This window comes from Camellia sinensis, chromosome 3, assembly GCF_055761805.1.
Source record: "Camellia sinensis isolate YWXY chromosome 3, ASM5576180v1, whole genome shotgun sequence".
Taxonomy (NCBI): domain Eukaryota; kingdom Viridiplantae; phylum Streptophyta; class Magnoliopsida; order Ericales; family Theaceae; genus Camellia; species Camellia sinensis.
Window position 1 is genome coordinate 54,752,924 of NC_138963.1, and position 72,089 is coordinate 54,825,012.

Sequence of the window (72,089 nt, forward strand, 5' to 3'; positions counted from 1 at the left end):
AGCTGTGAAGCCTTCCCAGGAACCATCTTCGGCCCTTGTCCATGTATGAGCTGAGCCTGAAATGAATTTTTCCACATATGTTGCTCCTTCTCTCAACTCTTCCTCTTCCCAATTGTAGTCAGGTGGTATAACCAAACTTTCCTCATACATAACTGTTGGAAAATAATAATTTTCAACAAGTTTAATTTGAAATTGAAGTGGGACCCAACCCCAGTTGAGGTGGATCTAAGTGGTGAGAAGATAGCAATACAAAAATAATAAGCAGAAACTATTAAATTGTGAATGAGAATTGTGGCATAAAGTGGACATTAATAAAAGTTGGACTTAGATTTGGACTTCGTCTTAATTTGGATTGGGCCTAGGCCTAGGCTTATGCTTGTGCATGTGCTGGGTTTGGTCTTGCACTTAGACTTGGACTTAGTCTTAACATGGGCTAAGTTGTGTTGTGTTGGGCTTAACTTATGCTTGTGTTTGAGAGTTGATGACTATTGATGCTAGGTTTTATAGTAGCCTTCATGGCTAAGACCCCTTCCCTACAAGTATAAAAAGGGCCTTTCCCATCCAACTTAGATGTATGATATAGAAATGTTTTGAGATGGAAAATTTATGATTTTCTTTAAATAAAGTTAGATATGATTTTTACATCAAAGAAAATTTTTCTTATCTTCTTTTTACTATTCCATTTGTTGGTTCTTGTTAGAGAGAGAGTATTGTCAGTGCTTCTACATTAACTAATTTCAACCGTCGTATCCTGAGAGACAGTCGCCATTGTACCTCCAGCATCCATTGGGGAGGCAGGAAATCTGTTTTAAGGAAACTGTGATTACACAAGTTTCGGTTTGCATTCTTTATTTTATGTTCTTCAAAATTTTAAATTTTAAATTTAAATTATTTCTTAAATATTATTTTGTATGTGTAACAATCCAAAAATTTAAATTGTCCTTTAAATTTTATATTAGTATTATTTAATTATAAATGAGAAAATTTAAATGTTTAATTAAATATTCCGTAAGAGTAAAATAAAATATTAAATGTTACGGGTGTATGAGATAAAGCGTAATTAAATTAGGGATTATTATTTGGGGCCAAATTAATAGAAATATGGAATTATAATGCTAGTTGGGTCAAACTAAAGTTAAAGATAGTAAATAAATAAATATAAAAGTAAGAATAAATAAATAAATAAATAAATAAATAATAATAATAGATGTGATAGTAAAATAAATAATTAATTTTCTATTGGTATACGATAGAGTGTAATTTAATTAAGAATTAATTTATTTATATAGTTATATTAGAAAATTAGGTTAAAGTGTAATTATCTTAAATATCTATTAAAAATAAGTATCAATCCGTATAATTTATGGATGAATCTGTGGGAGGATTCGCTGGCCACGCGTTGACCTGTCAATAATCTTCCCTCCCTATAAAGGAGGTGCTTTGTGGGAAAGAAAAGGAAAAGAAGGGAGAAAGAAAGAAAAATGAAGGAAAAGAGAGGAAGGAGAAGGGAAAGAAACGAAGAAAAGGAAGAAAAAATAATGAAAATCGGAAGAGTCTTTGATAGTGGAAAGAAAGAATGAGGTATTAAAGTTAAGGTGAGTTATATTATACCTTGAGTCACCATAATATATTTTATATATATTTTGACTTACCATAATTTATTTTATACAAGTTATGTTTTATAAACTATATTAATATTTCGATTACGATGATTATTTCCTGACCCCTATTTGCTTAAAATGAAACCTATGAATATGTTTGTTTATATTTTAAAGAATATTTAACTATGACCTTATACACAATTATGTTTTGTAAGTACCACCATGGGAGTTCCACGCCTTGGGGGACTTAAATAACCATTGGCTTCTGTTTGGTCACTTTGTGGCTCTCTATGGATCTATTAACCTCTGTTCTATGCGAAACAAAGTGCTGTGCGAAGATAAGTACTACACTATTGTGGGAGCCACCTCTATAATTTGTATGAGCAACCTCTTGAATCTGTATCTCTGTTCTGACTTTCACTCCTATGACCTCTATTCTGTTCTATTCGGTAACGTGGTTATGATTATTTATTTACATAATCTCAGTTTTGCTACTTAAATGATTATTTGTTCAAACTAAGTTATCTTAAATATTTTAGTTACATAACTATCAATGGTTATTTTGTATCTCTTATACTCTTGGTTTAATATTTCTCACTCTGCCATGTGCTTATAGCTTTTTACCAATTTTCAAGAAATAAGCAATTCAGAAATAGCTTTTGGGAAGTCTTAGATGTGGGGTTGCGGAATAGACACACACACAACACTTTTATGATATCTTTATATATAAATATCGGCCTTTTGGTCAATAAATTTTGTAATAAAAATAGGAGCTCTGATGATTATTTTGGTACCCTCAATTCAATATTTCTTCCGCTGGCGTTTATTAATTTGTTCGAGAATTGGCCGGAGCTAACTTCAGTTACTAGTTATCACGATACTTAACCCTTGGGTGTGGGGAGCGGGTCGTGACAGTATGTCCATAAGAATCCATCTCGTAATGTGTTCCATGATGTAATCTATTTCATTATTATATTTTTAGTTCTGTATTTCATTCTTTAATAATGAAAAAATTATTTTGTTATTTCTTTTTAATTTTATTTTTATGGTATTTTTTGATAAATCCTTTTTCAATGTGTTTTATTTCATCTAACCCATATTCTTTTAAGTATTCCATTAAATCCAGTTTAATGTAATATGATCAAACCATCCTCTGTAATTTTTTGCACATATTTATATTTTGAAACTAATAGTACATTACAATAGTCCCTCATTTGATGGAGAAAATATCTCCCTCATTTTAAAGAGAAAATATTTCCAATATTTCCCTCATTCCATCAAGAAAATTTCTCTTTTATTCTAAGGAGAAAATCTTTCCCGTATACCAGGAAGAAAATCTCAAATTATGAACTTTGAACCTTTTTATAATTTGAAAAATTTTAGAATAATGAAACAAAAAATCTAAAGGAAAATCAAAATACAATGTGAATGTTCACAGTAAACAACAAATATACAACTAACTTTTGAAAAAACAAAATACATACTAAAGTACAATGTGAATGTTCACAATAAACAACAAATATATACAGCTAACCTTCGAAAAATAAAATTCATACTAAAATATAATGTGTATGTTCACAATTTATAATTAACATACACCTAGCCTTAAAAAAAATAAAAAAAAAATAAATAAAAATAAATAAATAAATCATACCAATGTAAACATTTACACTGCAATATAAAAACATAAAACAAAATTGAAAAAAGTGAAAATTGACTAATTCAATGGTTTAATGGTAATAAAAATGATTCACTACTACAAAATCATAAATAGATCGTACTTTTTTTGTGTGATGTATGTTATTTAATTACACATTTTAAGTTTTGTCAAAGTGTGATCTTTGGAAATGTGATTAAAAAATGATCATTTTTAATCACATTCCTAGAGTGCCATTAAAAAATAATTCAATCACACTTTTCGCGTGTAATAATAAATATTTAGATCACATCTTTTAAATGTGATTACTAATATTTAAATCACATCTTTTAAGTGTAATTAATAATTAATAAAACCTGTGATAATAAACACTTAGATCATATCTTTTAAGTGTAACTAATAACTAATAAAATCCGTGATAAAAAAAGGGATTCAACATATTTGAAAAATAATCAATATTATGTTTGTACACATATTTGAAAAATGCAATACACACTATATACTACACTTTGAATCACAACCACATATTGAATGGAATAACGTTATATATTTCATAAATGAAAATTAAATGTTCAAAAGTATATACAAATAAATTAAATAAAAAATTTTAATTGTGCTTACATATATTAAAAAATAAAAAAACTTGAAAAAAACTAAATTCTTGAATTCTTTGACTATATTTTGCATTTTGCATCTCTCCAAGAAATTTCTTACCTAAAAAATGAAAACACAAATTAATTCAGAAACAACTAGAAGCGTATGAATAAACTAACTATTTGTAGAGGCTGTTCTAGTCTTACAAAAGATACAGTCGAACCTTTTCTCATCATACTGACTCTTTATCTCCTGCATCAATAGAAAAAGAATAACCACTTTGATTGTTACTAGTATAAATGTTTGAATTACCATATAGATATGACCTATACATAGAATCAATAAATCCAAAATGAAAATCTTAAATGCATGGCCAAAACTTAAAGGAAAATAACCTCTCAACCAACAACTAAACAAGACGGTTACAAGAATACTATACCTAAACTAAATCACAAATCACATAATGCAGCACTTTAACATAAATCCAATGCTAATTAATAAACCTCAAAAGTCTCCAAAGAAACTCTCACCCAACTTCTTAAAGATCTGAGCCACAGTACTTCCGCCCAAAGACTCCTCAACGTATTTGTCACTACAACAAATAAAGATATTGGATATAATTGTTAATGAACATATTCAACAGAAATTGTTCAGTTACAAATGGTGCTTTTGAGGACCATCAGGATTTTGCCTTCCTCAAGAATTTTACTAGAAAAAAGATTGATAATCAAACAAGTGAAATAAAATAAAACTAACCATAAATATAGAGAAACTTGTTTACAAGGCAAGACAAATACAGAGAGAACAACTTAATCGTAACTAAATTAGAAGCACGTCCCCACTCATTCTACATTGGAACAAACTGAGCTCAAGTTTAAGCTTCAAGCTCAATTTCTTAAACATCATTAACTAACAGCTAGATGATTTCCATTAAATTTTGCTATTGTAAATAGCTGATCTAGTTTTACCTTTTCCAGACACAGTCCAAATTAATCCAAAACCATAAAATTTGCCAACAAGTTGAGGGCAAAGGTTTCAGCCACTGAAGAATAAGAAGTGGGAGATGAAAAAAGTACATAAAATGGATCTTGGCATGCCTACTTTTCAATAATATTCACAACTAGTGCAGGGGGGGTATAGTAAAGACATGTTTATGTCTTACCAGACTCGATCATAGGTAGGACAAATTTGTAACAATTAAATTTGAGTGTCATCTAGGACTAATTACTCATTTTTGGGGACTAGTATCTTTGAGTTGAGTTTAATAAAATGTATAGCTATTGAAGTTCAACCAAATCCACAACACATCCAAATATATCCTCCTACCCTGACCCCCCGCCCCAAAACAAAATTTAATAAAAAATAATAAAATAAAAGGTAGAAAATTTCAAGAAATTGGGCATTTAAACAATGAGTGCATCTGCATACCATACAGAAACACCATCTTTCTTCAACCAAAAATGATTTTGGACATAACTTATCAGTTTCTTATAGTTTAAATTGTTTAGTAAGATCTCTTCAGTACATATTTGAACACTAATTCTAGGATCTATAATTTTGAGCATGATTATGAGGGAACTAAGAGGTAGATGACAATTAGGCCAAAGATGATAGCCAACTACATAAAGAACTCAAAACACTTAACTTACTTTCGTGAAAGTTCCACTAATGTAATCAGCTGCTTCCCTCCCCAAGTTCATAGCTTCTTCAAAAGTAGAAACACCAAATTGAACCATTACAGAATCTGTATCTCCATATATAACCTAAAATTGTTAAATAATCAATTCTCATGGAAAAAATAGATCAAATATCAGTGTCTTAAGATAGTTGAGTATGAACTATGACTACAGGGTAATAATGCACTCAAGTCATATATCAAGAAAATAATCAATTTGCATGCTTAAATATGATTCAGTAATACATCTACATAAGAAGACTAACGAACTTAGCAGAGAAAACAAATGTGGGTTTGGTAAGAGCAAAGTCCAGAACCATATACTCATTGACAAAATATAAAGCCCATCATACTTTCATATTTTAGGTTCTATTCCAAAAAACTCAGACAAAAATTTATTCGTGAACAATACCATATTGATCCAAATAACTCAAAATGCCAGCAAAAATAATTATATTAATCAAAACCATTAAAGGTTTTGGCAGACTATAAACTTTAGTAAATATAAAAGCAATTATCAACATAACAATTTTGATAGGTTAATGTAACTTGAAAGGATTTTGATCAACTAAGTTTTATTAGATCATCAAATCTTTGAAATTGTAAATTTAGAAACTAAATATAGGGAGAACATTGTACTGAAGCACCACTTGAAACAATGCAAGATCAGTATTGTTAATAGCACCACCAGAAAGATCTTTAGCATAGAAAGGGATGCAGATATATGGGAAGAATTTAACATTATGATTGCTTGGTTGAAGTGATTATTTACCTTTAAAAAAAAATCTATTGCATGGAAGTTTATAGTCTATTGGGCTTATCAAAGGGAGGGAAAATAACCAAAAATATAACAGCACGAAATTAGAATAATGAATAAAAAAACAGATAAAAAGACAAAAACCCATCAATATGTATTTCATTGTAAGTAGGGAAAATCATTATAGGTTTGGAAATATAATAGTGAGCATTTGTGGCTAATGAAAGAGTCTTTGACGGTGGGCACAAATTAAATAATGAAAATGTTTAATTTATTATGAAAGCACTGGAAATGTCCTCAATCTGTTATAATCTCTATGAAGCTTATTTCCAGCAAGAAAGAGTTGCTACAAATTTGCCAAAGAGCTTATTTCCAATAAGAAAATCTGTCACTGCAGTGAACAAATACAGGAACAAATTCAGCATCCTGCATCTTGGGACAACATCTTGGGACAAATACATCTATACCATAACCAAACAAGGGACTTACTAGCATATTAACAAAGTAGCTTGATAAATAAATAAATAAAAACACCAAAAAATATAATTTTGAATTTTCAAAAATTATTTCCACCCCCCAAGAATGCGAGAGCTGAAATTAGTTATAAAATGAATTCTTCTATTTTCTTTGACAACACAGTGGAGATGCACAAACTATATTTTGAGGTCCTAAATCAAGTGATTGGATTTGGAACAAATTATGCTTATTACTAACATGAATCCAACATTAGTAGTTCAAACACAAGCAATGCATATCCAGATACAAGGCCTCCGATACTTTATATGCTATAAGTAGCAACAACAAGAGTAACAATGGAAGAAACTAAAATTCAATTAAAAGAAGTTTACTTTAAACAGCTTCTAGATGGAAAGGGCTGACCAAAAATTAAAAAGCATGTGATTTAGGAAGAGATCCAACAAATTCTAAGCCAGGATAGAGGTGGTAAAATATAATGATAGACCACTTATTTGCAATAATTGATGTCCATGCAGAATGAGAGTATTACTTCCATAGAAATACTTAAAGGCAAATGGGCACATCAAGATAAAATCCAATTCTAGGACAGTGAAAAATTATACCCCCATAACGTAGAGGATGCAATAGATTTCTAAGCTACATAGGGGAAGTATGACATGAACTCTAAAACAATTCCTTTGGTCAATCACAATAGCCCAGTCTAAAAAAATTTGTAGCCAGGCACAAAGTGCAACAAGGCATTCTGAAAACATAGTGCAGACTAAGAAAACTAAAAATCCCACAACACCATGTGTCACCATAACTGAGATGCTTAAGTTTGCCATAATATGGTATTCTCCAATGTTAGCATTTCCAGTATAAAAGTATAGCATAACAGCAATTAGAAGATCTGTGTTACCATATGCCTCCATAAACTTGGGATCACCGGATGATTTTGGATCTGCAACACAATAGAAAAAATAATGACAATTTAAAGTGTGTAAACTATATTTAAAAAATAAATGAATAAAAAATGAAATAACAGTACATCTTAGACAAATAGATGGTCTTACTAAGCTTTATAAGGAAGGACAACATACAGGCTGACAAATTGTTTTACAGAAGCAAAATTTACTCTTCTATAACATGTTAAAAACAGCTGCAAATAAAGGCTACAATTGCTATAGTCAAATTGGGAAAGATAAAGCTTGTAGTTTAACAGACAAATAAAACAGATTTTGCATACTTTTTCTAAGATGGCAGGGTCAACAAGGCAATAGCTAATGAACCTAGGCAATGGAAAAAAATAGGCAAAAAATTCCTTTTATGATCATTTATATTTTTATTTCTTACCAATTAGATGAACAGGAATAGGAAATCTATCCAATGGGCGCAATCATTGTATCCAAAAAAGGCTAGGAGCATGACAATGGAACATACCTAAGATGAATTGTCGAGCCAAATTTGGACATCGGCGTTGAGCAAATGCAAGCACAATAGCATCCTCGACCTTAAAGGAGCAGTAATAATATACCATTAAGGATGTAAAAAGCAGCAAGATAATGAAGAATGAAAGAAGAAAAAATGGGATATAAAGTAAAAATGATTTTTTTTATTTTTATTTTACTATATTAATAAAAGAAAGGGAAAATAATCAATAAGTCTTATTTTGCTCTTAAGATTACTGTGAAGTCCTATCAAGTTTCAATATAGACAACTAAGTCTTATTTTTCGTAACATATTTTCAAAATGTTTATTTCTCCATAATGGTGGATGTTATTTCAAAAGTTTATTATTCAATAATGGGATAAGACACACCATTATGGAGCAATGAATGTTTTGGGAACTTTTATCACACATAGGACTTTGTCCATATTAAAACTAGATAGTAATCTTAAAAACAAAATAGGACTTATTAGTTATTTTCCCTAAAAGAAATTCCAAACAATGAAGACCATACTTCCATTAGCTTATGCCTAATGTTGGTTTTTTACTCTAAAATCTAGAAGGTGAATCAAAATCAGAAACATATGTATTTAAACAAGGAACAATAAAAGTATGTACTGGAGAAAACCCTCAAGGAAGCTAGTTCCCTTAAGCCCATTTCAACTGAAAGCATACTTTCAATATTTCCCTCTCCACTTAGGTCATTCAGATCACGAACAAGTTTGCTACTCCTATCTGAATCATCATTACTCACTCATTTTATAAAGAATGAAAGCCTAGATAAGTCAAAAGTGTTATGTTCTGGATAAGCTTGCCGCTCACTGAGACTCTTGATGAAAAGATTGGAGATGGTTGTTATATCCAAAATAGGTTAAGGATTGGAGTTGCTTTTAGTAGCAAATAATAAATAACAGAACCTAATCAACCTTAATCCAAAAAATTAAACTAAGAGTACACACAATGCTTTCAATTTGAACAACATTTCTACAATTATTTCAGGAAAGCAAAATTGAAGCCACTCACAAAGCGAGTGTGTATATGTTTATATATATATATATATATATATATATATATATATATATATATTCAGAGAGAGTTTACCAGAGACGAATAGAGAGACGAAGAAAGCGCAACGCTATCCTAGCTGATATTCAAACCCTTACCAGAGATCGAAACTTACACCAAGTGCATCGAATCAAAGACTCGCACGAAGAAACCCTTCCGTCCCTTCTTTCAAGAAAATCATATGTGAATCTGAGATAGAAAGGCCATAGCTTGAAAAGCGAACAACAGAGAGAGAGCAGAGGGCATTGATCGGAGAGAGGGTCACGATCGGCGCTGCTCACGATTGGCTGTGCGAGAGGGGCACGAAGGGCCAGCGCCGTTCAAGGGAGTGTAGTCAGTGACGCTCTCTCTATAGTCAGCGGCGCAAGAGAGGGAGAGGGGGAGGGGGAGGGAGAGGGAGAAAAGACATACCTTTACCATGAGAATGAGAGTGAAGAGTGAGAGTGAAATGCAACTTCAAGGGTCAATTTTCTATTTATAAAAATAAAATTAAAAAAAAATATTCATATGTATAATCACACGTTAAAGTGTGATAAAAAAAAAAAAAAGAGAATATAATTATATTTAATTAAAAAGTGACATAAAAAATAAATATTATTACACTTAATTAAATTAAATGTGATTAAAATACTAATTTGATTTTTTTAATCACACTTCAATTAAAAGTGTCTTGTTTTAATTTCCTTAAGTGTGATCTTTAGCATGTTTGTAGGAGTGATTGTTCAACTAACAAGTAAAGTAACAAAAATAACAAACATATAATTAACTTTCGAAACAATAAAACTTATACTAAAATACAATGTGAATCTTCATAATTGACAATTAATGTACAATTAGTTTTAAAAAAATAAAAAAGAAACCCATACTAATGTGAGCATTGACACTGCAATGTGAAAATAATAAAATTAAAATAAAAAATAAAAATAGTGAAAATCGATTATTTCAGTTATTTATGGTAACAAAAATGATTGTTTAACCAACAAATATAGTAAAAAAATAACAAAATACAACTAACTTATGAAAAACTTCAACCAAAAAAAAAAAGATCATACAAAAATACAATGTAAATTATCACAATTTATAATTAGCATAAAACTAACCTTAGAAAAACTAAATTCATACCAATGTGAACATTCACATTGCAACATAAAATAAGATTGAAAGAAAAAAAAAATGACTATTGCAATTATTTAATAATAACAAAAAATTATTGTTCAAACGATAAGTATAATAACAAATAACCAATAATATGTGAACATTCACATCTTGCAAAATATATAATTATGTCCATATTTATATTCCAACACTTTTTTCTCAAACTTTCAAACAATGTGAAATGTGAACATTCATACTAATTAACAAAAAAAAATAGAAACAACACTAGTAATAGAATTAGAAATCCAAAAAAAAAAAAATTTCAATCACTCTAAAAACAAAAAAATATCACCCGCATCCTCATCTTCATTATCATCTTTATCATTATCACTATCATATGTTTGTAACAAAGTTGAGTAGACATAAATAGAGTTTCAACTCACAACAATGGAGAAACATAGAGTTTCGAACATAGAGCAACAATGAACGAACACAAAACTTTGAACACAAATGACTTAGTCCTATAAATACATAGAACTAATTAGGTTATAATTTTTTTTTTGTAGACTTATTAAGTTAGAACACCTCTAAATGAAATTTATCAATAAAAAACTCTTAATTGTATATATTTTTAGGAAAATGCTATGGACCCCAAACAAATTACCAAATTTTCTACCAAACGTCTCACATTGGTATGGGATCCACACAGAGATTTGGTAGAAAATTTGGTAATTTGTTTGGGGTCCCTAGCATAACTCATATTTTTATAGTATTATTATGAAAAAAATACTAACAATCTGCATTGATAAAGCAATTACCGTCAAAAGTTAGAATATTCGTATACGAATGGTCATGGGATTGTATGCCTACAAAAGCCTCTGCTAATTTTCATTATAACTACATGTTTTTTGTAGAACAAAATGGCACCAACGTATAAGGATAAATAATCTGATCAAATTCGATATCTTGAACATAAACATCCAAGAACTTTCCATACCATATTCCTTCATTGCCAATACCTCAAAATTGGCTTCGTCGCCATAGTTTGGACGGTCAGAGCGAACCATACAAAGACATCCATTCAGAGTTCCCAAACTAGCTATAATATCTCCATCTCCATGTTTAGGCTGTGGCAACGAAATGATTTGGTGACCCGAGCTTTTCTTAGAAGCAAACCAGTGTAGATGTTCATTCACTAAATGGTGAATCAACTCTTTCAAAATAGCCTTCTTGATCGATGGATTCAAAAGAAACGGACCTTCTAGGACTTGGACGAAATTTAACGAGAACAACTTTCTGGGATCGAATGGTTTTTGCATAATCTTCGATCAAAGAACGCCAGTGCTTGGAAACGCAGATGGATTGGACGAGAGATTCTATGGGTAATCTTTATAGTATGTCGAGAATGATATCTTCGGGTAAATCGTTCAGTTCTGAGTTTTTTGCTCTGTTTTCTTCTTCTTCTTCTTCTTCTTCTTCTTCTTCTTCTTCTTCTTCTTCTTCTTCTTCTTCTTCTTCTTCTTCTTCTTCTTCTTCTTCTTCTTCTTCGACTCCTGCGTTTGCATTTTCCTAATGCTAAATAGGGGTTTTGTTTTAGTTTTTGCTTTTGATGCAAATAGTTAAGTCAGTTGTGTACATATATAGGATTCAAAAATGCTAGATAAATCTAGAAATTAATTTCAATATAAATGATCCACATCACTAAACTGTTCACTATTTCTTGCAAAAAACTAAAGAAACAATTATAATTCAGTACATTTTAAAAAAATAATTACATATGCATTGAAAATCTTGTGATTTTAATTATTAATATTCATAAAATTTACAACTAATTTGTAATTATTTTTTTAAAGATTAATGCTAGATCCTATCTAAAAAAAATTTAAAAATTAAAAAAAAAAGAAAGAAAGAAAGATAAATGGTAGAGACCCACATTTGAAGCCTTCAAATACACTTCTAATAATGTGACATGAAAGTAAAACCTCAAATAATTGAATATGTGACAAATCAAAAGCTGACAACTATCACTCCATATAATTGTGGATGAAATTGTAAAGATTTTAATAGGGAGCTTTTTTGATAAATCCATTTTCTAAGAGCTTTATTCCATCCAACCCATATTCTTTTTGACTATTCCATTAGGTCCAATTTGAGATAAGAAGACCAAAATACCATTTTCATCTACTTATGTTCCATTTAGTTCACATTATTTTCTTATGTTTCAATAAGTCTTATGGGTGACATAATTACCAAAATACCCTTAATGTGAATGTTCACACCGTCAATATAAATGTTTATATCATCGATGTGTAGGGGCCCGGCTCATGTCGATCCTCGTGGATGCCCGAAAAAATTCGAGTCGGGCCGGGCCAGCCCACAAGCCAAAAAAATAGGCCCGACCCGGCCCGTTGATAATATGAATATTCACATTGACAAGTTAACATTCACATTGATAGGAGTGTAAAATTGGCCTGCAGCCCGTGGGCGGCCCGAAACCAGCCCGTCGCCCGGGGCAGGCCCGGGTCGGCCCGTTCACAATATGAATATTCACATTGACATATTAACATTAACATTGACAAGAGTGTAAAATTGGCCCATGACCCGTGGGCAGCCCGAAGCCCGGGTCCGGGCTCGGGTCGGGGCGGGCACGGCCCGGCCCGTTGACAATGTGAATATTCACATTGATATGTTAACATTCACATTGATAGGAGTGTAAAATTAGCCCGCGGCCTGTGGCCGGCCCGAAACCCGCTTGCGGCTTGTGGGCTGCCTTGGGCGGTCCCGGCCCGACCCGTTGATAATGCAAATATTCACATTGACATGTTAACATTCACATTGATAAGAGTATAAAATTAGCCCGCGCCCAGTGGCTGCCCGAAACTAGCCCACGGCCCGTGGGCGGCCCGGGGCGGGCCCGGCCCGGCCTGTTGACAATGTGAATATTCACATTGATAAGAGTGTAAAATTGACTCCCGTCCCATGGGCGGCCCGAGGCGAGCCCGATTCGGCCCGTTGACAATGTGAATATTCACATTGACATATTAACATTCACATTGATAGGAGTGTAAAATTGGCCCGTGGCCCATGGGCAGCCCGAAACCAGCCCGCTGCCCAGGTCGGGCCCGGCCTGGCTCGTTGACAATGTGAATATTCACATTGACATATTAACATTAACATAGATAAGAGTGTCAAATTAGCCCATGACCCGTGGGCAGCCCGAAGCCCGGCCCCGGGCCGACGCGGGCCCGGCCCGTTGACAACGTGAATATTCACATTGACATGTTAACATTCAAATTGATAAGAGTGTAACATTAGCCCGTGCCCTGTGGCTGCCCGAAACAAGCCCACGGCCCGTGGGCGGCCCGAGGCGGGCCCGGCCCGGCCTGTTGACAATGTGAATATTCACATTGACATGTTAACATTCGCATTGATAAGAGTGTAAAATTGACTCGCGTCCCATGGGCGGCCCGAAGCCCGTCGACGGCCCGGGGTGGCCCGGGTTTGGGTCCGGGCCTACCCCGGGCCGCGGGCGAGCTTCGGGCAGCGGACAAGTTTTACACTCCTATCAATGTTAATGTTAACATGTCAATGTGAATATTCACATTGTCACGGGTCAGGCCAAGCCCGCCTCGGGTGCGATCGGGCTTCGGGCCGCCCACGGGCTGCGGGCCAATTTTACACTCCTATCAATGTGAATGTTAACATGTCAATGTGAATATTCATATTGCCAACGGGCCGGGCCTGCCCTGGCCCGAGGTCGGGCTTCGGGCTGTCCACGGGTCATGGGCCAATTGTACACTCTTATCAATGTGAATGTTAACATGTCAATGTGAATATTCACATTGTCAACAGGCCGGGCCGGGCACGCCCCGAGCCGCCCACGGGCCGTGGACGAGTTTCGGGCAGCCACGGGGCGCGGGCTTATTTTACACTCCTATCAATGTGCATGTTAACATGTCAATGTGAATATTCACATTGTCACGGGTCGGGCCAAGCCTACCTCGGGCTGCGGTCGAGCTTCGGGTCGCCCACGGGCTGCGGGCCAATTTTACACTCTTATCAATATGAATGTTAACATGTCAATGTGAATATTCACATTGTCAACGGGCTGGGCCGGGTCCGCCCCGGGCCGCGGGCGGGCTTTTGGCCGTCCATGGGCCGCGGGCCAATTTTATACTCTTATTAATGTGAATGTTAACATGTCAATGTGAATATTCACATTGTCAACTGGCCGGACCGGGCCCGCCCCGGGCCGCCCATGGGCCACGGGCGGGTTTCGCGCCACCACAGGATGGGGGCCAATTTTACACTCCTATTAATGTGAATGTTAACATGTCAATGTGAACATTCACATTGTCAACAGGCCGGGCCGGGCCCGCCCACGGGTCGTGGGCGGGTTTCGGGCAGCTACGAGGTGCGGGCTAATTTTACACTCCTATCAATGTGAATGTTAACATGTCAATGTGAATATTCACATTGTCAATGGGCCAGGCCGGGCCCACCCCGGGCTGCGGGTGGGCTTTTGGCCGCCCATGGGCCGCGGCCCAATTTTATACTCTTATCAATGTGAATGTTAACATGTCAATGTGAATATTCACATTGTCAACGGGCCGGACCGGGCCCGCCCCGGGCCGCCCATGCGCCGCAGGCAGGTTTCGCGCCGCCACGGGACGGGGGCCAATTTTACACTCCTATTAATGTGAATTTTAACATGTCAATGTGAATATTCACATTGTCAACGAGCCGAGCCCGCCCTGGCTCGCGGGGGGGTTTCGGGCCGCCCACGGGCCAATTTACATTCCTACAAATGTGAATTTTAAAATATGAATGTTCACATCATTAAATTGCTAATCGTTGAAAAAATATTTATAAGGGTATCAAAATTAAATATAAGGGCATAAGTGTCCAATAAAATAGTGTAAATCAAGAAAATGGACTTTATGGAATAAAACTATACATACATGGGACTAAATGGGTTAAAAAATTCCTTCATGGGTTAAAACACTTCTAAATTGGACTTATCAATAAAAATCCCATTTTAATAGGAGTCTCAAATATTTTCTTTTTTAAAATTACACTGATATATAATTTTATCATAATTAGAGGGAGGAATTTGTCATTTTTGAATTTTGAATTTTCAGATAAATGGACAGAAGTCTTGTTTTAATTTTCCATTTTTCTTGAAAATGAAATTTTAAAATCAAAGTAAAAATGCTTGGTAAAAAAATGGAGGAAAAAAAAAAGTTACTATTTTTGGGTAGATTTTTTTTCCAGAGATAATGCTGTGTATGAAGGTGGTACAAGGTTACTTATGGAATTACTTATGATTGTTTACAATTCAATCCTGTGGAAAAAGATTGAGATAATGCTCTGTATGAAGGTGGTACAAGGTTAAAGACGAAGAGGTAGGTACCATCCACATTTTTAATTCACGATAACATTGAGACAGAATGGCCATGAAAGCATTAGAACCATCTTCTCATTTCTATAAGTAGCTGCATTACCCAATTTCACCTTCAAAGCTCTCCCTAACATTTTGTTTTTCCATGAAAAACAAAACAAAACAAAACAAAACAAAACAAAGCAAAGCAAAACACTTTCTTTCTGTTTGAATCACTTTCTTAAGTCTCCAAACATGCCTCTCATTCCAAGTTTCTTTGGCAACCGACAAACCAATGTCTTCGTTCCATTCTCTTAAGATATTTGGGACCCCTTCAATAGCTTCTTCACCTCTTCCCTCTCCAACTTCCCAGCCTCGGCTCGCGAAGCTTCTCAATTCACCACAATGCAGATTGACTGGAAGGAGACCCCAGAAGCTCATATATTCAAAGCTGACCTTCCAGGCATAAAGAATGAAGAGGTGAAGGTCGAAGTGGAAGGGGGAAGAATTCTCTAGATAAGCGGGGAGAGGAGCAAAGAGCAGGAGGAGAAGAATGAGAAGTGGCACAGCGTGGAGCGGAGCAGCGGGAAGTTCCTCTGGCGATTCAGGTTGCCAGGGAATGCCAAGATGGATGAGGTCAAGGCTAGCATGGAGAACGGGGTGCTCATAGTGACTGCCCAAAAAGGAAGAGAAGAAGGCTGAGGTTAAGGCCATTGAAATATCTTGTTGAGATTGACATGTCAATTCTTATCTCATGCTTTGTTTTCACCATAATCATCTTAAATACTAAAACAAAGAAATTTAATTAAAAAAATGTAAAAATTTGGTGTGTAGATGTGTGTGGCCTGACTGGATGTATAAAAGATAAAGTAAATGATGGAAACTTCGTTACTTGTTCTTGAATAAATAAAGAGTTCTTACTTTCAGGTTCTTTATTACAAATTATGTGTTACCAATATTTTGTGAATAATGAGTTGTTTTTGAGGAGACTGATACGTGTATTATGATCATTTGCCATTTGCAAATGAATTGCTTTTCCGTTTTTACAAATTTAAAATCCAAATACACCCTAAAAGTTGTTAAAATCCAAATACACCCTAAAAGCATGTACAATACTAGTGGTAGAACTTTGTTTGGTTTGTTTTGAAAGAGTTATTTTTGAAAAAAATTTCCAAAATTTTGTTTGGTTTGTGATTTTTCTCAAAAAAATTTCAAAATTATTCTCTCTGTTACACATTAATTAATCACTTTTTATCTCTCCTCTCTCTTTTTCAATTACTTTTTCTCTCGCACGCATCTACTCAATTACAACAAAATATCAAATCATCTCAAACTCCAAAACTACTTTCAAAATATACAACCAAACAAATCAAAAAAATTTATAAACTCTCTCCCCAATTTTTTTTTTTGAAAATCACTCTCTCAAAAGTAAACCAAACACACCCTATAACGGCTAAATAGGAAAATAAAAAATGGAAGTTACCCAAAACATGTGCTAGTGATGTATCCATAAAATAGTTACAAAAACTTGCATAACTGCAAACCGAACCTAAAATATACAGATCAGAGGGTGAGAAAGCAGATACCTTTAGCTTCCAAGTAACTCGCCTAAAAAATGTCATATTCATTTAAATGTGAGTACCCATTTGTCTGCATACATAAAACTCGGAGTTGGGTTCCTGATGGGCACAGCAGGCTGCTGTGACACTCATTGGGGATGTGTCTCGAATCTTTTTCGGTAATTTAAACTGTTCATATTATAAATTTTGTTGAATAAATTATTCTTGCAAAAAATAAATAAATTGGACATTTATAACCTCTTAATAAGAATACATTTGTTTTTCAAAAAATAAGCGGTTAACATGATTTTAATAATTTTTTTAAAACAATTAGGATTTGATCATGGGGTTACATATGTCCGATTAACTTAATCTTTAATATAAATAATATACTCGACAAACCTTACAATATGACCTGTGCGGGGAGCAAATATTCAGGCAAGTCCACACTACTTGCTTCCAAGCTCCGTTTCTATCCGATCACCTGCGTGCACAACAGCAGTGAGCTACCCGGCGGTATGTGGCCGGAAAATCCCTCCGACGATTAAGTTAGCACACACCTGAGGATAGAGAGAGTGAGGAGAGAGTTGAGTGTAAGTATTTCCCTTACAAAATGTTCGTCTGTCTAACATGGGGGGCGCAGACTTACTTATATATCTTCTGCGCCTCAAGTCTACTCCCAGTGATCTCTCGACACGTGGTTCAGCTACCCTATCTGTCAGCACAAATCCTACTGAACATCACCTAACCCGACTGCCAGCCCACTCTTCTGGGAGCACGGCAGCCGGGCTTCAACATCTCGGCTGTCAACGGCCATGCTGCGATTCATGCCCAGGTGCCCCCACAACCAAGCTTCTTTCCAGCCATGCTCTACTGCGTTCCGGCAAAGCCAAGCTTGAGATTAGTCATACCGGTCAACCAAAGTCCTTCCTGCCGAGCTTCAGGCATGCTATGGATGCGTGCTTTCCAACCGCGCAACGCATAAACCGTGGAACCCTCACTTGACCGGCCTCCGTGCCGACAAAGTGAAGTAGCTCGGTTCCACATGCCCTTGCCATTGCCGAGCAAAACTCACTTCTGGGTGGACCTGGGATACCACGGCCCAAATGTGTTTAGCCCACAATTTGCCTGGTATTACCATGGCCCAATCCAGACCATATTTTTCCCTCTCAATTGCCCCTTAATTCCGTCCGCGCCAGCGTGACCGGGATTACCTGTTCTGACCGGGATAAACTCTTCCTTGGTCGATAATTTGCAAGAGGCAAACTGGACTAATTTCCGCGCTCGATTCCTTGTCTTGCTCGGTCGACACTTCGTCTGACCTTCCTGTCTCTTCAACTCTGACACTGCCATTAATGGGGTCACGTGTCAATCTCCCATTGGTCCTCGAGCAACCAACCCAGCCGTCCCTTGAAATTCAAATTTGGGCAGTTTTTCTTCCTCAATAAACATGCCCCCTCCCTCTTTGATTCATTCTCATTGACATTCCTCCGTTTCAAGCGTCTCTGAGCTCTTGCCCTTTCTCTCTCACCATCCCTGAACTCGCATTCGAAAAAGGAGCCTCTGCCTTTCACTCGTAAGTCCCCTAGCCCTTGTTATTACTGTTTTCATTTCATATTTTTTTCTTTATAGCGCCAAATCCGTAGGTTTTAGGGCCTCCCCCACCCAAAATCTTCAATGCCCCTTAGTTTCTTCGTTATTCTTCAATTTCCCTGATGAACAATGAAGATCTGGGGCGAACCGGGCTCCAGATCTTCATCTAATCCAAAAAATCACTCAGACCGAGCAAATCTTTAGTTTGTCCCAACCTTAGGAGAAACCGGGGTAGCAAAAAGGACTTGGCCGCTCGACTGGGCTAATCTCTAGTTCGCTTGAGCGACTGAGCTCCTTGGCTAACCTTTACGACTGAGGTGGTTTGGCACAATCCATGACCAAGCTCAAGTCTAGCTTGTTTTACGCTACCGCGCTCCCACTTATAATTACCCTCCGTTTTCCTACAGAGTCCAAGGGGACCAAAGACCAATTCTGAGGCTCTCAAGGACCGAGCAGCCATTAATTCCCAGCCTGTGCCAAACCACCTTAGCCGAGCTAGATTAGTCGGTCACACATGGGGAAATTCCGCTTCCTTGTGGACACACCTGCTGCCTTGGCCGCCTTCAGGGAAGAATACGGTATCCCGGCAGATGTCCATTTAGAGCTCACCGAGATAGAAACAACCCCTTGGGGTAGGCTTGACCAATGCCCCTTCACCGTGCTGTCAGTAATTGAAGGAGGCCTCTGCTTCCCGGTCAACCCTTTGATGACTGAATTTCTGCGCCGCACCGGGCTAGCACCCACCCAAGTGTCGACCAATACTTACCGAATAATCAATGGTGTGCACGAGCTAAACAACCGGCTAGGAACAAACTTAGGTTTAGCCGAGATACTACGACAATATACCCTTGGGCACACCGGCGACGGCCTGGCCTATTATTTAAAAATAAGACCGGACAAAGAGAAAATAGTGACCGGCACCCCGGACAAGGACTTACATGATGACAACTTCTTCTGGGTGTCTGGCAATTATGAAACAGCCGACATACCGAGCTGGTTCATCAGCAAGAACTTTGGTTCCACATGTAAGCCGCGCTAATTTACTCTGTTAATTTCCTGCCTTCAACATTCTGTACTTAACCATTTTTCCTGTTTCTTTTGCAGCAATTCAAGCCTTGCAATCCAACTACCAATATCCCAACGTAGAAGCCATACGGAGTTCTTTTGCAGTAATTCAAGCCTTGCAATCCAATTACCAATATCCCAACGTAGAAGCCATCCGGACCGTGCTCCGTTACAGCCACTGGGATTGTAACGAGTTGCTCGGCTACACTCTAACCTACAGATACTTAGCTCCACGCCGGAGCAAAGTTACAGACTTTCTCTGTGCTCCAACACCTCGTCCGGATCCAACTCTACCGGACGTGCCGCTAATTCGGCTGACCGAAGAATAAGAGATGGCAAAACGAAGCCGCATCAAGAACCTCCTCACAGCAACCTCAGCCGAGATACCGAGCATCACCACTCACTCTCAAGCTGCCAGACAATCAAGCGGCCTCGTGGTCGCCTTGGCATCTCCAGGTGCCGGGCAACCCAGACAAGAAGCTCGCCAGGCTGGCAAAAGGCCTCGCGCAGACCCATCCGCCGAGCTGGTTGCCAAGCAACCCACCGTCACTGTCGACCCAACACCACCGTGGCGACCGCAGCTAAAGCACCGGGGAAAGGACATACCGGCTACCGCTTCCATCAAGGGCAACAAAGAGCACCTGCTCGCCTTTGACCTTTCCAAAGCCCTTCTCCTACCGAGCGACGTGGTCGGCAACGACCATGTTCCTGACACCCGGTTGGTGAAATCGTCTGTTAAGTCCATGGCCAGGGTAAGTCTCAATCTTTCACTGAAATTTTTACGAAGTGTTTGCACGGTTTCTTCTCTGATCAGACTTTCTATTTGCAGGCCATCCAGAAGCAACACTTGGTCATGGAGCGAATCCATCGACTGTGGCAGAAGGCGAATGACACTGCCGGCCAAGTCCAAAGTCTTCAAACCGAGCTCGGCCGAGCAAAGTCCTCACTTCAAATTGCCAATGCTGACAACAACAGGTTGCTCGGCCAGCTTGACGAAGCCGAAAAGAAGAGGGATGAGCTCTAAGCCGAGCTGGATGCACTCAAGAAGTCAAGGGAGAAGGAGTGCGAAGATGCCAACAACGTCGGCTTCAAAGAAGCCGAGGACAGCTACAAAAAGCAAGTCTTTGCCACCCAAGACATCTACTTTAAAGCTGGTTGGAAGTCTACCTGTGCTCAGCTCGGTCAAGGTCCTGAGACCGACGTATTTACCTCTCTGCCAGCTGTCTTCCTGCCGGTGTACCTCGTGCCCTATGCCAACGACGTCTTCAGCGCGTTGCAAGCTGAGGGCGAGAAAGAGCTTGCCAAAGAAACCGAGGCCAATGCCGAGGAAGGAAGCAGCCAAGAGCAGCCTGGAGAAACTGAGACCGGTGTCCAAGAGCAAACAACGGTCAACCTGGAGGCAGCTGATGACGAATTCACTAATCTTTCCCCCCTTGTGTAGTTTTCTGTTTTCTTTCATTTTGCTCAAAATGTAACCGGGCTAATTACCCCATCTTTTGTACTCATTTTGCACATCAATGAAAAACTCAGTTTTCTTAAGTGTTTGTACGGTCCTAGAGCTGAGTAACTTCAACTGGACAAAATATCTCGGCAAGACAAATTTCATTAATTAACTCATATAACCGGAATAAATCATCTCGGTAGTACACCCAGTGTTGAGCAACACATCAAGTCTTTCAACCGGAATAATCATCTCGGTTGAGACGAACTAGTTTAAACAAAACATCGACTCTTTTAACTGGAATAAACATCTCGGTTGAGAGTTCCTAAGTTGAACAAAACATCAACTCTTTCAACCGAAGTAAACATCTCGGTTGAGAGTTCCTAAGTTGAACAAAATATCAACTCTTTCAACCGGAGTAAACATCTCGGTTGAGAGTACCTAAGTTGAACAAAACATCAACTCTTCCAACCGGAATAAACATCTCGGTTGAGAGTACCTAAGTTGAAAAAAACACCAACTCTTTCAACCGAAATAAACATCTCGGTTGAGAGTACCTAAGTTGAACAAAACATCAACTCCTGCAACCGGAGTAAATCATCTTGGTTGAGAATACGCAAAACTCAAAGTAACAAAAAATGCCAAGGCAAAGATGAGTCACTTCTATATATTGACAAAAATGAACATTACATGAAGTGTAAGGCAAAAAATTTCTTTGCACAAAAAAAGAGAGCAAAAGCTAGAAATAATACAACTTGAGGTTGGCTGTATTCCATGGCCGGGGTATTCCTCTACCATCCAAGTCTTCCAAGTGATATGCCCTCTTGCCCGCCAGACCGGTTATCTTGTAGGGTCCTTTCCAGTTTGCCCCTAGCTTGCCTTCGCCTGGCACCAGGGTATTGCCCATGACCTTCCGCAAGACCCAATCACCCACTTTGAACGGTCTGGGGTGCACGGATTTGTTGTATTTCCTTGAAAGCTCTTGTTGGTAGGCGGCCACATGGATAAGAGCCTTTTCCCGGTGTTCTTCCACTAGGTCCAATTCCAACGCCATGGCTTCAGCGTTTAGCTCGGGCTCAAAACTTTCACTTCTGAGGGTGGGCATACCAACTTCCAAAGGGATGACCACCTCCATGCCATATGCCAAAGCAAAAGGAGTTTCCCCGGTAGATCGCCACGGGGTTGTTCGGTATGCCCAAAGGACACTGGGAAGTTACTCAGCCCACTTTCCTTTGGCTTTCTCAAGCCTCTTCTTCAGTCCATCAAGAATGGTCTTGTTCGAAGCCTCGGCTTGACCGTTGGACTGCGGGTAAGCCGGAGTAGAGTTGTAGAATTCGATCTTCAAATCTTCACAGAACCCCCTAAACAGGCGGCCGTCAAATTGTGTGCCGTTATCAGAGATCAGAATTTTGGGGACGCCAAACCGCGTGACCACATTCTGCCAGACAAACCGTTTCACGTCTTTCTCCTTGATTGTTGCCAAAGGCTCCGCTTCAACCCATTTGATGAAGTAGTCTGTGGCCGCAATGAAGAACCTCTGGTTGCCTGGTGCGGTTGGTAGCGGCCCCACTATATCTAGCCCCCACATCGCAAAGGGCTAAGGGCTGGTGAGAGAAAGAAGTTCCCTGGCCGGTTGGTGGATCTGGTGGGCAAACTTCTAGCATTTCTCGCACTTGCGAACATATTTATGGGCATCGGCTTGCATACACGACCACCAATAGCCTTGCGAAATAGCTCGATAGGCCAAGGACCTGCCCTCTATATGACTGCCACAGATGCCTTCGTGAATTTCGTAAATGAAGGCTTCCATGCTGCTCGGGTGCACACACTTCATGTAGGGACTGGCGAAAGACTTCTTGTATAAAGCGCCTGATGGAAAGAGCCAAAACCGCTCGGACTTCACCCGCACTTTATGCACTTCCTTCTTGTCGGCTGGAAGGGTCCGTTCTCTGAGAAAAAGGATTATGGGGTCCATCCAAAAAGGACCTAGCTCGGCGCAGAGTACTTCTGTCTGCCCGATTTCCTCAATGCTGGGCCTCAGAAGGAATTCAATCAAAAAAGGGTTGGGAGATGTGTTGTCAACCATAGAAGCAAGGCCGGCCAACTCATCTGCTCGGCCGTTTTCTTCTCGGCCAATCTGTTGGACCCTGATCGCCTGAAATCGCTTGATGTGGTCTCTGACCAGAGCTTGGTACTTCATCATTCTGTCATCCTTCGCCTCGTAAACCCCAGAAACTTGGTTAACCACAAGCTGGGAATCACTGTAAACCATTAGTTCGGATGCTTGCATCTGAAGCGCGCTCTTGAGACCGGCCAAAAGCGCCTCGTACTCGGCCTCATTATTAGATGCTGAGAAGCCAAGAGTGATAGAATGTTCTATAGTCAATCCGTCTGGCGAAATCAGAACTATACCCAGCCCAGCACCGTGACGGTTCGAGGTGCCATCAACAAAAAGTTACCACATTTCGCCGACAAAGAGCTTCCAACACTCTGAGGGGTCCTGAGAAGCTTGAAGGTTGATGAGATCACGGTTGCTCGGCTGTTCGGCTTCCGATCCCGTGCTGAGCGGTTCCACTTCAGCCCCCCTTGGTGATTCGGCGCCAGACTCAGCAAGTTGATCCATAATGCCTAAGTCCGTAGGCGAATCGCCAGGTTGCGATATTATGCTGGCCGCAGGCTCTATGCTGAGCGGTTCCATTTCTTCCCTCCTCAGTGATGTGGTGTCGGACAAAGCGGGTTGGTCAGTGATAGCCAACTCCGTCATCGCATCACCGGGCTGTAGTATCGTATTGACTGAAGGGGCTTCAGCAGGGCGCGCAAGTTCCGCGGCGCTAATGCCGCCAAGCTGTGGTATTTCAGTCGAGCTTGCATTCACCTCTTCATCTGCCATGGCAATATCGACCGGGCATATCGGATGAGTTCCAGGTGAGAATTCAGCAACGAAGTCGGCCAGAGTCTGGGCTTTTATGGCTGTACGCGGCTGGAACTTCACATCAAACTGTCCCAATTCGACCGCCCACTTAAGAATCCGACCGGAGAAGTCTGCCTGTTCGAACAAAGCTTTGAGAGGGAACTTGGTCAAGATGATGATGGTATGGGCATGAAAATAGTGTGCCAACTTCCTTGAAGCCATCATCAATGCTAACGTAAGTTTTTCCAAACGCAAGTTTTTCCAGCGGCAAGTACCTCGACTCTACCGGTAGCAAGGTTTTGCTGACGTAGAAGATGGGTAGATGTTTGATTCCTTCCGACCGGACAAGCACTGCACTGACTGCATGCTGCAATACGGCCAGTTAAAGGTAAAGTTCTTCTCCGGGCTTCGGTGTACCCAACAACGGCGCGAAAGACAAATACTCCTTGAGCTCGGCCAAAGTCCGGTCACACTCTTCATCCCATGAGAACTTTGATTTCAAGGCTTGAAAAAAAGGACGGCAGCGATCTGATGACCGGTTTATAAATCGGTTAAGCACAGCGGCCATTCCGGCCAAATGTTGCGCATCCTTAGCCGAGCTAGGTTGTTTTAGCTCTTGCACAACTCGAATTTGTGTAGGGTCTACTTCGATACCTCGGTTCGTGACTAGGAAACCCAAAAATTTTCCGAATCCCACGCCGAAAGCACACTTAGACGTATTCAGGCGTAGCTTATGCTTTTTGAGAATGGCGAACATTTCGGCCAAATCGGACAAATGGTCTGCTTGATGCTGGCTCTTAACCACCATATCGTCAATATAAGCCTCCATTGTTCGGCCTAGCAGAGGAGCGAACATCTTGGTCACCATCCTTTGAAAAGTTGCCCCGGCGTTCTTCAAACCAAAAGGCATGACTCGGTAGCAGAATAGTCCCCTTGGTGTAGTGAACGGGGTGATCTCTCGGTCGGGCCCATGCATGGCAATCTGATGGTAGCCACGATAGGCGTCCAAGAAACTGAGCCTGTTATGTCCAGCCGTTAAGTCCACAAGCTGGTCTATTCTAGGCAGAGGGAAGCTGTCTTTCGGACAAGCTCGGTTGACGGTCTTGTAGTCAACGCAAACTCGCCACTTCCCATTCTTTTTGGGCACCACGACTGTGTTTGAAATCCACCGAGGGTAATACACTTCCTGAATTGCTCGCACATCAAGCAAGTTCTTCACTTCCTCCGCAACTACCTCGGCGTAATGCAGCGCTGATCTCCTTGTTCGCTGAATGACCGGCTTGGCGCCGAGAAAGACATTGAAATAATGGCATATAAAACTTGGATCGAGACCGGGCATGTCGTAAGGTGACCATGCAAAAACTTCGATGTTGGCCATCAAAAACTCAACCATGTCGGTCCGTTCGTGGACAGTAAGGCTTGAGCCAAGCAAGAAGAACTTATCCGGATGCTCTATATCAATGCGTACTTCCACCAACTCCTCGACAGCTTTGTCCTCGGCCTTGGTGCCCACGTCGTCAAGGACTCCCCGGTCTTCCGGTCCCTCGATCATTTGAACGAAGCATTTAGCAGCTCGGCTCCCGTTGACCGCCACGAAGCATTACTTCGACATGACTTGATCGCCCCAAACCTCCTCGATTGCCCCCATAACCGAGGAAAATCTCACCACCTAGTGGTAGGCTGACGCTATGGCTTGCACAGCGTGAAGCCATCTCCTTCCAAGGATCAAATTGTAAGTGGATGGCACTTGCAACACCCAGAACTCCACCTGTTTGACCACGGATCCCGCTTTGACCGGCAGGATAATTTTTCCCAAAGGCCACTCCGGTTGTGAGTTGAAACCAACCAATGGCGAAGTTGCCGGGGCCAAATCTGTATCCCGGAGCTTGAGCTGTTTGAAAGTGTCATAGTACATGATCTCGACCGAGCTTCCCTGATCGATCAAGATCCATTTGACATCAAATTCTTTGACGCGGAGTGTCACCACTAGGGCATCGTTGTGCGGCGTCTGAATGCGCTTTAGGTCTCTTGAGGAGAAACTGATCACGTATTTCTCTTCGGTCTTCTCCCTTTTGATCGCAAGCTGAACTGACAAAACTTTCCTCATGTGTTCTGCCTTCTTGATCATTCCTCGGAGCTCGCATACACGCGCCGGTTGCACTATGCCGTGGATGACATTAATAACCCCTTGGGGAGGCGCATCTCGGTCATCCAGTCCCCTCTGGTCAACCGGAGCTTGATTGGCCTTCACGCCGCCATCAATGTAAAGGTCCAAGTGTCCGGCTGCGACTAGCTCTTCCAAGTGTTGCCTCAAAGGCAAACAATCCTCTGTCCGATGGCCTCGCTTCCGGTGATACGTGCAACGGTACCACGGATTGAAGCCCTTCTGTCCATCGCCTAACTTAGCAGGAAACCGGACATACTCCTCGTCACGGATTTCACTAAGTATGCGATAGATTGAAATCTTAAAGACCGTGGTGATGCCTGTCCTTGCTTTCAACCTTCTGTTAGCATTGGCTACGTCATCCTGAGGGTAGTCATCCCGGTCATTCCGACGTCCCCTACCATGGTTTTTGCGATTAGTGCCACGGTCTGATTCCTCAGCGCGGTCGCTGGATCGGCTGGACTCCTGCCCGACTACGTGCACTTTGCCAGCTGACCGCTTGTCTGTTGCTACCGGAGTTGCCTTCACGGTAGATGCCGACGCATCATCCTCCACTCGGATGTGCTCATTGATGCGTTGCATTAGCTAGCCCATGGATGTCGGCTGGTGCATGGTAAACGAGTCCCGTAGTCTATGTCCGACCGAGAGACCACGCTTGTATTGTGTGATTGCAAGGTTGACCGGGCAATCCATGATCTCGTTGAAGGTCTCCCAATATCTGGAGTTGTATGCCTTCAATGTGTCGTTCGGTTCCATCTTGACACTCAGGAGGTGATCAACTTCCTTTGGTGTTTTGGTGTTGGTTTTGAAGCACGTCACAAAGGCTTCAGCTAACTGATGCCACCTTTCAATGCTTCCCTCCGGCAACCTCTCGAATCATTTTAAGCCCAGCTCGCCCAAGCTTGACGGGAAGATTAGGTACATAAGGGCTTCATTTCGCCTGTGTCCGGCCATGACCTGTCGGAAGTGGCTTACATGCATATAAGGATCGGTTTTTCCGTCATAGAGCGTGAACTTTAGCTGGTGGAACCCTGCCGGAAGCGGTGTGGTTTCTATCTCCAGGGAGAAAGGAGTGGCGCTAAGCCTCGCCAAGTCTGTGTCTAAAAGGAGAGGCGCAGCCAGGCGGGGTGGAGGCATTCCGTCCTCTTCACTGGCGTGAACCCCATAGGATAGCCGTTGGAAAGCCGGCACCCTCTGAGCTTCCCGCCGGCGAGCCCGTTCCTTCAAGACTGCCCGCAAATCCTCTGAATGAGCAGAATAAGAATACCTTGACGTCGTCGCCGGACGTGAGGGTCAGTAGGTACTATCTTGCACACTGGACTTCTCTTCGTGCAGGTTGGAATCTCCAACCTTGTAACTTCTGGTGATGGAAATGGACACAGTGTGTCGCTGACTCTGACTACCTGAACGGCGGGGTTGGGTGCGCGCACTGTGGTCTCCCACTCCAGCTACACCCTTCCCTTTAACATGCCGCTTCAGTTCCTCCATCTCCGTCGCCATTCGCCGGATGACGGCGTCCTGGTCCCTTAACTTGTGTTCCAGACGTCTGGCATGTGATTCTCTTCGCCGCTGATGACCATCTGGACTCCGCGAATGACTATAACTTCTTCCGCGCTTATCCCGTGCATCTCTTGAATGTCCTCTTGGAGAAGTCTCCAGGTCCGCCATCGGAGGAACGATGATGGGATGCCCTTCTCTCCGTCTGCCCGACTCCGGGGTAACTCCGTCGACGGCGGACAGCGGAATCTCTTCGTTGTTCGCCATGGACGGTGATCAAACGAGCCTGGAAGACAAGGTTTTGTCTGCAAACTTCCCACAGACGGCGCCAATTGTGCGGGGAGCAAATATTCAGGCAAGTCCGCACTCCTTGCTTCCAAGCTTCGTTTCTATTCGATCACCAGCGTGCACAACAGTAGTGAGCTACCCGGTGGTGTGTGACCAGAAAACCCCTCCGACGATCAAGTTAGCACACACCTGAGGATAGAGAGAGTGAGGAGAGAGTTGAGTGTAAGTATTTCCCTTACCAAATGTTCGTCTGTCCAGCATGGGGGGCGCAGACTTGCTTATATACCTTCTGCGCCCCAAATCTACTCCCAGTGATCTCTCGACACGTGGTTCTGCTACCCTATCTGTTAGTACAAATCTTGCTGAACATCACCTAACCCGACTGCCAGCCCACTCTTCTGGGAGTTCGGCAGCCGGGCTTCAACATCTCGGCTGTCAACGGCCATGCTGCGATTCATGCCTAGGTACGCCCACAACCGAGCTCCTTTCCAGCCATGCTCTACTGCGTTCCGGCGAAGCCAAGCTTGAGATTAGTCATACCGGTCAACCAAAGTCCTTCCTGCCGAACTTCAGGTATGAGCCTTCACGCCGAGCTATGGATGCATGCTTTCCAACCGCGCAACACATAAACCGTAGAACCCTCACTTGACCGGCCTCCGTGCCGACAAGGTGAAGTAGCTCAGTTCCACATGCCCTTGCCATTGCCGAGCAAAAATCACTTATGGGTGGACCTGGGATACCACGGCTCAAATGTGTTCAGATCACAATTTGCCTGGTATTACCATGGCCCAATCCAGACCATATTTTTCCCTCTCATGAACAATTCAGATCATCAAAATATAGTCAAAAAATGTCTCTACGGGACCTCATAGTAAGGCTGCTGTGCCATAAGGCACAGCAGCAACCCTCAGCCCCATAAAACTAGAATCAACACCAAAACAGATCAAAATTTGATTCTCACAAATATGAGAGACCAAATGTGACAATGCTAACTGCCGAGTCCGATAAGGGTTACAACTGACTTGCAAGTCTATTACAGAAAGCAATTGATGAGGAGAAAAGGGATATCGAGATGATCAATTAGCTGATCCATCACAAGTCAAGATCAGTATTTTCAATTCTATTTAAAAAACCAATTCATGAAACTACTTATTAGATACATCACTCAGCACACTGTATAATATTGAAGAGGAAAATGAGGAATTTTAACTGGTTTTGGGATTGAGTACAGCTATTTCTTTGTTTGCTTGCTAAGTTTTTTTCCAGCAGAATTAGTAGAAGAATTTTGTTCAAATTTCCAAATTCAGAAGGCTAATGGTATCAACCCAATAAATGTTTGAGCAATTAGCTGATTTTGAAAACACCAAAAACTAAAGATACCATACACTCAACTAAAATTTTATTCAGATGATTCCTTCCTTTGATGTTTGAAGAGACATTAAGCATTTCAATCAATGCAAAGGTTAAACCATCTATAAATCCACCAAGAACCATAACATTATGAATTATATCAAATATTCATGTTTCACAATACAACAATATATTCACCTACTCAATATCTAGTGAAACATGCAAATTTGAAATTATAAATATTGATCATATTTCAAAAATTATTGCAATTCCTACAACAGATGCAATTCACAAAAGAAAAACACTTAGGCCTCGTTTGGGAACCGGCTATTTTGGTAATTTTTTGACTTTTTGACTAAAATATGAGGCAAAAAAAAAAAACTAGTTATTTGGAATGATTTTTTGATTTTTTACAAAAAGATATGTAAAAAATAGAGAGAGAAAAGAATATTTGACTTTTTGGTATAAGCGGTTGACTTTTTAATTTTTTTTAGTGACTTTTTAACTTTTAAACTAAAAAGTAATATTGCCAAACAAGACCTAAGCAAGCAATAAAAATAAAGATCAAACAAAACATTAGAATTATTAATGCAAACAAAAAAGATAAAGAAAAAAAAAAACATTATGATACATAAACTTGACTAACAATAGTTGTGCTAGAAATGACCAATATCACAAAATTTTGAACAGCCCATCGAAGATAAGATGAGGTATCAGTAAAACATACATGAGTATTTTCTCATTCAAAGTTGCAATTCATTGATCTACTCCTGTTCGGCGACTTTACTCTTCTTTTTCTTCTTCTGCTTCTCACTTTTGTTTGCCTCGTCATCACTCCCACCAGTAGTTGTAGGCAATACAGAGGCACTGCCATTCTGTGCGTCTTTGCTCTTCTTCTTCTTTTTCTTCTTCTCGGATTTCTCCAAATCAGAAGTCACATCCTCATCACCCCCTTCTTTTTTCTTTTTCTTTTTCTTCTCTTTCTTTTCAACTTACACATCTAACTCCTCTGTTTCAGTCCCTACTACTACAGCTTCATCAATTTTTACTTTCTTAGCAACATCTAGCACAGGGTTCCCATCAATCGCCTCCAATTTACGCTTACGACCCTCCTCTCCATCTTTGGGATCCTTATGTTTTTTCTTCTTTTTCTTCTCTCCCTCCACTACCACTGCCTCTGTATTTGCTGGTTCAGTTGCAGCAGCAACACCTGCAACCATAGAATCGCCTCCTACAGGAAGAACCACATTCCTCATCCACTCAGACGGGGTGTTCTCATTTGGTTTACCATGCTTATCCAACTTCTCCGCCGTAATCAGCTTCTTCTTCATTGAAGCCCTTGGACCCAACCCTCATTTCCTTGGATATGTATCTCTATCCATCACTACCCTCTTAATCTTCGCCATAACCCCATGATCACAAGTAGCCATAACAGCCGTAGTCATCTCCGCAATTCCCAACACAATCGCCTCTCCCTTAGTGGTCATCAAAACCACCTCTTCCCCAACCTCAATATCATTCTCAAACCTCAATAACCCGGGAACTATCAACTTAGCACCATAACAAATTGCATTCACTGCTGAATCCTTCACAACCAATCTCTTGTAACTAGTCAACAAAATCTCCAATGGCATAATCACTCTCCTCAAATAACTCTCATCTCTATAATTATCGTATATCCATTGTGCATCCATCACGTCGTGCATCGTCACCATATTATCTTTCTCACCCATAATCCCCGATCGCACTCTCCGAAGCTCTTGCATATGAGATCCAACACCCAAAATCAGACCCAAATGAACACACATTGTCCTCACATACGTACCCGCCTCACAAGAAATCCAAAACACAACCAAATGGCGATCTGGGTCATACTCTAATAACTTACATTCATAGATTGTCCTAATCCTAAGCTGCCTTTTCACCGCAGAAATCAGCGGCGGGCGCTGAAAAACCGCCCCGATTAGGGTTTCCAAAGCCCGACCCACCTTTGCAACATCGGACACACCCGAATGGAGTCGGGCAATACATACATACTCCTTCCCAGCCCCTTGCTGGGACTTCACGAGCCGGGTCGCCCGATCAATACAAACAATGAGGTTTCCGGTGACTTTCGGGTCGAGGGTACCGCTGTGGCCCGTTTTCTCCACCCGGAGGATCCGTTTGATCCAAGCCACGACCTCGTGAGAAGACGAGTTGGCGGGTTTGTCGAGGTTGAGAACACCGTACCTGATATACTCAGCGAGAGGGCGTTTGAGGGGGGAGAAACCGGAGGGAAGAGGAGTGTAGTGTCCAGTTCGTACATTGAGGCGGTCGTAGTTCTTGAGGAGGATCGGCCATTGAGAGGTGTCGATGGAGGGAGTGAAGCTTTGGGGTTTGATCAGGTAATCGGTGTCGGTTTGGACGGTTGGGTCCGGACCCGAATCGTATTTGGATTTGCTCTTCTTTTTCTTCTTCTCGGAATGAGTTACCTCGAGGTCGGACATAGTTGGGTTGAGTTGAGTTGAGTTGAGTTGAGTTGAGTTTTCTGTATTAGGGTCTTGGAGGAATGAAAATGGGGGGTTTGGGGGGGAAGAAGACAGGGGAGGCTCGTTGAGTAGGAGAAGACATAGAAGAAATAGAAATTAGGGTTTAGATGTTGCAATATGCTCTAGCAATTGATTGTTGCCACCTGGTAAGTTTTAGGGGCAAACCCAAAAAAAAAAAAAAAAACACCTCCTTATCGAATTTTTTTATTTATGCATGTCAATCACAGCAAACACATCATCATTTTATTTGCATTTACATTTCATTTTGTATGTAACAAACATCGCTATTAAACAAAGGTAGTAGTTGAAATCTCAATCAAACTCATTGCGATAAAAAATAAAAAATAAAAAATAAAAGAAAAAGAGAAGAGTCATGAGTTCAATATATTCATCTTCTATTTTCACAAAGTGCATTACCCAAAGTGCTAATAACAGTTAATGCCCATATGGCCAAAAAATAAATGAGCATACATAATCATATTCCCCTTCACAAAACATGTAATGGGACATCTTCCCAATTTAGTGAAATATATCATGTTCCCCTTTACAAGAATATATACAAAAATATACTATATTGTCCCCATTTACAAAAATATACCACATTACCTACATAAAAATATGTCATATAATTTGTCTTGAAACATTACATTTCTTGTTCCATCTCGGATGGCATGCTGCATAATTTCCAACCATCTGATACAAATAACAAGAATAAACAAAAATTAGTTATGTAACAAGAATACAATAACAAATAGAGTAACTAGTTTACAATTAATTATTAAATGAGCAATACATGAGCCAAGTACCATGCTCAAGACATACTCCATTTAATGGGCTGCACTGCAGGCTGCAATGTCACATTAAATAAAAATATAATGACACTAAATAAGTAATGTTTCAATGCATTCAATAGTCAAGTTCAGAATGTATGTGATACTTACATGTTGTCCCCCTACCACTATTGAAGTAGAACCTCTACCACTTGCACCTCTTCCAGTTAGAATTCCACGACCTGAACCTCTATTACTACCTGTGCAACTGTCACCTGCATCACTCCCTCTAATAGAAACTCCCCTTCCTAGACTTGAACCTTTTCCACTTTCTTGGCTTATTGTAACCCCACTTGTTTGCCCTGTTGTAGAAACACTTGAACCACTAATTGAGATAGATTTACCCTTTCTCTTCATAGGAGCCCTTTGACAAGTCCTTTTGTTGTGCCCAATTTCTTTGCATATGACACATTTAACAATGCATGACCTTCTAGAATCACCAACTCTAGGGGAAGCTTCACCAACTTCCATTCTCCTACTATTTGGAGGCCTACCAGGCAGTCTCTTAAGAATTGGAGGCTTCAAAGCTTCTTCTGGAACTTCATCAACATACTCTTATCATGTATAGGATGAATAATATCCCCATATGCACTTAAGAACTTATGCCTCTGATAAACTCGATCACAAAATGTTTCAATGTTCATTCTCCTATGAGAAATACGAGTAGCTGTATGCTTGCAAGGGACTCCAGTAATGTCCCAAACTCTACAACAACAGGACCTACTTAGGAGGTTTACAATGTGTACAGTAACACCTTCCATCACTTGATATTCATTTCCACCAGCAATGTGATCTTACACATCCTTGATTTGAAGACAACCTCATCTAACTTCTTTCTAATGGTAGGGGTCACCAAATTTTCCCATGTAGCAGCTTTCTCAAATCTTTTACGCAATTTTCCCATTAATTTGGTCCTAATACTTTCCAATATTGTAATGACAGCTTTCCCTCTTACATTCCTAATCTAATTGTTAAATGATTCAACCATGTTGCTGGTGATATGGTTACTTTTCACTCTAGGATCAAAGGTGTGTCTAGCCCAAACTTCTAGTTTTAAGTCATTTAACCATTTATAGGCTGGTTTTGGCATCTCTTCAATTTGCCTCATAACTATGTTGTAATCTTTCTCAGTATATGCTCTAGCTACAGCCCAAAATGATCCCCTAAGCTTCAAACCAGGAAATTTTGATTTAAAATTGTTAAACAGGTGTCTACAACACCTCTTGTGAGTTGCTTCAGGCGTGACTTCCTTCAAGGCAGGTTCAATGCCCTAATACAAAATAAAAGTAAACAAAAGGTTATATTATAAATGCATAAATTCATTAGACAAATTACAAACTAAATTATTTCATTTCAAAGTGCATAAATTTACCTTTTGGCCATCTGACATTATAGTCCATGGCTTGCTTTGAGGACCATTATCAATAATGGTACGCAGATGGTACAAGAAGAATCTCCAATTTTTCTTGCATTCACACTCTACCACAGCATATGCTAAAAGAAATAGACCATTATCCCTATCCAAGGCCACGACAGCTAGCAAGACTCCACCATAAGAACCTTTCAAATGACACCCATCCACACATATAAAAGGTCTACAACCATCTTTGAACCCTTTTTGCATTGCTGTAAGTGAGATAAATATCCTCTTGAACATAACTACATCTAATTTAGGACCAACACTGTCCTTTTCAATTTTCACCAAACTTCGTGGGTTAGTCTTCATTATTTCATTTGCATACTTCGACAACTTACTATATGATGCAGCATGATTACCCTCAATTGCTTCCAATGCTTTCCTCTTCCCCCTTTAAAGTTGCATTCTTGAGGCCTCCACACCATAATTTTCAATCAATTCATTTTGCATAGCTTCAAGAGTCATCCCTGGATTACCCTTAAGGATTCTTATGAATTTTTCTGCTATCCATGTTGATGTTGCTTCAGGATTCCTCTCTACTCTCACACAAGTATGGTCAGGCCCTAATGACTTAATTTTGAAAGTTAATCCATTAGGAATAAGTGAGGCATGGATTCTTCAATTACATCCCCTAGAACCACAATGAGCTGTTACTTTAACTCTCTCATTCTTCAATCTCACCAATGTGAACTCCCTCTCAATGGCATATTCCCTCAAAACAGTCCTAAAGTGGGAGACATCTTCAAACACCATTCATTTCTTCAATGTAATTGTTTCCCCTTCTTTAATCTCAAACATATTTCCCTCCATAAACCTATCAGCATTTATAGCTTATACATCCTGGTCATTACTAGAATAGTTCTCTTCATCATCATTTGATTCATAATCTGACAATCCACCAAGATCAGAACGGTTCACATCATCCTCATGTATTTCTTCTTCAACTTCTTCACCATTCCATTCATCATCTTCTTCATTTGAATCAGAAACCATATAAGTTTCATCTTCTTCACCATCTTCACAATCAATATTGTTATCATCACCCAGTTCATTCCAATCCACATCACTATAATCATCCAAATCCCTGAACATATCATCAACCATACTAGGCCTAGATCGAAAACCCATAGCTGACCTACTATTGCTCCCATGCTGCAAATGCATATTAGTCTCATGGGTCTCCTCGAAGCCTATAGGGGCTAAACTGTGTGCAACATCAAAATAAATAGGAATTTCTTTAATTCCTACATATAATCCAAGCATTCTAAGGAGATCCTGGTCACATTTGAGTTCAATCCTAATTTCTGACCTTGGTACCACACCATATAAATCCAATGCAATCGCATGACTTGCAGGGACATTACTTAATGCAATTTCACAACTATCAACAATTAAATCCATATGGTTGTACTTGTCTGGGTCTACATTTAGAATGTGATTAACAGATCCTTTATAATGAACCACTATATCATGTCTCATTTCAGTAGCCATTTCCTAATATAACAAGTAAATAATAGACAAATCATGTATACAAAAATGAGAACTCAGTTTATCCCCAATATCCATTAAAAAAAAAAAGTTTATCCCCCAATATTGTACAAAATCAGTTTCCTCAACATTAATATGTTTGGTTTGATTTTCATAATCTATTTATGAATTTTTTGAAAAAAACCAAAAACTAATTTATTGAAATAAAATAACAAATAAAAAATACTCATCAATTTCATATAGTTCTACATTTTTGAAAGAAAAAAGATCTCAAAATTTAAATATATATATCTTTTTCGTATTTATTTTTGTCAAATTAATTTTTATTTAAAAAAAATTATAAAACTGATTTTGGAACAAAACCAAACAGACTATGAAATCAAGTATTTTTGTCACAACATAAATGAAATTACAAACTTCATACATAAAGCACAATTAAACACAAGTAAAAAAATTGGTGATTTAACCCCCGCCCCCCCAAAAAAAAAGAAAAAAAGAAGAAGAACAATCGTTATAAAATATGTTCAGAACTCAAATGATCATCCTACAAAGAACACATAAACACCACTACATGTAAATAATAAAGGTTTGTGCAAACCCTAGTCAACAAATTTTGGGGGAAATGAAGTTTCCAGGCAAAAAAAAAAAAAAAAACACTAAAAGGTAAATTATAAATAGGCCCATTAGCTTGTCTTCAACTTCTTAGTTCAAATCACAAAAACACCATATATAAATACAAAAACTCAACATGTTTTGAACATGGGTAACAATGTTCAAACCTTAATAAAAAATTTATGGAGAAAAACGAAATCATACAAACTAATTTCAATTTGTACAAAAAGCCAGAGTACAAAATCCATTTTTTACTTCCACCAAACTTCAAACTCATTTACAAAAAATAAGAAATTACTTACACCAATCGTTCATGGAAAAATCCTTTCACAGAGAATACCTTGATCTTTGTCTTCAATGAGTCTCTGACTCTTTCCTCTACACTCTTCTCTCTTTATCTTCTCTCTACACTCTTCTCTCTTTTCTCTGGAGGCTTCTGAGTCTTTCCCTCCAAATGAGGCTTGTGGTAGGTAAAAAAAGATGTGCTAAGATAACAAATAAAATATCCCTATTATTTTAATGTTCAATATGTATAAAAGTTAAGGGTAAACATGTCATTTTACCCTAAAAGTTAACACTGTTAAAAAAATTACACTGCCAAGGAGAGTTAGTGTAATTTTTCAAATGTAAGAGGAGAACTGTAATAAATTTAAACCTCAGAGGGTGTCAGTATAATTTACCCTTTTCAAAATTATGTCAAATTTTTTTTATTTTTTAGTCTGTCTTATCGAGACCAATGTAGAAAATATATATTTTTTTAAAATTTTTTAAAAAAATGAAAAAGTCAAAATAAGTCAAGAAAGATTGATTATTTTTGTTTGGCGTCCCATATGTTAGTATATTTTTTATTTTTTTTTATCTTTTTGGATCACATCACCTCTATATTTTTTTACATATTTTTTTTTTATAAAAAGTCAAAAAGTGTATTTATTTAGATCATTTCAAACAATTTCTTATTCCTATTAAAAAAAAGCCCTTATTTTTGTCTTTTCTAAATATTTTTTGGATTTTTTAAAAAAAATTATAATTTTCCATTTCGTCTCATCAAGCTGAATTTAGAAATTTAAATTTTTTAAAAAAATTAAAAACAAAAAATCACTAAAAATGAAAATATACAAAAATAAATAAATAAATAAATAAATAAGTCGAAAAATAAACAAACTCCAAAATAATACTTAATAGTTTTTATTTTTAGTGTGAATGGGACCAATTAGAGATGTAATAATTGCAGAGACCCACATTTTACACCTATAAAATGTGATACGTCTCATCTAATTAAGTATATAATTAATTAAAAATTGACACTTATCAATTCATATCATTGTGAGTTGCATTGTAGGAGATTTTTTAAGTTCTTAGTTATTTTCCTTAGCGATCTTGCTGTTGAGCCTTCGTTTGGCATGTCAGAATTTTTAGCTTTTTAGTTATTTTAGTCACAAAAACACAAAATAGATTTTTTAGTCCAATAAAATAAAATATCACATTTAATTCATAATTTTATTTTTTCTCTTACAAAAGTAAAAAAAGTCAAAAAATCTATCCCAAATAAGATTTTGTAGTTTAAACTAAAATAATCAAAAATCCAAAAAATCAATTCACATCCCAAATCCCAAATGAATCCTAAGTTGTGCTAGAGAAGCGCCGAACTGATTTTGGAAATAAATGGGCTGTGGGCCTGAGGTCCTTGGGCCTATTTGTTTGCTTATAACATGCCCCAGGCTCTCTGGCTCCATGTAGTTGTTGGGCCGCCTCCATCAGCCGAGTACCAAGTCTTGGTATTCGAGATCTACTTGTGTTTCATTTATTAAAATTTCGTTTGAGATTAATTTATTTTAAAATATTTTAGATTTGAATAAATTTTAACAACTTAATAAGGTTGTTTTTTGATTATGTAATTATAGAAAATCAAGTAATTCAAACTTGTCTAGTGATTGGTTCAATTAAAATTCGTGTAGATTGGCTTAAAAAGTTAACAAGCCAAACTTAAAACTCATTAAATTTTTAAATCATGCTTAAATGGCCTTCATTTAGTAATGTGGTTAAGACTAATTTAGCTCATTAAAAAACAAAATATTTAGGTCACATCACTTTTTTTATATTTTTTTTTGTATATTTTTTCAAAAAAATAAATAAATAAATAAAACAAAAAAAAAATTTCCTACTCTCTAAAATAGGCCGAAGGAATGTTCTTAACTTCTATACGTCTCTTATTATGTAATGGGTTTGTGTCATGGATGCACGATCATGATAAGAAATTCTCTGTTTTAAAACTTCTATTCTTATGTTTCTAATACATATTTAGCTATATACGGGATAAAATAATATATTATTTATTAAAAATATAATAATTATATTCAATTTTTTTATATTTTGTCTCTCATAAATAAAATTTTATATATGAGTTTAAGGGTTTTATTTCAAATATTCCTTTACTATAACATATAATATAGATATATTAAAATTGTTGTATTGATAATTAATAATTAAAATTATGTTTTGTTACAAAAAAAAAAAATTGACATAGTTTTAATATTTCACAATTTTAGAATAAAAATATATGAATTTAAAAAAAATTATATTGGTTTTTGAAAGGGAAATAATTAAAGAAATTTTAAAAACTTAATGAGTAAGAAATAATTATCGTAACATGTAAAACCGCTAAAATCACAGTTAAACCAGTAAATCATTCAAACCAAAAATGGTTTAGCTTGGCATGGTTTGGCAAGTGGGTTTTGATAGGTTTGGGGTTATTTTAGCCATAAAAACAAAATACGTTATTTTAGTCACAACAAACAAAACATCACATCTAACCCATAATCATTACACTCTTCTCTCATAAAAAAAGCTAAAAAAGTCAAAAAGTTCTTCCCAAACCAAGCTTTTTAGCCCAGGTTAAAATAGTAAAAAAAAAGCCAAAAAGCCAACCCACTTCCCAAACGACTAATCAGTTAAGTCAAATGACCAATCAGTTTATAAAAAAATTAATTATTTAAAATTTAAAATTTTCTTTTATTAAAATTTAAACCGTCACTAAATATGGAAGCAACCAATTAATTTAAATTTAAAATTGACATAATATAAATTTAAAATTATAATAATCTATTCCATAATTTATAAGTTTTAAATAAAAATTTAAAATTATCATAATTATCTCATAATTTTTTTATTAGGGAGCAGTAAGAGTAACATTGAGATTATCAATATATCTATATATTTTACCAAAAAAAAAAAAATACTTTTAAGAAGAGACATTATGAGAGTTTTAAAATCTCATACAAAATTATTTTTAAAATCAAAACCTCAATATGAGATTGTAAAATAAAAGTTAAATGGAAGCTAGCCAAAGGGGATTTTCTTAATTGTTTAAAATTAAGAAAATCAAAAAAATTAGTATGAGATATTGATCATAAGGCTTCTCACTAAAAATCTCGTTTTGCTTATATAAATGAGAGTATAAGATATACTTTATGTAAGTAAAACAATTTACTTTTTTTTTTCTTTCTTTTCTCAATATGATATTGTAAAATAAAAATAAAATGGAAGTTTGTAACGCCCCAAAAATTTATAACATCATACAAGTACCCTAACCAACGTTTATTATAAGAAAAGATGTAATTCATCAACATTTACATCCTTCATCATTAAGGTTTGTACAAAATAGTTCAACATGCGAATTATACATTCAATTTTATCAAACTAGTGGTAAACCCGTGCTATGCACGAGACTGATTTATAGTATATAAATTTTTTAATAATGCATCAAGTTCTAAATTCTGTCATAAAATTATAATCATAATGAATAAAGATCATCTTCTCAAATTTCATAAGTAAAGACAATAATTTAAAAAGTAGATATGCACAAAATATTATTATAATTCAATTGATCTATTTTTCTTGAAATAATAAACTTGATTTCTAACTAATGAAATAATACTAACAATAAATAAGATGTTTCTCAATAACCCTAATGTCTAAAACATATATATGCTAAAAAGAATTACTAATAAACTGAATGCCATAAATCTATCTATCTATATTTGTTATGGGTTTATATATATTTTTAATTTATATATATGGTTATAAATATTTGTGCGTTTGTAATTTTTTTATCACTTTATGCCAAATATATTTTTTATTTTTAAAAATTTTAAAATTGAAAATTTCTATTTAATGCTTGAAGCTCTTGTAAAAAAATAAAAATTCAAATAAAAAATCAAAATTTTAAATTAGATTTGTTTAGATAGACTTTAAAAAAAATAAAATTTAAAATTAGATATTGAGAGATAAAATAAAGATTTTAACTGAACATATAAGATCAAATTTGTTAATTACGAAAGATTTTAACAGAAGCGAGATAGATCAAATTTGTTAACTTTATCTATTTGTATATCAATTTTTTTTTCCGTCTATTTAAAAAAAATAGAAATTAGGAAAATTAGTAAAGGGGACTTGAGAGAATACTAGCATGAAAGAAAGTGATTAAGAGTTAGTATTAAGGGTTTGGAGGCCTTTCATGTTTTATATTACATTCTTATAATATATAAGAAGATAAAAGAAAAGGAAGGGATTGAACATCTTATAAATATTTTATTTTTATTTTTTCATATGTACCAAAATCACACATTAATATAAGTAATTTTGTCTTTCTTATTTGGTCCTTAGTTTTTATTATTATTATTATTATTATTATTATTTATTATCTAAGATTAATGTTTTAACTATTTGTCACACATGACCTCAAGCTAAAACTTTAACAAGAAAGAAAAAACAATGGTGTGCTCATATCTATTGGACTAAGAAAAAATTGTGCCAAAAAAAATTGAAATACAATTAACAACAGTGCACACTTAAATAGAAAAACTCTTCATCTCATATACACCATTTTTATGATTCAAGATTCTAGTTATACACACACACACACACACACACACACACAAAATGGAAAGAAAGAAAAGGGCAACAAAACAAAAGTGTCATCTTTACATAGTAGTCTTTGATAAATTTCTTATTAACATATTGTTTTAAGACTCGTTGGCCATATATGCTTCCAAACTAAAATTTCTTCCTCATGGTAAAACTTTCTAATTCCTCTATAAAAGCCATCTATTTGATCGTTCCAGTAATTCTCGATTATCCTTCTCATTTATTGTTGTTTGTTCTCCTTGTGACTTAGGAGTATTGTTTGAACTTCAGCACTATTGTAACTTGTAAAATACTAAATTTTCTCAAATATAAGAAAAAGAAAAACATATACAAAAAAAGAAAAAAAAAATTTGACAGATTGCTTTATTGATATGGAATACAAACACACAAAATTTCTATGTAAAGCAATTGTTTTGTCTATATAATAAGTGAAACATATAACTCAAAAACTTGGAAAGGGGCTTAAAAAATAAATAAAAATAAAGCAATGGCAACCTCTGTTGTATCATATATACCAATCTCTAACTTTCTTATGGAATGGCCATCTAGGCTGTACCAATCTAACTGGAGGTGATGGTGACAAATAAGGGCAAGTTTTTTGGGAGAAAGATATAGTCATATTTTTATTTTTTTATAAGAAGTAGTGTGAGATTGAAACAAAAATGTAATTATATATAAGGAGGGAAAAGAGACATGTGAGTAGGGATGGTAATCTGAAACCGGCCCGATGGGGACCCGACCGCCCGATCCTGAATATAACGGTTATTCCTCGAAAAATACCCCCGACGAGCCGGGGATGGTGATAAAAAAAAGAGCAATGGTAGAGGGCCACAAAAAGAGTGGCTCAAATGGCTCAAACTGCTAGCAGTTTGAGCCATTTGAGCCACTCTTTTTGTGGCCCTCAAACATTTTTCTAAAAAAAAATCCCCGATGATATTCGGGCCGGGGACGAGGATACATGTTTCAGTCCCGACCGGCCCCGGCCCCGAGCCCGCCTCGTTTGTCCCCCGAATGATATATATATATTATATATACTTTTTTTTTATTCTCATCTCTACCTTTTATTCATTTATATCTACTCTCTCTCTCTCTCTCATTCATGTAGATCTACTCTCTCTCTCTCTCTCTCCATTCCTTACATCTCTCTTCCTCTCCATCGTCTCTAGTCTCTCTCTCTTCTTCACAATCTCTCACCGCCACCTCCTCCTCCACCAATACTCCCACCACTCCCCTCCTCTCTCCTCCTCCTCCTCCTCCATGGATCACATCGCCATCGATCATTTCTCCTTCTCTGTTTGACCATGTCTTTCGTCTCTCTCTCCCTCACTCGCGAGATCGTGGTTCGATCATTTCTTCTTCACCATCTTTCATCCGTACACAAGACTATGATCGTGGTTTGATCTGGACAAACCGTGGTTCGATCTGAAGCTACCGATCTCTCTCTCTCTCTCGTTGATGAACAAATTTTTTTGAAGCTGAAGCTGTAGAAGCCGTCTCTCTCTCTGTTTGTGTTGATGAACAATTTTTTTTTTAAGTTGTTATATATATATATATATATATATGTATCTGTTGCTGTTGTTGGTGATGGTTGTTGATCTAAACAGTTCTTGTGTATGTGTGTGTGTGTGTGTGTTGAGAACTGTCGAGGATATTTCGGGGTCGGGGGTGGTGATGGGTTCCCCGTCGGGGATCGGGGTCGGAGCTGGGGAGATTTTCACAATCGGGGATCGGGACGGGGAGGGTGATCCCCGGCCCCGCCTCGCCCCGTTGCCATTCCTACATGTGAGAGAGGAAGTCATGTGAAAGGAGGTTACTTTAATTGAGATAAAGGAAAGAGGCGATAAGAGAGTTTTAAAATTTTTAATTTATCTAAAGTGATAAATATATATTTTTTCTTATATATTTCATGTGGATTTTTGTCTCTTCTCTATTTTGGCTAGAAAAAACAGGGTGAGAAAGGAAGAAGTGCCACCTCATTTTTTTAATCTCTCAAAATTATGAGAAATTAGGATTAAATAATTGATAGTCTATGAGCTTCCACTACATTTGCTTTTATAGATAGTATAGATAGATAGATATAAATATATAGGTAAAAAGATAGATATCAAATCTAATTTGAAAAAAGATAAAAGTAAAATAAACATCCTTAAAAAAAAAAAAAAAAAAAAAGAAGAGAGAAATGTGAGAATTCAGTTGTTGATAATCAAAATTTTTAAAAAGATAAGATATTTATGAGAGATTATGTATGAGTAGAAGATAATTTAATTTTTGTTATATCGAAATAAAGGCATCTATATTTTCTTGAATAGTAGCAAAATAAATTTACTTTTTTAATAAAGTTGTAATAGAATAAAATATATTTAATTTTTAAATTGCATGATTGATGATAAATTTTTTTTTTTTAAACACATTGATAGAAAATTTTAAAATTGATGGTAGTCAATTGTTATCATTATAGCCAAAAAGAATTTAATAGTGGTCAATCATTAACCAATAATTTTGGATAAAATTATGGATAGCCAATAAAAAATCAACACTTAGCAACTTAAATTTTGTAATTTTTTTTTTAAAAAAATTGGAAAATTCAGAAAAAAAATATTGGAATTCCACAAATCATATAGTTAAATATTTTAAAATTTAAATGTTAAATCCAGTAATATTATGTCATGTGCAATAATTCAAAATTTAGATAATACACTAATAGAGTTTAGTCATTTTTTTTCTAATATTGTAAAAAAAAATTCAAAATTTTAAATTAGATATGTTTAGATAAAATTTAAAGATTTTAAAATTTTAAAATTAAATATTGTTAGATGTACCAATCACTTTAAGACAAATATAATTTTGTTTTCAAAAATTTTAAAATTGAGAAATTGTGTTTAAGGTTTGAAGTTGTTGTGTGTGTTTGTGTTGTTAAGTGGGTGCATATTGGTTGTAGATGATCCGAAGAACTCTCATTTGAGAGAGCTTGAAGGAGCAAAAGTGAGATTAACTTTATGCAGAGCTTCTTGATTTCGAGAGTTTACACAGAGCCATTAACAGGTGTGATGGTGTGATAGACATGAGATAAAGTAAATTAAATTAAATTCAAGATTTGATGAGTTTCGAATCTGATTAAATTGAAAAACAAAAGCAAATTACAAATTAAAAAGTAAGCAAGCCCAAATCGTACGAAATGCAATAATGAAAAAGATGAAAAGATATGTAGATAAACTGAAAAATAATGGAAAAAAGAAATATATATATATATATATATACACACAAAAGTAATAAACACTGAAAAAATACATATAAACTAAGAAATAATATTATGAGCATAAAACTGAAGAAAATGAAAAGATATGCAGATGAACTAAAAATATTTAAAAATATATATACACACAAAGTAACAAACATTGAAAAAATGCATATAAAGTAAAAAATAATATTATACTGATCTTGTAATGATTTTTTTGCAAATAATCAAACTTGCAAAATGTAATAATAGAGAAGATGAGTTATTATGAGAAAATAAAAGATGACTGGAATAAACTGAATAGAGAAATGTGTGTGTGGAAGTTGTAGGAGTTGTCAGTTTCTTTTTTTTGTTTTAAATTGAGATTGAGAGTGAGATAGATATTATTGTGAGTGATGGATATAGATGAATATTTTATTATTTTGGGATAAGTATTATTACGGGTGATAGATATGGATGAATATTTTATTATTTTTTAATTTTATATTTTATATAGGGAGAAGGAGTGAGAAGGCTTGAATAGTGGGACGGGAGATAAAGGAAAGTGCCACGTAATATTTTTTTTTCTTCAAAATTATGAGAATTTAGGATTCAAGTTTTAGAGTCTTTTGACTTAACAACTACATTTGGTTATATATATAGTATAGATACATGATTCTATAACATGCAGAACATTAGATCCAAAAATAAACAAATAAATGCCCTCAAAGCTTACAATTTCCAAGGCTTAAGTCCGGTTACACCAAAATGGTCTCTCGGACCCATACAACTATAGCCCTCGGCTAGCAAAAATATATCACAACAAAAGAGGAGCCATATGCCCTCAACAAATATGTTCACACCCTAATTCGGCAGAATCGCCACATCCTTTCTTGCACCAAAATCGCATAGGGGTAAGCATAAAACCCAGTAGAAATTTCTTAACAAAGTATATACATATTGTACAAGTTCCGAAATATAATATGCACATGCCATGCTATGTTTTTAAAGGAAAAATCACATTTTTTACATCTTTTGAAAATCATCATGCTCAATGATAACTTGAAATCTCAACAATTCGAAATTTACAATTTAATTCAAAGGGGCGGTAAATATGACTTAGGTAATTCCTAGGTTGGTGTCTGCAAGTAGGCATAACTAGCACTACCAAAACCCCACTTTACCGGATACTAATCGGAAGGGAAATAGTACCTTCTCCGCGCATGTTTTCGATCTTTCATCCCGGACACTCAGGCCAACTTAATCAATTTCATCTACACCTTCTATCCGAACTTCCCTAAAACCATTTCATGAAAACTTGTTTCACAACATTTATTTCTCAATGCAAAAGTTTTCAAGTTTAAATTCAAAGCTTAACATAATCAAATGGATCGATATAACAATGTGTCAATTAATAATGCAATGCAACATTCCTTCCATTTTCCATCTTTCCACACAATATTACCATTGTGATCAAAATTCTCAATCCTCTTCTCAATGCAATTTCACAAGATGAATATATATATACTTTTATTCCAATTCATCCAAAGGATAACACATTTCCCACATTTTGAGCATTCTCAACTATTTAGTCATTTCAAGACTATATCAATATTTTGAACATCAACTTCCAAAATCACAATTCTCATATTTCATGAAACTCAACATTTATATAAACATAGAGAAGAATTTTCTAAAAACATTCATTCATTTTGGCACCCAATGAAAATATGGCCATTTCATCCATGAATTCTCAACATCTTTTAAAAACCCCCAAATTTTCTAAGTTTTCTCACCACAACCTTACATATCCAAAACATTTGAAAGAATCACAGCAAAGGCATCTTTCTTTTATCAATAAAAATTAAAAAAAAAACCCTCATGTGATTATTTAAAAAAAGCAAAGAGATAACCCACTTTCAAATCACTCATCTTCTTGAGCCAACAACAAAATTTCAAGCTATCAAAGGGGATTTCGAAAATCATCTAGATCTTGCAAAAATATATATATATATAACTCAAAGAAAATCCCTACCTCAATCTTGTTGAAAGAAAAGAGATGAAAGCCCTAAATTTGATGGTGTTTAAATCCAATCTCCACCTCACAAGATGAAGCCCTTGGTTAGTTCTCCAAGATTTGTGAAGGATGTTGGGTCAAAACTCCAAAGAATCTAAGGAAATCAAGGTTTTGATCTTGTTCGGTGTAGGAAATATAGAGAGAATGAGGAGAAAAGGATTTTTAGAGAGAGAGAGAGAGGCATTCAAAGTGATATACATACAGCCCAAGAAGAGAGAAAAGCTAGATATTTCAGACTTAGCCCATTCCACATGTGCGGCACTCACTCCTGCACGTGCGGTGATCCCAAACCGCACCTTTGCCCACACCTACATATAATACAGTGTGCAACCTTGGCTCTCCCATGCTTTCCGCACGTGCGGCCTCACCTCCCATACGTGCGCCCCCTCTCCCGCACATGTACCCCCTCTCTCGTACGTGTGGCCAAGGCCCCTGCATATGCAGCTCTGCCCTCAGCCTAGAAAAATTTTCAACTAAAATGAAAAACTCCCGAATTCAATTTCAAGCCTCCCGAAACAAGCAAAACTTTGAATTGAAATAAATAGGGATGAAAATTTGAGAAAGAGATTTTCAAAAGCGATGAACCCAACAGTTGACAAGACTTCAAGTTAGACCCCAACACTCTAACATGGTGAATCCCAACACGCACAAGAAAGGTAAGACGGGTTACACGCCCGGTCGTCACAAAGTTAGCTAATGAGAATTTTCTTAATTGTTTAAAATTAAAAAAATTCAATAATTTATATAAATGAGAGCATAAGATTCACTTTATATAAGTGAAACAGTTCATTTTTTCCTTTTTTTCGCAATGTGAGAATGTAAAATGAAAGTTAAATATAAGCTAACCAATGAAAATTTTCTTAATTATTCAAAATTAAGAAAATTTAATAATCTTGGATTGAGGGTTTGGAATTCTTAGAAATCTTCTCTCTAAAAACTCCCTTTTTTTCCTTATATAATATAAGTGAAACAATTCACTTTTTCTTTCTGATCCCAATGTGATTGTGTAAATAAAAGTTAACAATTGTTTGGACGGAAATTTTATTTCGAATAAAGCAATCTCAGCTGTTTAATCTTTAATTAGGTCAATTTTTAATTTATTTCAAATCAAACAAATCTAACCACTATATTTTGATAAAACCGCTAAAATCGCGGTCAAACCAGCGAATCAGTCAAACAAAAAACGATTCACCCTATTGGCTAGGTCAAAGGACTAATCAATTTATACAAAAATTAATTAATTAAGAATGTTAAATTTTATTTTAATTTTAAAATTTGAACTATTTTGAACTAAAACATACACAACACTACAATATTAAATGGAAACATAAGATTTATATAGTGAAATAACTCATTTTTTTCCTCCTTTTCCTGATGTGAGATTGTAAAATAAAATTTAATAATTGTTTGGACAGGAAGTTCATTTCTAATCAAGCAATCTCAATCGTTCAATTTTTAATAAGGTCAATCTTAGTTTATTTCAAATCAAACAAATCTAGGTAATATATTTTGATAAAACAGCTAAAACCGTAATTTTAGTGAATTAGTCAAACCGAAAACAATTCAACCTAATCAGCTAAGTCAAAAGACGAACTAATTTACAACAAAATTAATTAATTAAAATTTTTAAATTTTATTTTAAAATTTAAATAATCTTGAACTGAAACATCAAAAAATCTCCTTTTAAAATTAAAAAAAAAAAAATTGGTACGAAATATTGATCATAGGTTTTTTTTTTTTTTATTAAAAATCTCCTTTTGCTTATATACATGAGAGTATAAAATTCACTTTATGTAAGTGAAACAATTCATATTTTCTTTCTTTTTCCGGTGTGAGATTGTAAAATAAAAGTCAAATGGAAGCTAGCCAATAAGGATTTTTGTAATTGTTTAAAATTAAGAAAATTCAATAATTTATATAAATGGGAGTATAAGATTTGCTTTATGTAAGTAAAACAATTTACTTTTTTTCTTTTTATTCTGATGTGAGATTGTAAAATAAGAGGCAAATGGAAGCTAGCCAATGACAATTTTATTAATTATTTAAAATTAAGAAAATTTAATAATTTTAGATGAGGGTTTGGAGGTTGTAGAAGGCTTGTCCCTCAAAACCACTTTATAAGATTCGCTTTATATAAGTGAAACAATTCATTTTTTTTTCTTTTCCCGATGTGGGATTGTAAAATAAAAATTAACAATTGTTTGGGCAAGAAATTTATTTCTAATCAAGCAATTTCAGTTCTTTAGTTTATTTCGAATCAAACAAATCTAATCAATATATTTTGATAAAACCGTTAAAATCACGGTTAAACTAGCAAATCATTAAAACAAAAAATAATTTAGCTTAATTAGTAAAGTCAAAAGACCAACTAACTTCACAAAGATTAATTAATTAAAATTTTTAAATTTTATTTTATTAAAATTGAAACTATCACTAAATATGGAAAGCAATCCATTAATTTAAATTTAAAATTGACATAATATAAATTTAAAATTATAATAATATATCCCATTATTTATAAGTTTTAAATTTAAATTTAAAATTATCATAATTATCTCATAATTTTTGTATTAAGAAGCAGTAAGAGGGACGTTGATATTATCAATATATCTATATATTTTACAAAAGAATACTTTTAAGGAAAGATATTATGAGAGTTTCAAAATCTCATACAAAATTATTTTTAAAATCAAAACCTTTATATGAGATTGTAAAATAAAAGTTAAATAGAAGTTAACTAATGAGAATTTTTTTAATTGTTTAAAATTAAGAAAATCAAAAAAAATTAGTATCAGATATTGATCATAAGGTTTCTCACTAAACATCTCTTTTTGCTTATATAAATGAGAGTATAAGATTCATTTTATGTAAGTGAAATAATTTACTTTTTCTTTTTTTCTTGATGTGGAATTATAAAATAAAAATTAAATAGAAGCTAGCTAATAGAAACTTTTTTAATTGTTTAAAATTAAAAAAATTCAATAATTTTAAAATGAGAATTTGAAACTTTTAAAAAGTTTCTTCTTAAACACTCTATTTTCCTTATATAGTATATAGATAGATAAATAGATTAGACAATAAGATAAAACTATCAAAATAAAGTAATCTCGAGACACAATTGTTTGATTGTGAAATTAATATGGAGTAGAAATTTTTTAAAAATAGATGATCTCCTGCTTGCCATCAATTGCTTAAATGGTAACTAATAAATAAGGATTCAAGCGAAGTTGGAAAATTTTAGACAACTACAAAAGTTATAATACAATTATCATAATTTTTTTTTGTCAATAATGTACATATATTTAAACTTTGTATGGTGAAGCTAAGTTCGTGAATCTCAGCCATTCATTTTAAATTTATGATAAGTTTATTTATTTATTTATTTTTTCTTTCTTTCTTTCTCCTACTGAATTTGTAGTGGCTCTTAAGGAAAAATGCTGGATCATATTCCCACCGTGCCAATTTGATTAAATATGAACCATTGGTTGCCACTTTGGGACTTTTATTGAATAGTCACTTCGGGAACTTTATTGAATACGCTAAAACCAATTGCCCATGCTGCAATTCAACGGTCTTGAAAGGCCACTTCAACTGCATTCGTCGAGTCACATTTGGCGAGTCGAATTTTTATAATATTATAAAGTTGAGTAATGTTATATTTCATAAAAAATAATAAAAAATATATGAAATTTTTTTATTTTTGAATTAATTTATGATATTTTATTGTATATTATGTAATCATATACACTACTGTGGGGATATATTTTCTGAATACTAACACGTGGCAAGGTGACGCCGACGTGCCATGTGTCCTGATCGTGACGCCGAGGTGATCTCGGCAAGGCCGAGGTTATCTCCAAAGATATCGGAATCCGAGATAAGCGGATAAAGGACAAGAGTCCTAGAATGAAGAGGGAACTCAACCTAGATATAGACAAGAGTCCTAGATTGGGAGAAGACTTCAGTTTGGGTAAAGATGAGACTCTTAGAGAGTTTATCCTAATCTCACTGAGAGTCCCAGATTAGCAGTAATCCTAAATCCATTAGGGCCAGGCTCCTATTGGGACTAGGTTTATGTTGGCTATAAAAGAGAGACACCCTCATGGGTCTAAGGTATGCTTTTGATACTCAACCTTGTGAGTTTAGTACTTGATTTATCTTTGAGAGATGTACTGACTTGATCGTCGGGGTGCCCCCGGGTGGTCGAAACCACTGCGGGATTCTTATATTTCTGTTGCAGGTCAGTCAAGTGCCATCTATTCTGCCAGTACTCTCCAGCTGGTTACTAAGCGGGCATTGTGGTCGGAAAATCACCCACACAATTTGGCGCCGTCTGTGGGAACGAAAGGAGAATAGATGGCCACCACTGTACAAGATCAACGTGTCGGAAACGACTAGTTTAGCAAGGATGGAGAATATGTCGACATAATCGGAATGAAGACCCTTCTAGAAGGGATACAAAGACAGGGGGCATGAGCGCTCCCAAGAAAATAACATTCAAAGAGCTCAACCTGAATGAGCAGATCCAAGATTCCAGAAGACATGATCTCGGCCTAGATGAGTAGGCCCGAGAAAAAAAGAGCTCAACCTGAGTGAGCAGATCCAAGATTCCAGAAGACAAGAGCTCGGCACTTAAACCCTAGAAGAGAAGAGCTCAGTGAGCAAATCTCAAATCCCAGAAGATAAAAAAGAAACACACAAGATCAGACTGAAGTTAGCCAAGATAAAGACCTGTTGTAAAGACCACAAAGGAGTATGTGGAAGCTATGCACGGGGCAGATCCCTTGCCTACAGAACCATATCAAAGGGATTCTGGTGACCCTACGGACAAAAGGATGCAGAGGCTTATAAAAAACATGAGAAAAGAAACGGCTTGCCAAAGCGAGGCCGAGGTAACAATGGATCCAGCAAGCAAGAGGCAGAGAGAAGAAGAGTATGTTTAACACTTGTTGAAATTTGTAACAATTTACAAGTTGAAGTTAAGCCGAGATTATTCCTTATCTTCACTTGTTGAAATTTGTAGCAATTTACAAGTCGAAGTTAAGCCGATTCCTTATCTTCACTTGTTGGAATTTGTAGCAATTTACAAGTCGAAGTTAAGCCGATTCCTTATCTTCACTTGTTAAAATTTGTAGCAATTTACAAGTTGGAGTTAAGCTGATTCCTTATCTTCACTTGTTGAAATTTGTAGCAATTTACAAGTTGGAGTTAAGCTGATTCCTTATCTTCACTTGTTAAAATTTGTAGCAATTTACAAGTTGAAGTTAAGCCGAGATTACTGTCTCTCTTCTCTTGTTGAAATTTGTAGCAATTTACAAGTTGGAGTTAAGTTGATTCTTTATCTTCACTTGTTGAAATTTGTAGCAATTTACAAGTTGAAGTTAAGCCGAGATTACTATTTCTCTTCGCTTGTTGAAATTTGTAGCAATTTACAAGCCGAAGTAAAGCCGAGGTTATTGGTTAAACACTTGTAGAAATTTACAAGTTGGTTAACCCGAAGAAGATGCTTAACACTTGTTGAAATTTGTAGCAATTTACAAGATGACGTTAAGCCGACATATGATCATCCGTTGAAATTTGTAGCAATTTACAAGTTGAAGTAAAAGCTAAGTATATTGTTTAAACACTTGTTGAAATTTGTAACAATTTACAAGTAGATCATTATTTAACACTTGTTATAACTTAAGGAAAGTTTATAGGTTGAAATTAAAATAGTATGTGTTTTATATCTGTTGGAATTTATGCAAAGTTTACAGGACAAGTTATTGCCGAGGTAAATCATCAGTTTGTATACCCAAGGTATGTCACCCCGAGAAGGTTGCACAAAGAAGGAAGAGCATACTAAAGACACGCAAAATATTTTAAGTATAGAATCATGCAAAGGCAGTCAAAAAAAGACAATGGCACAAGTATTCAGAGAAGGAAAGTTGCATTAGACATTCAAGAACAAGGAGGCACATCGGCCATATGCAGAGCTTACATTGTCTAAAAAAACAAAAAGGTACAAGAGTACAAGCGACAAAAAAGGAAAAACTTCAAAAACTGAAGTGATGCTTAACCGAAGTTAAGCCGAGATGATGTTTAACCGAAGTTAAACTGAGATGATGCTTAACCGAAGTTAAGCCGAGATTATGTTTAACCAAAAGTTAAACGGAGATGATGCTTAAACCAAGGTTAAGCCGAGATGATGCTTAAACCGAAGTTAAAACGAAATGATGTTTAACACTTGTTGAAATTCTGAGAGTGCACAAAGTTAAATGTCGGCAAAATATTCGCCGGAGTCAAACGTCATTTTGATTAAAACAGAACCACTAAGTGCATGCCAGAAGTGGTGACCAGAATTGTGAAAGGAATAAATGTTTCAAGAAACAGCGATGATAGTTTGCAAAGGCCAAGAGAAAGAGGGTCTAAAGGGGGTGCATTAAATACCAGAAGTTTTAATACATTGGTGAAAGCAGAACACATCAGGTCTGTGACTACGGCACGAAGCAAGGGAAAGGGATGATAATTAAGAAGCAAGGAATGTTAACACTAGTTGAAATTTTTGAGCAAATTACAAGATGAGTTAACCGAAGATTATGAAGTCTACCACTTGTTAAAATTTGTAGCAATTTACAAGTTTGGTATAGATGAGATAACACTGAAAGACGTTTCCGAGATATGATCATCCAAGATGACCAACTTGCTTGTTAAAAGCTGAGAAGGTTGGCAAGTACAAAAATGAAGACCTTAAAGAACTAGGGACTGAAAGCAATAACGTCGGACTGATCTGCTTCGACGGACGACGATAGTTCAGCCTCGGCAGTCAGTTGGAGGAGCTTCTCTACCGTTACCTCGACATCAATTTCAAGAAAAAAGCAAACTACTCGGCATCAGCGGCAGGTTGTGTCTCACCCCCAGAAGACAGTTGGAAAGAACTTCTCAACAGCCTTCTCAGCCACGAAGCTCAGCCTCGATCTCCTGAAGAGTTTGATCAAGGCTCTTCTCGGCAATTGGCACCTCGGTGTTTTGAAAGCAAGGATTGAAAGCAAAACTCTGGGAAAAGACACAGAAAAAAGAAACAAGAATGTAATTCATAAATCAAAAATAGTGATGAAGCTATCAGGAAATCAAGACAAAAAGATTGTACAGGTGTGTCAAGCCAAGAACAGTGGCAGAAATTAACAGATATGTGAACAGTGTATATTCAAGAAGATGATTTGGAAACAACGGGTAAAACAATAATGGTGGTTAACAATGAAGCAGAGCTTCTTGGAAAGCAACAAGAAATAAAACCAGGAGGAACAGTGGCTTACCAGAAAGAGGAAAGTCGGAATGAGAATTGCCGAAGTCTAACGACAATGACAAAATGACGTAAGCTTCACCGGAGGAGAGGAACGAAAATAGTTGCAGAAGCTTGAAAGCTTGGAACAATGACAGATTTAAGCAAAAGAGCTAGAAAGAGAAAAAGCTAGAGGATTGAATGAAAAAAGAGAAAAATAGTCAAGAAGACGACAAAGTTCAAGAATAAAGCCAAGTGCACAGGCACTAAGTAAGTATGTAAAGAACAAGAAAGTAATGAACCAGACATGATGCTAGCAACAGAAAACGGATATAACAAAGAACAGTTCCAGGCATTTTAGCAATAAGAAATCAAAAACTTAAAGATAGACGAAAATAGAAGGCAACAGATGGCAAGTAAACAGATTCAGAAGAGTTATGAAAGACTGAGCTTAATAGCAAGTAAAGAGTTTATGAACCTACCAAGTGAAATGAACGCCGATATGAAAATCGCCGGAGTCAAATAGATGACTGGAAATCGGGAACTCACCAGAGAGTGTGAGTGGAGCAGTTGCAAAACTCTTGGAGTTTACGAATTAATGGAACCAGAACCTCGGCTAGGAGGTGCGATTTCAAGCAACTTGGAAAGCATGAAACTTGATTCTTGACACAAGTGGACAGTAAGGTCCAGGGAACTTTGAGGTCGGCGAGTTTGATCTCAGACAGAGGGGCACAGATGAACGAACAATGTAGGTTCAATCACCTCAGAATGCCGAGATAATAAAACCTAGGGGGAAATTGTGGGGATATATTTTCTGAATACTAACACGTGGCAAGGTGACGCCGACGTGTCAGTCGAGGTGCCACGTGTCCTGATTGTGACGCTGAGGTGATCTCGGCAAGGCCGAGGTTATCTCCGAAGATATCGGAATCCGAGATAAGCGGATAAAGGACAAGAGTCCTAGAATGAAGAGGGAACTCAACCTAGATATGGACAAGAGTCCTAGATTGGGAGAAGACTTCAGTTTGGGTAAAGATGAGACTCTTAGAGAGTTTATCCTAATCCCACTGAGAGTCCCAGATTAGCAGTAATCCTAAGTCCATTAGGGCCAGGCTCCTATTGGGACTAGGTTTATGTTGGCTATAAAAGAGAGGCACCCCCATGGGTCTAAGGTATGCTTTTGATACTCAACCTTGTGAGTTTAGTACTTGATTTATCTTTGAGAGATATACTGACTTGATCGTCGGAGTGCCCCCGGGTGGTCGAAACCACAGCGGGATTCTTATATTTCTGTTGCAGGTCAGTCAGGTGCCATCTATTCTGCCAGTGCTCTCCAGCTGGTTACTAAGCGGGCATTGTGGTCGGAAAATCACCCACACAACTACATTACAACTTATCAATCATAGAGTATTATAAGACAAAATTAAATTTTTACTATTTACAAACTAAGACTTCAAAATTAAAATATACTTACTTTAATGTAAGTCATTCCCCCCCCCCAAAAAAAAAATATTAAGGTAAGTTGCTTTTCTTGTTTTATTACCTACCATATTATATTATTTTCAAAAGTTTCATATAACTTTTTATGATATTTCTTATAATGATAATCTCTCTAACCAGGCTCGAAACTACATTAGTATTAAAGAAATTAGTATTTAAGAAAAAATTCAAAAAGAACAACACGAAAGATATAAAAATTTATATAGCGACGACCCATTAAATTTTGGCACAAAGATAAAAGTATAACTAAATTAAACCTAATCAACCCTAATAAAATAATTAAAATAAAACAAATGGTATATACTTATAATGATATAGAAGAATTTAGAAAAGAAATAGAAGATCTCAAAAAGAAATGTCTAATTAGAGATAGTAATAGTTCACATAATAGTCCAACCTTTATAGTTAGAAATTATGCTGAGATTAAAAGAGAAAAAGTTAGAATAGTAAAAAAAATTAAATGATAATACTAAAAGAGATAGTTATTTTATTCCAAATAAATAATTCTTTTTTAACAGAATACACGGTGCCTTCTAGTTCTCCAAAATGGACTGTAAAAGTGGAAACTGAAATTAAAAATGGATAAAGACAGTATCCCACCAACAGTTTTTAGTGCACCACAAGGATTTTGTAATGCCATTAGGGTTAAAAAAAGCACGTCAAATATTTTTAAAAAAAATTGATAATGTCTTTAAAGAATTGAATAATATTTGTCTTGTATGTATAGATGATATTTTAATTTTCTCTAGATCCATAGAGCAACATAGATTAGATATCAAAATAATAATAGAAAAATATGAAAAACAAGGAATAGTATTAGGTGAAAAGAAATGCATGTATGTACAAAAGAAAATAGAATTCTTAAGACTTGAAAACAAGGTAGGATTAATAAAAATGCAAAATCATATTCTTGAAAAAATTAATAAATTTCTTGATAAAATCACAGATAGAAAACAATTAGAAAGATTTTTAAAATGTTTAATTTATGTCTCAGATTTTATAAAAGACTTAGCCAAAATAAGAAAATATTTACAAAAGAAACTAAAAAATGATGAGAGTTGGACTTAGAACTCAGCCGACTCCACTTTAGTAAAATTCTTAAAAGAAAAATGTAAAGATTTACCTACCCTAACTCTTTCAAATGAAAATGATGAACTAGTACTAGAAACCAATGCAAGTAACAATCACTGGACTGCAGTATTAAAAATAAAAGAAAATAATCAACTATGTAATATTGTAGTGGAAGTTTTAATCTAGCTGAATGTGATTATCCCACCATGGAAAGAAAGTTATTAGCCATAATAAAATGAATTGAAAAGTTTTTAATATTTTTGGCGCAAAAACCGTTTTTAATAAGAATTGACTGCAAAGGCCTACTAGGTGTTGTAAATAAGAATTTATTTAATATGCAGGCGCAATCGAGGCTTTTATGATGGCAATTCTGGTTAAAACAATTTACATTTGATATAAAACATATTAATGGTAATAAAGATAGTTTAGCAGATACTCAACTCGAGAACTTGCAGATGGCATCCACATCCACAAGACTTACACCGCCAGAGAATGAAACACTCCAGGTAGAGACTCAAAAAGTGCTGGACTTGGTGACGCAAGACAGCACTGATATTATCAGAAAAATGCAAGCAGTAAGGAATAGTCATTCTGTGAATGAGCTTATTAAGACAACCCATTTAGTTGCCAAATTTTTTTTACAATTAGAAGTATCATATTTATTTCTTCAACTTCCCTATGACATCTAAGATAAAATAAGAAGATGTACTTTTATTAAGTTATTTCTAAGATGGTATGAAGATTGTGTCGCCTGTCTGGGATCTCAATGGTGCTACTTCAACGGACGGACAAACTTGTATAGTTATAGAATGTTAAAAGTTTCATTCGATCTAGAAAAAATCATCAACCCAAGAGATCATTTGGTTCAAATGTGGAAATTGAGAATAATCAATACATTCGACGTTCCACCTCACCTATAGAGTACTATGTTCTCTCAGCTCACCAAATTCCAACAATTCATATTCAGGAGAATTTATGAAGTCTATAAATAATATCCAAGCATGGCACTCATTACATTTACAACTGCCCAAACGGAGGTAAAGGATGAACTTCTAAATGCAGCTCATTATTTGATAAAAATCGAAGTCAAGAAAGACATGATCCCTTACAAATGTGATTGGTTCAAAGATTGGGCCGAACCTTTTATATTAGATCCAACAGAAGCAAGGGCATAATATCTCACGAAAATACAGAATTAGCAAGAGTTGGTTTCAAATTAGTTCATTATAGAAGGACTAAGTTTGCAATAACACCATTCTTGGCGGAAAAAATAATTGTTCCAAGATTACCTTATGAATCAGTATATGATTATTTGAACAGATAGATTTGGGAACATATTTATGTGAAGGAGGATGTAAATTTTTGGAAAAATATATGATAGAATAAGATCTAGAAGGATAGGAGGAGATATTTGAAGAATAAGATGAAAACTACGATCTTAGTGATATCATGGGTGATGAAGGGTTATGGAATCTAAACAATGCAATGGATTGATAAAACCATGGGTAGTTTGGCAAAACTAAGGGCTGAAAATTATACTTCCATGTGACTACACCACCAGGAATCTCTTGCTCATAAATAAATCAACATGTGGCCGTACCACCTGAAAAATCTAGAAATCCCCTAGATGTTGATTTGTGATTATGTATCAATTTTAAGCAGAATATAACAATCCCAATCAAACAATCAAACAATCAAGACAAAGAGACACAGCGATTTAACGTGGAAAAAACCACAATTGGACACCTCCAACTGTGATAAAAAAACCACGGGCAACAGCCACAAGAACAATCCACTAAGAAGAATTAAAGGAATTACACAGGTATACTCTCAATTACCTAGCGAATCCACAACGCCTAATTGAACCAACCTCTATGTGCCTCTTCCAACCCCATCTTCACCACGGAATTGTCTTTCTGATGAGCCACTCCGGATTCCACCAAAGCTTCAGGCTCGAATTCTTCAGAATCCACAACTGAAGAATAACTCTCTCTTTTGTGTATAACAAACAAACCTTTGATGTACTCTCTTTAGATCATGAGTTGAATACTCAATAAAAACATCAAAGAAAACTCCCAAAGTATCCCCAGATATAAACCCTAGAAACCAAAAAGAAGATCTGGAGAAGTCCCCCTCAAAATCTGACCCAATACGCGAATTTATAGAATCTGTCCCAGATCTGGAGAAGTCCCCCTCAAAATCTGACCCAATACGCGAATTTATAGAATCTGTCCCGCGATCTCCGCTCGAGCTCAACACAGCCCGCTCGAGCGGACTGACCAAAAACTGCGTGCGAATAAACTGAGATGCGCTCGAGCGTAGGAGTATCCGCTCGAGCGTAAAATCACACATTCCAGTATTTTTACAGGCGACTGCAGAGATGCTGAGAGCTTCCAATACACGCTCGAGCGCCTGTTCCTCCGCTCGAGCGGACAGGCCAAAACTGGAAAATCTGGAAAAATAAAACATGATCGAACAGCTCGATCCCCGTCATAATCAGCGAAGTGGCAATCTTGAAAGCTTTATCATCACAAACTTCTCTGAAAGACACAATTTGGGTTGGATTCGCATCTAAACACTCATATCCTCACTGAAATAAAAGTGCGAAAAAAAATACAACTGAAAGGAGTTTTGTCAAACGGGATTGCCAATAAATAAAACCTAACAATCTCCCCCTTTGGCAATGCCGTGACAAAACACACCTAACAAATAAAATCCGAAACACCCCAACCCATAACAGCCAACAAAAGCCAACTTCTTTCTTAAGGTCATGATCTGCAAAACAGTTATTAGTGCCACAATCTCCAAAACAACTATTAGTCCCACAAGAGTATATGAAAGAGCAAGAGACATATGACACGATTATCTTGAAACATGAGATGGAAAACATGAATAGATGAAAACTAAGACTCATGAAAAACAACTCTCAAACAACACAAGCAAGATCATAAACCACACAAGCAATGATATGACGATGTAAAAACCAGGAACATACAAGAAGGGCAAATAGTGCTTAGCAACATGAAAAACAATATAGCCAATCTCCCTTATCAAACATAACAAAGTGTTCATGCTAAACAACTCTTGCAATGCAAAACCAAATTCCCTTACCAACCCAAATCAAGATGAATCAAACTCCCCCTCACTAAAAGCAACCACAAACACTGAAAAACAGTGAACAAGAAGAGAATGATAAAAATAATATGGTGGAGCAAGTAAGGAATTTCAGATTAGTACCTTAAAACACATAAGATTATCCAAGAAGCACCATTACTAGTAAACACAATGGGCACAGTCTGTAGAAAATTCCTCATGAAAGAAAGTGATGCATTATGTGAAAAGCATAGATCCCATGATAAAAAGTGTGTGTGTGACTCTTGGAGTTCGACAAACACTAGATTCAATCCTAGTAGTGATATGAAAGCTGGACCTCCGACAAGAGAATCTTAAGCACGACAAAGGAAAGTCAAACCACTAGGAATCAAGGGGTATTTGGTGAGTAAAGGCGGAGGCTCCCCCTCAATCAATGAATCTTTTCCCTTTTTTTTTTTTTTTTTGCACATTTTTTTTTCTTTCTTTTACATTTTTTTTTTCTTTTTCTTTTTCTTTTTCTTTTCCTTTTGCACAATCATTGGTGGCTGACACGCTCAAGAGTATGGAAACCGAACCAGAGAAGCATGGATATAATAAGGATGGCCTGGTTGGTGACTCTGAGGTAGCCTTTTCCTCATGGCTAGACTGCAAAGAATTAAGGGGAAAGCCATGGAGGTGCAAAAAAATGGTAGGTGGTTAAGAGACTCAACATCACCCAAGATATGCTAGTATAGGTCAATTCCTTTAGAGATGCAAAAGATCAATGCCAGAAGTCCAAAAAAAAATAATCACTAAGGTGGAAGACTCCAAAATTTGCTAATCCAAGAGTGTGTACAGAATGAGACATACTAATCAAAAAACACACACTCCAAAATGAGTAATGATCACAGAAAGCACACATATATTAACATGTAATGGATTTTCTCATCAATTCCAATATGTACCAAGGACCACTCAAAAATTTCAAGCTTGCAAAACCATACTAAGAAAATCTTTTTGGAATTTTTCGTTTTTTTTTTTTTTTTTCAAATTTTTTTTTCTTAACCAAAGCAAGACAAAAAAACAAACAAGCACACATTAAAAGACCCGAAAAAAAAACACACAAAAACCTATAAACTAAAACGATCAAACAAATTAACACAAGTCAACTTTTCTCACCCAAATCTTTTTGGTCTTAACAAAATCAGGTCCAGCGGTCTTGGTAAGTGTCGTGGTGTAGTGAACCCCCTCATGAATCTTGGTATTCCGCCTAGACATGTAAGTCGAATTTCTACCCTTTTGAGGCACTCTCCCATGCAATTTATAACAATAAGGGCGAATATGACCATGCATACCACAATGATGACAAATAAAAACAGGGTGTACCTTCTTTTCTTTTACCTTACCAACTCTAGGGAGTTTGAGAAGTCTTTTCTCTTGTTGAATCTTTTGTACCCCCTTTCCTTGAGTTCTTGTATCATGAGAAGTTGAAGCACTCTGTTTTTGCTCTTTCTTACCACCAAAGCCAATGCCACTCTTATCACAACTTGTTTGTTGAGACCCAATGATATCCTCCAAGGTCTTTGATCCTTTGTTCCAAAGACCAATTGTAGCCATAGCACACTTGAGCTCTTCCTCTTTCTTGATCATTAGTTCTTCCAAAGCAACTTGTGACATCTCGAGAGATTCAATCTTTTCTTCATACATGGCATGGGTTTGCAGCAGCTCATACCTCTCTGTCTCACAAGTCAACAATTTTGCACAAAGAACTTGTCGATCATCAGCTACCTTGATGGCATTAATCCTGGCCTCGGATATCTCCTCCTTAAGTTTGACATTCTCACATTCACATGCTTTGAGTTTCTTTGTGAGTTTGTCATTCAATTTGAATAACTTAAGAGACTCCTTATACAACTTTTCATAAGCTTGCTCAAGCTCTTCATGATCGCTCTCTGAGGATTCATCATCAGTGATATTCTCAACTGACCTCTTTGGAGAATCTGTTTGTCCTTCAGCTTCGGAAGCCGCCATGAAAGCCAGAAATTGTTTATGACCCTCTTCGCCTTGACCTTCATTGTCACTTTCATCTTCATCAGATTCAGATTCATCATCCCAAGTGATGGCAAGGGCTTTCTTCTTCTTCAAACGAGTGGGGCATTCTTGAGCAAAATGGCCAAATCCTTGGCACTCATAGCATTGGAGTCTTTCAGAGTTTCCTTGTATCATTCCTTTCTCCTTCTTGGCTATAGAATTAATTTTGAGTTTATCTTTGCCTTTAGATTTATGAGAATGAGTAGATTCCAAAAGATTAGGATTCTTTTTCAAAAAAGATTTTTTAAATTGTTTAACAAAAGCAGCCATAATCTTGGAATCTATATCACAATCCTCATCAGAATCCTCTCTAACTTTATGAGCACTACTAAAAGCAATATCTTTTTGTTTCTTTTTGAAATTCCTATGTGCTTCATAAGTTTGAAGGTTTCCAACCAACTGATCCAGCTTGAGGTTGTCAACATCTTGAGCCTCCTCAATAGCCGTAACTTTTGGTTGGAACCGATCGGGCAAGGATCTCAAAATTTTTCCCACAACTTTGGATTCTGGAATTTTTTCACCTAAATTGAAGCTGGAATTTACAATGTCACTCAACTTCGCATAAAATTCATCAAAGGTCTCACTATCTTTCATTGAAAGGTTTTCGAAACTAGATGTGAGCCTTTGAAGTTTTGAACGTTTCACAGAAGGAGTGCCCTCATGAATAGTTTGTAAGATATCCCAAGCCTCTTTTGCGACTTCACAATTACAAATACGACTAAATTCTTCAGGTGTGACAGCGCAAAAGAGAGAATTGATAGCTTTACTATTCCAGCTACTATTTTGGTAATCAGTTGTGTCCCACTGATCAATTGGTTTGGGGATTGTAACTCCATCAACAGTAATTGTTGGTTCAGTCCACCCATTCATGACGGATTGCCAAACTTTTTCATCAATAGATTTTAAAAAAGATCTCATCCGAGCTTTCCAAAAAGGATAATTGGATCCGTCAAGTAGGGGTGGTCGAACCATAGAATTTCCTTCACGAATTGTATCCATTATCACAAATCAAACAAGATCTCGTTCTAAAAGAAAATATTTTTTTTTTTAAAAAAAAAAGAACGACCCGCTCTGATACCAATTGAAAAATCTAGAAATCCCCTAGATGTTGATTTGTGATTATGTATCAATTTTAAGCAGAATATAACAATCCCAATCAAACAATCAAACAATCAAGACAAAGAGACACAGCGATTTAACGTGGAAAAAACCACAATTGGACACCTCCAACTGTGATAAAAAAACCACGGGCAACAGCCACAAGAACAATCCACTAAGAAGAATTAAAGGAATTACACAGGTATACTCTCAATTACCTAGCGAATCCACAACGCCTAATTGAACCAACCTCTATGTGCCTCTTCCAACCCCATCTTCACCACGGAATTGTCTTTCTGATGAGCCACTCCGGATTCCACCAAAGCTTCAGGCTCGAATTCTTCAGAATCCACAACTGAAGAATAACTCTCTCTTTTGTGTATAACAAACAAACCTTTGATGTACTCTCTTTAGATCATGAGTTGAATACTCAATAAAAACATCAAAGAAAACTCCCAAAGTATCCCCAGATATAAACCCTAGAAACCAAAAAGAAGATCTGGAGAAGTCCCCCTCAAAATCTGACCCAATACGCGAATTTATAGAATCTGTCCCAGATCTGGAGAAGTCCCCCTCAAAATCTGACCCAATACGCGAATTTATAGAATCTGTCCCGCGATCTCCGCTCGAGCTCAACACAGCCCGCTCGAGCGGACTGACCAAAAACTGCGTGCGAATAAACTGAGATGCGCTCGAGCGTAGGAGTATCCGCTCGAGCGTAAAATCACACATTCCAGTATTTTTACAGGCGACTGCAGAGATGCTGAGAGCTTCCAATACACGCTCGAGCGCCTGTTCCTCCGCTCGAGCGGACAGGCCAAAACTGGAAAATCTGGAAAAATAAAACATGATCGAACAGGCAACTTTGAATGCATTTTTGCATTTTGCTTCGGGGGCGCTGCCCCTCGACCCCGCCGTGGCGCTGCCCCGGACCCGCCAAGGGGCGCTGCCCCCTGGACCCCCGCGAGCTGACCGGGCAGCTCGATCCCCGTCATAATCAGCGAAGTGGCAATCTTGAAAGCTTTATCATCACAAACTTCTCTGAAAGACACAATTTGGGTTGGATTCGCATCTAAACACTCATATCCTCACTGAAATAAAAGTGCGAAAAAAAATACAACTGAAAGGAGTTTTGTCAAACGGGATTGCCAATAAATAAAACCTAACACCACCTATTTGTTTGTCTTCTAGTAACAATAAAATATAATATGTAAAATATTTTATGTTTATAGATTAGGTTGATGTCCAAACTTTGAAATCCACAAGGTGCCTATATAAAGGCCTTGGGGGAGAGCAAAATGGGACACAAGTTACTTAGAGTATAGTTGAAATTAAGAAAGAAATCTGGTTCTCAAGCTTTTTTAGAGCAAACAATACTCTAGCAATCCAACAATCTACAAACACCCATTTTCCTTGTAAATTTTTGATCAATAAATAAAAAAGTTTTCATTTCCAAAATAGAGTATGTTACTACTTGTTTCAACCCCGACCTGTGATTAACTATTAATCCACAATTAAGGATGCCTAATAAGCAATTAAGATGAAATTCTGAATTAATTGCATGCGTGTTGCATTATTTGTGTTTCTATCTGTTTATCATAGAAATATATGTTTGTGTTTCTGTTTCATTTAGCGGATTGAAGGCCTTATCGACGTCCGATCACGAAATTGACTTTAGATATATGTTATTTGGGTTTTTTAGAATGTTATGGTAGGTTTAATTGAAATTCGATTCGGAACGAATTAATTAGAATAAATAATACCTATTTGATTAGTTTAAGCCAAGTTTAATTAAGCCTTCTTAACTGGGTCTTGTAGACACCCCATTTTTGACCGACCTTGAGACTCAGACGTCACCAGTTGAGCGCTTGGTGATATTGCATAATGTGCTCGTTCAGAAGTTTTAGAGTCTTGGTCGTGAGCCCTGCCTCCGGACTTCCGAACCCTCTTCTGTGCCTTGCCTCGGTTTGCGAACCAGACTCGGTTTTTCTCTGTTTCTTTTCCTGAGGGGAGGGAGAGGTCCCGTGGACCATCTCTCAGTGGCCGTGGGCTACATTTTGTGGCTGTAGGCCATTTTTCCCATTTCGGAGCCCGGTTCCCGATTTTCGGAGCCGTCAGGCCGTGTGCCTCGGTTCGGGACCACTTAATCACCTCCATTTGTTCCGATTTTTGGTGTGCATCTTATTTTCCCCCTTTTGAGGGACACTGGGGTCTGAGAAATCCACTTCGTGGCCGAACGCCACTTTTGGTGCTTAGCAGCCCATTTTCGGGACCCCGAACTGCATGTTTTGGCCCCCGAGCATTCGTTTTGCATCGGTTTTCGTTCATTTTTTGCAGGTACCTCTGTTTTATCACCAGGAAGGTCACTGGAGGATGGAAGGCCATCAATTATCTTGGCAACCAGTTATATTCCATTTTCGCCCTCCGACACCCGTTTTTCTCACTTCCGAGCCAATGTTGAACACCTTGGGGCCACTTTCTTCAACCCCAAACCACATATTTGTGTTGTACACACATGGGAGGATCCTAATATCATATGGCCGGCCAGAAATTCCATTTGACCCTTTTGAACCCCTCTTAAAAATGGCTTGTTCTCTCTCCTGTTTTAGAGTTGCCAATTTCAAACCACAGGGTTGTGATGAGGGGACCTGGGAGGACACCTTTTTGTGGTGGCCGGCCAGAAAATCAACTTGACCTTTTTGACCCCTAGCCGGCCGGCTAGGGGGGGTGGCCGGCCGGCCACCTGCAACTCCAAAAGGTGGCCGGCCATGATCCTCACCAAATTCACTTTATAGCTGTATAGCTGTTTCCCCCAGAAAATATCTGTATCCGGGAGATATTTTTTGGGGGAAAACTTGCCTCCTTTTCCCCCACCTTTTCCCACCTTTACTCCCTCTCTTTGGTCCATATAACCAGCAGGCAACATTGGTCTTAGGGGTTGGAGAAAAATTGCTTCAAGCATATACATACATATCTCCATCCATCTCTCTCATTTTCCTTGAAAACTCCTAAGTTCTACCTCATTTCTTCATCCCCACCAAGCACCACCACCACCACTCCATTCCGGAAGCAAGGGGAGGAATTCCAGCAGCTTAGAGTCATCAAAGTTGGTCCAAGAAGCAACAAAAGCATTGGTCTTCAAGGGTAAGTCCACTTTCCCTCTTTTCTAGCTCATTTTTGCACCATTTCTTAGCCATATATGCCTACTGTTTTGAGCTCCGGCCCTAACTTAAAGTGGTCTTATTTTCAGCTCTTTTTCACTTTTTCTTAAGGGCTCAACACTGTTTGAGGCCCCCATATTGCACTTGCTTCAATATCCTTCTTAAATACCGTAATCTTGCATGTTATTTTTGGCCTACGTGTGATCTGTTTTGGAGCATGATGTGAACTGTAAATAGGCTTATTTTGAGCCCCTCTTCAACATTTAAGAAGGGTTCATCACTGTTTGAGACTTCCATATGCCACTTCATGTTATATCCCTCTTTGGTCCCCATCTTTGCATGTTTTGGCAGCCTATTATGCTTCGGTTTTTGGTCATTTTACAGAACTGAAAATAGTCTTATTTTTTCCCATTATTCATGCTTCATTAAGGGTCTTTGGCTGTTTGATGAATTTTTTGTATACTTGCTTCTTTGGCCACCTTTTGGCCCATTTTCTTGCATAAGAGCTTAGCCATATCTATGTTTGTTTTTGGGGTTTTTACAGTTCTGTAAATGTGCATATTTTGGGCCCCTGTTCAATGTTGTTGAAGGGCCCTAACCTGTTTGGAGTCATCATCTGTGAGTTGCTTCATAATCTCATATTTAGGGCCATTTTTGCATACTAGATTTTCCCTATTTATGTTTGCTGTTTGGCCATGCTTTGAACTGGAAAAATGCTTAGGGCTGCCTTGCTACTGTCTATTCATTGCATATCCATATTGTGCATGTTTGGTATAGCTATAGGCCATTTCGGGTCCCAAAATTCATGTTTCGGGACTATTCCATGCATCGGGTGTACTTTCGCCTCGTTTCAGGGCTGTTTTCCCCACATTTCAGTGCTGAAATTCCATTAGCATGTTTGCATATCATTTTCCATGCTATTGCATTGCATATGCCATTGCCTCGGTTTGCGTGCCCGTGTGCACGCATTTCGAGACACTTCATTTTCATCCATCGGCCTCTTATGTGAGTGTGGCTGAGGCTCTCTCATGTTAGTATAAGTCCATGTTGCATTCTATATGCCATTTTAGCCATATTGCATTGCATATGCCATTGCCTCGATTTGCGTGCCCGTGTGCACGTATTTCGAGGCACTTCATTTTCATCTATCGGCCTCTTATGTGAGTGTGGCTGAGGCTCTCTCATGTTAGTGTAAGCCCATATCATATTTCCATGTCATTTGCATTGCGTATGTCATTTCCTCGGTTTGCGTGCCCGTGTGCACGCATTTCGAGGCATCTCATCTTCACAGCATAGTGCATACTAGGTTGTATCTTGGATCGTATTTATGCATTTCCTCAGTTTGCGTGTCCGTGTGCACGCATTTCGAGACATCTCATTTCCATAACATTGTGTATGTTAGGATTGTATCTTAGTTGCATTTCATGCATATCACGCATATTGCATCGTGTTCGGGATAGGAGTTAGCTCGGGCACGGGAAATGAGGTGCGTTTCGTACTCCGAGTGACGGAACGTGTCTCAATTCCCAGTCACCGACACTCCGGATTACCCATGATGGAGTTAGGTTCTTGTTGTGTTTATACGTGCATTCATTCCATATTGAGTTGCACATTTCGATTCCTCGGCCATCATGCATCGATATGCGTGATTGGTGGCACGAGGATCGAGGCATGCATATATCTGTGAAAATACATTGCTATGCCCCTTTCTTGCTCTCTGTTGCAGCAAATGAAGAATCAGCAAACTTCCGGAGTTTGGCGTGCTTTCCAAGAAAAATCACAAAACAGAGGCTAATCGGGGCATCCCAGTGGATTTCCGCGCAAGGCAGCCCAGACATGCATCATTCATCAGGAGCAAGGCAGTCCCTGGCTTGCACGCCAGTTTTACAGCTTTCTTAGTTAATTTGATTGATTAATTAGGAATTTGTATATTATTTGGACTGTATTATTTGGACTGTAATATTCTTTTATTCGGGACTGTATATTTATTCGGACCCTCTGTGCGAGGGCATAATTGTAATAAGTGTGCGTGAGTGTGATGTATGTCTTCCAACCCCACGTCTTTCTTCCCTTTTATTTACCTGCTTATGATGGTTAGATTAGGGCATATTTCAATTAGCATACAGTATGACAGCATGTTTGCATCATTCATCTGTTTTGCATGCACCGGGCTCGGCGCATCATACTAACTGCATTTGTATTTCAATTCTAAGTTGAATACATGTTAGCTGTAGCATTCCATATGCCATGTTTAGAATAGCCGAGCCTGCTATAGTTGCATTTTTGCATGTGTTGCATTAGGCACTTCTGTATAATTAGGATCATGCATAGATTTCTAATGAGTTTTTGTTTTGGCTTGGAGTACTCGGTGAGTTTTATGCTTTAGCATCCTTGCATGCGTGTGAGTGGCTGCCATAAATAGCATACTTACCATGAGGCTAAATGCTTATTTGATATAACTGCCTGAATGCCTGTGGGTGAAGGTTGGGTTACTTGGATTGGAATAAATCATCAACTGTTTGTTTTAAACCCACTAGATAGTGGCAAAACCATCTTTTCTAAGCCCACCTGCGGGTGGCAAAATCTGCATTTTAAGCCTACTTGCGAGTAGCAAACCATCTTTCAAACAAACAAGCATAAAGTGTTTTGTTCCAATTCGGGCAACCCAGTCTATACTTATATGCTGTGTGCATCAAATAGTAACCTAGGCTAATAACCGGAATAAGGATACACAAAGTTTTCAAAAATAGATATCATGGTTAGTAGAGGCCGATCTTTGATCGGGCGAGCGGGGGTGCTCACGAAGTGACCTTCCCCAATCGTACCCAAATTCCCGAGTCGAGGCAACTTTGGTGATGACGGACACGTGGCCTTAGGCAACGAGTCAGGGTTTCCTAAATTTCCCAAAATAAAATATTTAGGTGGCGACTCTGTATCTGGCAAAGCAGTCCATGTTTGGCACTTCTTTCAAAATCTGTTTTCTCAAACGATTTGCCGGATTTAGACTCTTTGGTTCAGACTTAGAACCGTGACAATTTTGAGAGTCCTGAGCTGTAGTGATCCCCAAATGAACAGAACGGGAGCTCGTTCCTCCCGGGGCGTTCGGGAGACGTCTATAGGTCTATATAAGGCATAGTAGGCTATAGAATACATTTTTACATTCTTATTTGGGAGTAAAAACGTGGGGGAGAGAGAGAGAAGTCTAGAGAGAGTTTGAGCTCAAGGGATGGAGGAAGAATTGTGGAGAATTGAAGGTTTGGACTTGGAAACTCAAGCAATTGAACCTCTAGAACACAAGTAAGCATCTAAGGTAAGAAATCAAACTTCTAGTTGTGTAATTGAGTTAGTTCATGTAAGAATTCTAGTGAAAGAGATGGATTGAAATGAGACTTGAGCTAGAATTAAGAGAATTTGGATCATATCATGCATGCATGTTCATTTCACCACATTTTGAGTTTGATTGCAAAGAATTCTCACATGTATGTACTCCCCTTGTCTTTGTTTTAAGAGTTCAACATGTTTTTGTGCTTAACATCTCATTTGAACAAGTTTTGAAAGCTTTGAAGCCAAGATACTTCATACATGTTATGTTTATGATATACCAAGTTTGATTTTACACAATTCTCAAGTTTTTGAACCATGATTTGGCGAAATGATTTTGAATTCATGATGTTTTCCAAGTTTACACATGTTTCCTTAAGCTTTTGGCCCAAAAGAACATGATTTATTGGTTTGAATTCGAGTTTTGAAGCTTGGAAGCGAATCTGGAAATTCCAGAATTCAGCTTCTCCACTCGAGCGACAGATTTTGCGCTCAAGTGACCACTATCGATTTTTCACATCCGCTCGAGTGACCAAAAGTTGGCTCGAGCGTAAAATGCATGCTCCCAGAAGTTTACCATTTTTGCAGACTGCTTGAGCGACAAAAGTTGAGCTTGAGCGACCGTAGAGCGGCCGTCAAGCAGAGAAATCAAGCAACCAGTACTTTTGCAGACTTTACAGATCGCTCGAACGAAGGAAGTTGCACTCAAGCAACCACTCACATATTTGAACCTCCGCTCAAGCGAAGGCCCTGTTTTCAGCAAATTTGGCTAAGTGTTTCAAAGTGCATTTTGACATCCTCACTACATCTTAGGCATTCCTAGGCCATAATTAAGAACTAATAATGAAGAGAAAACTTAGAAACACTGTAGCTTGCTTTTCGTGATCCTTTCAGATACGATGACCCTACAGTTCAGACTCCCGTGGTTCTGAATCTGATTTCACAAATGCAATGTGAAATAGATAAACACAAATGAGTCTAAATCTGGCAAATCTTTTAGAAAATCAATTTTGAATCAAAATGCCAAAAATAGACTACTTTGCCAGATTTCAGAGTCACCACCTAAATATTTTTGGAAAATTTAAGAAACCTGAGACTTGTACCAAAGGCCACTTATTTGTCATCACCAAAGTGTCTCGGCTCGGGAACTTAGGTACGAGAAGGGAAAGTCATGAGTTGAGCACTCCACTCGCCCGATCAAAGATTGGCCTCTACTAATCATGATGTATTTCTTATTTGCATTTTTTTTCCAGTGAATCTGATTCTTATTTACATTATATACTCTTGTTTCGGTTATTAGACTATTTTACTATGTGATGCACACAAATATAAACTAATTTGCAAAAGTTGGAACTCTTTGATTTCATGTTTGTTTGAAAATTGTTTTAAATACGTGCCAATTGAAAAGGCGAGTTTGTTTGTACATTAATGAAGTCATCCCAATTTTAGTAATTAGCCTTCATCCACAGGCATTCAAACAAGTATATCACTTAAGCATTTAGTCTCATGGTAATCATGCTTGATGTGGTGACAATCACACGCATGTGATATGCTAAAACAAGAAATGCTCACCTAGTACTCCAAGGCAAGCCAAAGAAGATGAAATAATTAGAAGACATGCATGTTCCTAAACAATGCGATATGACTAATGCAATACACGCATTATGCAAATAACAAGTTTGGATACTAGCATGGCATGTGAACCAATTCAAGGCATGCGATAGAGCACGTATTCGAGCAATGAATTTGAAATTGACATTGGTTAGAATGATGAGCCTAACCCTTATGCGCGCAAGACAAATGGATGTAAGTCATGAGGAATGCTAATTCAAAACATGATGCTCTCTATGTTATCCATCATAAGCGGATAAATAAAATGGAGAAAGAACGGGGGTTAGAAAAAATACATGCATTATTACATATTTACCCTCGCACAAGAGGGTCTGAATGAATGTCCTAATACTAATTATTACAACACCAAAAATCAACTCTAACTAATTATTACAAATTCAACTAATGAGCTAAATGAACTTAGTAGGACAAGTTTGAAGGAATCTAATTAATTAAATTACAACATATTACTACTAAAGCATTAAACCAAAGGAATGAAAAGTGAGGGAATACATGTGCATGAAGTCGAATTTCCACCCGAAAACCTCTCTGTTTTACTGCTGGATCCATTCTGTTTTGCAGTAAAAAAAAAGGATCTATTTTAGCTCCAGCCTTTGCTCTGTTCTACCAAAAAGAGGACACTGTTGGTCTAAAAGAAGTGGTTGGCCGGTGTCACCCCTATAGGTTTAGCATCGTAACCGGCCAGTAATCCTAGGATTACCGAAGGCCTCAGAGACAGATTAACATAATATTAGGGGCTAGCGGAAGCAAATAACAAATATACAACGTCCATTGAGCTGTGCAGACTTACATGAGACAAAAAATTTTAAAACTTTTTATATACATATATATACATTATCTTTAAGTCATCATATATAAACAAATTAGAAAAAAAGGGACTTAACCCTATTTACAAAATACACAAGACTTGTTTAACCAAACAAGAAAGCAAAACTTAAACTTTAAATTGCATAGCCATAATCACTTGACATGTCCGGAACCTCCACGGGAGGCACATAGGTTGGCTGACAAAAATAGATTCTAGGCAGATGCCTCTAAGCCTGGTCATGCGCTTGATCACCTACATACATAAATAATACAGTGAGCTAAAGCCCAATGAATAATAACAGAGTAAAGGGGTTATATGAATGATGTCTAGCACAAGTTAGAATCCAGCATTTAAATCAAAGCATAATCAGACTTCAAAACAGAAACAGATT

The 72,089-nt window shown here is 37.1% G+C and overlaps 3 protein-coding genes, 1 long non-coding RNA gene and 1 pseudogene across 12 annotated transcripts; 1 reads left to right on the forward strand and 4 right to left on the reverse strand.

Moving 5' to 3' along the window:
• Nucleotides 1-3,785: 3,785 nt before the first annotated feature.
• Nucleotides 3,786-9,701, reverse strand: LOC114268087 (uncharacterized). 3 transcript variants are annotated; one of them, XR_014363886.1, is made up of 7 exons: nucleotides 9,367-9,701; nucleotides 8,181-8,250; nucleotides 7,660-7,701; nucleotides 5,502-5,615; nucleotides 4,383-4,444; nucleotides 4,076-4,104; nucleotides 3,786-3,972 (listed from the first exon to the last, which is right to left on the reverse strand). It is a non-coding gene; the product is annotated as an uncharacterized LOC114268087 (long non-coding RNA). The 3 variants fall into 3 exon arrangements; XR_014363884.1 differs by having other exon boundaries at nucleotides 4,059-4,104; XR_014363885.1 differs by having other exon boundaries at nucleotides 4,059-4,104; nucleotides 4,292-4,444.
• A 6,280-nt stretch (nucleotides 9,702-15,981) lies between these two features.
• Nucleotides 15,982-16,456, forward strand: LOC114268106 (17.4 kDa class I heat shock protein-like; annotated as a pseudogene).
• Nucleotides 16,457-30,586: 14,130 nt separating this feature from the next.
• Nucleotides 30,587-30,925, reverse strand: LOC145822533 (uncharacterized). Its single transcript, XM_082919769.1, has one exon. The coding sequence runs from the start codon at nucleotides 30,923-30,925 to the stop codon at nucleotides 30,587-30,589; it is 339 nt and encodes a 112-aa protein (XP_082775895.1).
• Nucleotides 30,926-30,946: 21 nt separating this feature from the next.
• Nucleotides 30,947-32,080, reverse strand: LOC114268107 (H/ACA ribonucleoprotein complex subunit 4-like). Its single transcript, XM_028209221.2, has one exon. The coding sequence runs from the start codon at nucleotides 32,078-32,080 to the stop codon at nucleotides 30,947-30,949; it is 1,134 nt and encodes a 377-aa protein (XP_028065022.2).
• A 416-nt stretch (nucleotides 32,081-32,496) lies between these two features.
• LOC114268089 (uncharacterized) lies at nucleotides 32,497-36,981 on the reverse strand. Of its 7 annotated transcripts, XM_082919768.1 has the most exons (4): nucleotides 34,325-36,762; nucleotides 33,064-34,222; nucleotides 32,929-32,969; nucleotides 32,497-32,815 (listed from the first exon to the last, which is right to left on the reverse strand). In XM_082919768.1, exon 1 carries the CDS (start codon nucleotides 35,858-35,860, stop codon nucleotides 35,201-35,203), a length of 660 nt encoding a protein of 219 aa, XP_082775894.1. In that variant the 5' UTR covers nucleotides 35,861-36,762; the 3' UTR covers nucleotides 32,497-32,815; nucleotides 32,929-32,969; nucleotides 33,064-34,222; nucleotides 34,325-35,200. The 7 variants fall into 7 exon arrangements, 5 of the variants coding, with proteins under 5 accessions (XP_082775894.1, XP_028064993.2, XP_082775891.1 ...); XM_028209192.2 differs by lacking the exon at nucleotides 32,929-32,969; XM_082919765.1 differs by having other exon boundaries at nucleotides 33,064-36,762.
• Nucleotides 36,982-72,089: the final 35,108 nt, after the last annotated feature.

What these genes read in the sequence shown, in the direction of transcription:
- LOC145822533 (XM_082919769.1), bottom strand. Translation starts at nt 30,925, where the DNA reads ATGAAGAAGAAGCTGATTACGGCGGAGAAGTTGGATAAGCATGGTAAA.
- LOC114268107 (XM_028209221.2), bottom strand. Translation starts at nt 32,080, where the DNA reads ATGTCCGACCTCGAGGTAACTCATTCCGAGAAGAAGAAAAAGAAGAGC.
- LOC114268089 (XM_028209192.2), bottom strand. Translation starts at nt 35,860, where the DNA reads ATGGCTACTGAAATGAGACATGATATAGTGGTTCATTATAAAGGATCT.